Source organism: Papio anubis, chromosome 12, assembly GCF_008728515.1.
Source record: "Papio anubis isolate 15944 chromosome 12, Panubis1.0, whole genome shotgun sequence".
NCBI lineage: Eukaryota > Metazoa > Chordata > Mammalia > Primates > Cercopithecidae > Papio > Papio anubis.
In genome coordinates, this window is record NC_044987.1 from 18,557,730 (window position 1) to 18,629,818 (window position 72,089).

The 72,089-nt window shown below is 44.7% G+C and overlaps 1 long non-coding RNA gene and 1 pseudogene across 4 annotated transcripts; one reads left to right on the forward strand and one right to left on the reverse strand.

Annotated features, from left to right (window-relative positions):
• Window positions 1–23,412: 23,412 nt before the first annotated feature.
• Window positions 23,413–48,416, reverse strand: LOC110741289. Of its 4 annotated transcripts, none has more exons than XR_002517231.2 (4): window positions 38,454–40,152; window positions 36,956–37,125; window positions 35,644–35,787; window positions 23,413–23,425 (listed from the first exon to the last, which is right to left on the reverse strand). It is a non-coding gene; the product is annotated as an uncharacterized LOC110741289 (long non-coding RNA). The 4 variants fall into 4 exon arrangements; XR_002517229.2 differs by having other exon boundaries at window positions 35,644–36,430; XR_002517230.2 differs by lacking the exon at window positions 38,454–40,152 and adding an exon at window positions 48,245–48,416 and having other exon boundaries at window positions 35,644–37,125.
• Window positions 26,398–28,835, forward strand: LOC116269680 (annotated as a pseudogene).
• Window positions 48,417–72,089: the final 23,673 nt, after the last annotated feature.

Here is a 72,089-nt window from a genome sequence, read left to right on the forward strand (position 1 = left end):
CCCCTACTGCTGGGGTACAGATAGGCAGAGGCAAAGAGGCAGGCAATAAAGAGGTGAGCTTGTCCTTGCATTCCCATTCTTGTTTGGAAGGATTGAAAGATCCTCTCCATGAGCCTAAAAGAAGAGTGTTGGGTAGAAGACTCCATCAGTACAAATATCACTAAGGCCTGGGTTAATATTAGAGGCTTACTCTCAACATACTGGTAACGATGTGCTGGTTCTATTGCATAAAGTCAGAAATACCTTATGCTGACCCCAGGATTCCTCCAGCCCCTCTCAGATAGAAATCAGTAGGGGGCAGTCCTAGCAGGACTTCATGGAGTCATCCAATTTCCCTCTTGCCTCCAGAAAAATAAAATGCCCCCTTGATAGGCTGGGAAGCCCGGCAGCAACTAAAGAGGCCTTTCCCTGTCCCTTGTACCATCAATTGACTGAACTATAGATTTGCCCTGGCTTCTTACAGGGACTTAGGGAGAAAAAGCAGTAGTTCTCGGTTTGCCTCTATATGACTCCCATACAATTTCAGCTCTTGGGAAGTTTTTGTGGGATCCACTATTTTCTCCCCAGCCAGCTGAATTACAAACCCATCTCCTTTAGGACAAAGGGGTCCCAGCAAGAGGGTGTGGATGACCCAGCACATGCTCAAGTTCATCACTAAGAAAAGTAAGTCTAACACACAGCCGTGGGACGGAAGTCATATCTATCTGAGAAGGGTCAGCATGTTCCCTGGAGTCTGGCCTCAGGTCCTGCAAAGGGAAGGGTTTGAGAATGGACCTTGGAACAGCCAGATTTCCCCACTCAATGCAAACGAGAGAAAGAGGGGTGGAACATCTTGCTGTCTCTGGTTGCTTTCTGAATTGAAGCACACAGCCTGGAATGTTCTTCTAGAGTGGTGCTGAGGGCCTGAAGAAATGCATGGGTCCTACTGACTGTGCCCTAGCCCCTCTCCTTGGTTTTTCTGGACTGGGGGTCCACCCAGTCCCCTTGTTCTAGGTTCTGAGTACATCTCCTTCTAAGCTTCGTCACCCTGACATCTGCATTCTGGCCCACCCCTGCAGACTGACACAGTCAACAGAAATGAGGCACGCTCTTTGAAGAGCTATGATTCTTTCCTTGTGTAAGCTGCTTTGAGATCAAGCAGAGAATCACACATAGACCTGGTTTGTGAGTATCTCACATTCTGAAAGCCTCAGTCTCTGAATCCTGATCCCTTTCCTTTCCACCCTCTTGTTTCCTTGGAATCCCGGGGAGTAAACAGGTAGCTGTCTGTTATACTGCCCCTCCCGCCTGGCCTGCTCCCCCTGGGGAACCCCAGCTCTGCCATACCCCAAGTCTCAAGCTCTCTTCTGAGGGTTTCTTATGCATGGGTCTTTGTGCCAAACTCACCCTAGGCCTAACCTATCCTCTCGCGACAGCTACGGGACCAGGAGCAGGCCTCAGACCCCAGGGTAGCCAATTTCCAGCCTGCCAGTGGTCTGTGTGTCAGTCAGGTTTTAAACCTTCCCAGCGAGTGGTGGCCAGTCCCAGATGGTGACTAGCCACATCTGTCGTGCTCTCCTTCAGAAGTCTGAATGTAAGTGGTTCAGAGATTTGGCTGCTGAGTTCCTTGGTGATGGTAGAAGCCAGAGAAGCAAATGCCGAGAGTCGCCCAAGCTCTTCTGTGGAGGGATTCTAGGTCAGGGACAAGGCCTGCTGCTGGTGGCATGATCTGCTGACCTTGTCTCAAAAGCTGGTTGGCCCCTGAGTGGCTCCCAGGCCTGTTTTTTCATCAGGCTGCATTCCTGTGTTCTTGCAACAATCTCAGCAGCCTGAGTATATTTCTTTTTTCTTGAACCTAAAACTCACACAGCGAGCATCGTTGAGAAACCTGGATTTAGAAGGAAGAGCAAAAACAACTCATCAGAGCTTACATGGGCTCCTGCCAGTCTATTTCTTTTTGTGCCCCCTGTGACATAATCTGGAGCCTGTCTGAGCAACCCATCTGGGTCAGGTTGAGGGGTACGTCTGGCCCTGCCTTGAAAGCAATGATCTGTGGGAGGTTTGAAGGACAGCAGGGGAAGAGGCCTTGCCTCTGCTGTTGTGTAGCAGATCCAGAAGAGGTCAAAGAAGGCCAGCAGGGTGGGAAGGGCTCCAATCCAAGAAGATGCCCCTTTCCCCTTCTCCAGCCACTCCAAGCAGAGGAAGGGGAGAGGTGGGAGAGCAAAGTGAGGATGGTGAGAGTTGTGGTGGGGGCTGGGGGTGGATGTGGTAGATGGGAGAAGGGAATAGGATCCCAGCCTCCCCAGGTCTCTGACTCTTGGCTCGGGCCCAGTCAGACAGTGGGGAGATGCATTGAGTGGGTGCCCAATGTCTGGGCTGTTCTTCTTGCCTCTAAATTTGGCTTCTAGTCTGATGTCCTCACTTCACCCTCTCTGCAGCCAGAGCTGAGTCCCCCCCCACCGCCGCCCCGCCCCTGGGGAAGAAAGGAGCTTTGTCTGCCCAGAAGTCTAGCATGCACAGCAAATGGAGAGGCAGGGGCTTTGAAGCCCACCTCCTTCAGGAAGCTTTCTCTGCTTAATTGCAGCCGGATGCTCTTTATTCTAAGTTGTACCACCAGGGAATGTGAGTTGGACTGCCCGACCAGGAGGACAGGAGCCCTGTCAGATTTGCTTAGTGACTGTCCCGAATGCTTAACACAATGTTTAGTCCAGGGAAGGGACTCACTAAATACTCATGGAAGGAAGAAAGGAAGATACAATTTCTTTTTAAATCCAAAGTGTTTTTATTTTAATACACAACTTCCAGTATGTACAGGTAGATAGCAATGAACTGTGATGGAGGAATGGGAGAGGGTCCATGACTCTGCATCTGGGCTCCCTTTGTTTCTCTGCCACTGTCTCTAAGGAATCTCTGCATCCACATTCAGAGCCAAACCCACCCATTTTCCAGATAAAGAAACTGAGGTCCCAAAGGCCTGTCTAAGCCAGAACAGGCACCCAGGCTATTATATTTGTGCTCTGTGGAGACGATGAATTCACACAGGGTAGGTGCATAGAAGCATTGGATGAATGAAGCATTGGAGGGAGGGGGCAGGAGAGGGGGAATTGTTGATTCCCAGGCTGTGTGGGCCTGGCAAGAGTCATGAGCAACACCCGTGAGGAAGGATGCTGCACCAGAATCAAAGGCATTGTATTTAAATATTCCCCAAGTCATTTTGTGTATTTAAGTCTTAATTCATCTCCTCTAAATCTCTCCCGCTACATTAATGTGACGACTTTGACAGAAGATGAATAACATTATTAAAGAAGCTTGTGAGCAAATTTCACTCATAAAAATCTCTCATCCACTCACGTGCTCTGCAATGCTCACTCCATGTTTGTTTCTGTTGACTTCCCAGGTGTCTGCTGCGCTGGGCCTCGGGTTGCTGCAGGAAGTCTGTGGGAGGGTCAGAGGAGGGAGGAGGATGCATTTCACACCCACTCTTAAATCTTTCCCTTTCGTTAAGAAAATAAATACATCATTTGAACCAAGAGTCTCCAGGAGTGCCAAGATTCAGGCTGGAGAGAAAGAGAAGGCAACGCAGAGCCTGCTTCAAGAAAAGCCTCCAGCAGGTGCACGGAATGGGAAGCACACACAGCAAGTAACCAGGGAGGGTGTCCTCCTTGGTGACCCGCAACTCAGGAGAGAAGGGATCCTAGCTACAAAGTCATCTTCTGGGGATTCCTCCCAACTGACGCTTTTCAAAATGCTGGCACAGGCCCAGCTGGAGACAGCTTTGGAAGCTGCCATCACATCCTGTTCCTCCTCCCAGAGCCCTGCTTGGCCTCGCTGGCTGGGGATTTATGCCCCTCTTTGCCAAGCCGCCCTGATGAATCGCTTCCAGGATGGCAGCGAAGTCAATGGTATTCATCTCACCGATGTCTCAACCTTCTCCTTTAAATCATTGCTCATGTTGGCAGCCGTTTGTTCTCTCCTGACAGCCTGGCCCAGGCCTGGCTGCTCCATTAGTGAGACTCCCAGCCAGAGAAGAGCCTGCAGGGCTTGGCAGGGACTAGAGGAGCCTCTGCAACCTTTCCCTCAAATGCCATCCCTTCTTTACCTGGCCAAGCTTTCATTTGGTCACCTGAAGTCTGGGAAGCCAACCCTAGAGCCCTAAAGGATTTCCCTGTCAGGCACACCTCTCACCTATCACTTACCATATTATATAAAAAGTATCTGTTGATATTACCAGGCTATTAGTACTTCTAGGCCATGGACGTGCATGCTTCCTCTCAGTATTCCCAATGCCTAGTGGAGTGCCTGGCTCATAATAGGTACTCAGTGACTGTTTGATAAACAAACTGTTTAAATTGTGGAGTGGATGCAACCTCTTTGGAAAACTCTCTGGCAGTCTCTGCTGAAGCTAACCATACCTATGCTGTATGACTCACTGGAGCTTATATCCAACAAAAATGAGGGCTTGTGTCTACCAAAGACATGTACAAGAATGTTCATGGCAAACTTATTCCTATAGGCCTAAACTAAAAACTGCCCAAATGTCTATCAACAGTAAAATAGCCAAATAAATTACAGCTATGTTTATTCAATGATTCGATTGCATTTGTGTTAATGCAGCAATGAAAAAGGACAAAGTACTATTCATACAATATGGATGAATTTCACATTTAAAATGTCAAACAAAAGATGCCAGATACAGAAGGGTATATAGTGTATGATTACATTTATAAGAAATTCCAAGACATGCAAAAGTTATCTATGATAATTAGAGGTCAGAATAGTTATCTTGGAGGGGTGGATAGTGATAGTGGTGGTGGTTATTGACTGGGAGGAGATATGAGGAAGCCCTCTAGGGTATTGGAAATGTTCTAAATTTTGATCTGGGTGGTAGTTATACAGGTATACATATACAGTATACATATGTAAAATTTTTACATATACAGTATACATATGTAAAAATTCATTGGGCTATACACTTATTACCTGTATACTTTACTGTATGTAAGTTAAATCTTATTAAAGATGGTAAAGAAAATCTGAAATGGTTCTCAATCATTTTGTAATCTGTGCCTCAATGTAGTCTCACACTACTGCGTATCTAAAACTAAACAAAACTATTACATTGAGTTGTCTCTATGTTTAAGATTATGAAAACAATTGACAAATGCATGTACATTTTTTTAACTACTCAAGAGAATGCCCTCTGGAAATGTTAAACATATCACTCCCCGCTTCCCAACACCCTGAGTGCAAATAATCACATTCGAGAATATTTACTTCTTAGCACAAAAGAGATTCATTGCTTCCCAAGACCATGTCTCATTAGAGTGAGATTATAGGAACTAAGAATTAGTAGCTCATAAAGATACAGGAGTTAGGAGGGGTAGGAAGCTGTCATAGAGGAGAAGCAAAGGGGGCTTGTGTCCAAGAACCTCAGCATCCTTGAGAGGTCTGAATTCAAGGTCTGTCCCAAGAAGAGCAAAGGGCATAGAACATCCCTTATCTTATCTCAGCTTAGTTCCCTGAAAACTAAGCCATGTATGCCCTGTGAATCAGATGCTCTTGGATATACATGGGGCTGACTGCTTGAACCACTGCAATCAGTTTGGGTGAAGACAGGAGCTATGTGGGAACAAAGGGGACAAGGTGTCAAAGCCAGGTCCAAAGACAAGCGCTGGCACTCAGGAATGGTAATAAATGGAGCAACAAAGCTGCCAACAGCTCCTTGGCCTTAAAGCTTCAGCCTGGGAGCAAAATTCAAATATCTCAAGAAAGAGATCTGATTGGCCCAGATTGAGTCAGTTGCCTATCCCTAGACCTATGTAGGCTGAGACCGGAGAGCAAGACCCGGTATTTTAAATGGCTGCTCCTGCATTAAACATGGGGACAGTGGATGCTAGGTGCTAGTGAATGGGCAGTTTCCTTAAAGGCAGGACTGAGCAGAGGCAATACAATAAATAACCTTTATAAGAAACCTAGAAAGCAAGTGGTTCTTTCTTATCTACAGTTGTAGGCAGAATCAGATAAACATTATTTTCCCCTAACACTGTGCCCATAAGATACCTATACTTGGTTGATGTAATCTATATATTAACTTCTGTGATGGTGAGAGTTTGTTCATAGTTTGACCTTGTTTTGTTTCTTCAGTCTGTTTGCCATTTGGCACCCTGATACCTCAATCTTGTTGTTTTGAGAATTTCTTGCCTGGATCCAGCATTCATTTACTTCAATCAGCTCCTAGGTGTTGAGTCTGCATTCCAAACTCAAGGGTATGATGGTGGAAACTTGACTGCATATTGTTGAGTTGCTGATACCATCTTGGTAGGTGAGGAGTTTCTTCTTGGGTAAGCCATCTAACCTCTTTAAGTCTTATTTATCTTCAGGTACAAATCAAATAATATTAATGTAAAATTCTATCTGCCGTCTTCATTACATCCCTTCATGTGATCCTCACAACAATTCTATGAGATGGGCAGATATTTGTTATTACAACTCTTTTCTTATATTTGAAGAAAATGAGACCAAGAGAGGTTAAAAGAGTTGCTCAAAGTTATAGATACCAGAGGTAAGTGGTAGATTTGGGATTCAAATTCAGGTCTTCTGATTACATATCCTCTATTTGCCTAAAGATGGAATGTTGAGCCAAGCAAGTGACTTGTGAGATTCCTTCCAGATTTAAAATCTATGATTCTATGGAAGATAACAATATTAAGGCAATATTAGCTAACATTTATTCAGTGTTTTCTATGTTACAGACACAATTCTAAGCATTCTATACATGTAGCTCATTTTATTCACATAATAACCTCATGCTGTACATACTATAGTTATGACCATTTTATGGATGAGAAAACCAAGTCATAAAGAACCTTGCCCAAGGTTAAATAGTGAATAAGAGGTAGATCTAGAATTCTAATGCAGACTTTCTGGTTTCAGAGCCTGGGTTCTTAAACCCTACTGCCTCCTAGGGTGATAAGAGGTGGACAAGGGAAACTCCCTTTAGAACTCTCAAAACAATAGGGACTGTCTGCTCTGTGTCCCCGGGATTACATAGCAGAGCCTCATTGAAGGTTTGACAAATCCTACCAAGGGGATCCAGGGCTCCATGGGAGGGTGATATAGCACTAAACACCTCCAATAATTAGGATGAGAGGTGGTACAAGTTGAAAGGAGAGGAGAAAATGCACTTAAACAGCATACACTATGAGGAAGAAGGCAAGAAGTGCAGCATGGATTTGGTGGTTCCAACAGGATTTGAATACTCCCTGTGTGTTTGAGTGTGGGTAAGTGGCCTAACACTGCTGAATCTCAAGTTCCTCATCTGTAAAATGGGAATAACAATAATCCCAGCCTCCTGGGTCTAAGGTGAGGATGCACATGAAGTACTTAGCACAGTGTAGAATATCCTAAGTGCTCAATTAATGTGTGGTAGCTAGAAATGTTAGATTGGATGAAAGATTAAAGCAAATGAAAATCTCTTGGCCATGCAGCCTTGTCTTCAAGGAGCTTGCATTCCAAGAGGGGAAGTAAGCCAGAAAAAGAGCATTTGTTGGGCATTCCTTTGTGCTTCTCAGAGCAAAGAAGTGCAGCTTGGAATGAGAACTGTTTCAGTCCAGCCAGGAGAGGTAGCGATGGGACCTGGAGGAAAGTAAGACACCGGGTACTGTACTCTTAACACAAGGAAAGCGTTTCCCTCTCCATACCCCTGGATAAGACAAAGTCACATCTCTTAAGGAAGGAGCCTCAGTTAACATCCTGGTAACCAAGTTGGTTACCTTGAGCAGGTGAGTTACATTCTCTGATGCACAGCATGAGGATAGGAGAACAGGTACCTAGGGCTCTAGTCCAGAGCCTGGCACACAGGAGGCACGATGTCCCTTTTTAGGTGGCCGTTAGTATCATCAGCAGTGGAGACATTACAGTGATGCCATGAAACGTCTGGGCCATCCCTTTCCCTAAACCGGAAGGGGCACTATACCTGCTGCCCTTCCCCATCCACCACAAAGAGTAAACCTGCTGAATCTTCCTTCCCCAGTGCTTGGATCTGAAACCTTAAGAAATTCTTCTTTACCCTACAACCCAGTAGGACACACCAAATATAGCAGAAATCGTACTGTAATTAGAGCCGGTTGAACTAGGCTTTGGGTAATTCACTCAATATCTCTTGAGCTTCCGTTTCTTCATCTATAAAATGAGAAAGACAATTTTTGAAAGGGTAGTTGTGAGAACGAAAGTAGATATCATTTGCAGAGATTGATGGTCAAGGTTACTTGAATCTGCCATGAATCTGGAGGGGTGGGCTTTCTTTACCTCCTTATCTCAACCCCCTGTGTGTCTTTCCTTCATGCCCTAAAAGAACATAGCACTGGCTGCATGCAGCATATTCTTGTTCTACACAATGGGCACACTCAGGGCTTGGCCTCCGCATATACACATGCACATATGTACACACACACACGAATGCATGGCACATGGGCATCTCCAGTTCATGCCCCCCTGACACATATGTGCACTGTACACAGACATCTCCAGTTCATGCATGTGCACACACACGCACACACTCACACACGATATGGCTGTCGTGTGGCGAAATAGCAGCAGGAGGAAATTCCCCCGTCCTCTCTCCCTATGTCGCTTCGTTCTGCCTGCACAGGCAACAAATTAAAACAAGAACCCCCCACCGCCCAGAGCTGCCTGGGCTTCTGCCACATCGGCTCTAATAATAGCCGAGCAGAAAGGCCCCCTGTCCGTCAGGCCCAGGAGCCAGGAGGCAGCGCTTTTCATTTGCAGCCAGAGAAGCGGCCGGGAGCTTTCGCTGTGTTTATTTGGTGTGACTTTGGGGCGATTATATATTGTTTCTTGTCCTCTCTCTAAGTGCTTCATCAGAGGTGGGGGGAGAACAAGGGGTGAAGGGGCAGTAGTGGGAAGGAAAGCAAAAAAGAAATTCGGCTTCCTGAGAAAACACACACACGGGGCGCTCCGTCAATGCAAGCACCAGCATACAGCAAAATTGAACTTTCCCTGCCTCACAGTGGTCTTTGAAAGCATTCAATTATCTGTCTGCACCTATAGAAAATGTTAGGGATTGCTTCCAGAAGCCTTTAAAAGGGTCTATACATAACAGAGGCGCACGCACACTCTCAGCGGCAGGCTGAAAAACAACAACAATCTATTCATTTACCTTTGAAAAAGCCAAAAAGGTATAAATTCTGCCCAGAAATCAATCTTCCTCTCTCTTTCTTTCTTTGTCTTTTGCCACATCCCTTCCCCAACTCTCACCCTGTCACATGTTTATTTATTTATTTTTCAGCTAAGGCCACAGAAGGAGCCGAAGAAGGCAACGTTAATGCAGAGGAAAGAAGCTGAGTTTATTTTGCTGGAAACACTGGGTGCACTCAGGCAAAGCAAAGGCTCCTCAAACTGGTTCCCTGCAGGTCTCCCATTCAAATGGAATGCATTTTCATGGCACACCCACTGTGGCACAGTGCCAAGCACTGCAGTGGATGCCACCTTACTGGGTTCTCCAAATGAATCTTCGAAGTGCATGGTGTTCCTCCCGCTTTGCACATAAGGAAAGTGAGGCCCTGTTCAGATCTTCTGTCTCTCAATCCAGATTTCTTCCTAACTATACCATTTTTGTCTCCTTCCTGGGCTCTGAATCACTAGAAGAGACACTACGGTAGGCTCAACGGACCATGTCCAAAGTTACCAACAGCCACAAAAGGAAGCTGGTTTGGTGGACAATGTTTATTAAAGGCTGAGGAACACTGTGATGAAAATGAAGATGAAGATGATGATGATAAGGATGAAGTATAGGGAAAAATACTGACTTAGAAGGTGAATGCCTTAGCTACTAATCTCAGCACGACTACTTACAGCTGTGTGATACAGCAAAAGTCACTTCACCTCTGTGTGTCTTCAAGAGGTTGGACGAGATCAATGGTTTATCCTTAGCTAGGTCTCTAAGGATACCCCTGCTCCCTGCATGGGCTCTGGGGTAAGTGGATGGAACTTAGGAATCTGTTTCTACCAGAGAAGCCCCTTTTAAAATACCTAGTTCATGTCTTGCAGTTCTGCACGATGGTTTGTTAGAAGAAAGACTCCTACTATTAACACGATGAGACCCAAAGGCTCTTCCTGTCAGAAGATTTCATGATGTGATGGTGTCATGGCATTCAGAATCCAAGGAGCTCACACCTCTCTCAGGACCTCAACACCACAGAAAGCAATGGCAGAAATAACTTGTGCCTAGATAAACAGCTTGGTGGTGGGCAAGGAGAGGCTGTACCCCTCATATTGCCACTGAGGCAGGCTGGGGAGACACAGCTGGTGGGATGAATCCAAGACCGGGATCTTGAAGGAGAGCTGAGGGCCTGAGGCTGGTGTAGCCATCAAGAAACAAGGGATACGTCAGTGAAGGGGTGACTGGAGTCACAGAAACTGGATGGGAACTGGAGAACTGGGTCAAAGTGGGGCTGGCTGAGAAGGAGCGGGGAAGATGAGGGAGCAGCGCTGTGTGTATCATGAGCATTTATTTGTCCACCTTTATGGGCAGGCGGAGCTCAGAGGGTCTGGCTTAGGAAGGTAGGGTCATGATGATCAAAGGGCCAGTTGTAAAGACCTGGTAGTGCATGCACTTCTCACCCGTGTCCCACTATCCCCTGTGGACACAAATCCTGGACAAAGCAGAGCATTCTCTGTTCCCAAGTGTGTTTTGTGAGGTGTTTAATGAGCCAGTCAATTCCAAATTCCTCAGAGCAGATGCAGTTCATTACATTTGTATGATCAAGGGTCTAATACTGAACCACAAAATCACAGGTTTGCAGCAGTTTGGCACCAAGAAATCTTACAGGTCAGTTAGCCCAACTCCACTACCATCCAAAATCAGGGCTAGATTTTGGGGTCAGCTTGCATTTGGAACACACATCTCAGAGCAGATGGGATGGGCAAGATGGACTGTTTCCCAAAACTGGGCCAGTACCTGGGAATGATCACCTGAAAGCGACACTCATGGTTCTCAGCTTTGAATTATTTTTACTCACACTAGTTTGGTGAGATTGCTGGGAGGACTGATTAAAACCCAAGCTTGTTCAACCCACAGCCTGTGGGCCACATGTGGCTCAGGGCGGCTTTGAATGTGGCCCAATACGAACTCATAAACTTTCTTAAAACATGGAGATATATATTTTTTTTAGCTCATCAGCTTTAATACAGCTCATTAGTGTATGTTTTGTGTGTGGCCCAAGATAATTCTTCTTCTTCCAATGTGGCCTGGAGAAGCCAAAATACTGGACACCCCTATTAATATAACTTATTTTGTTCATACCCATACATATCTAAAGGACTAATAGAGAAGGGCTTTTTTTTTTCCTGGAATTGCGTTCAGAAGACATTATCACTTTTAAGTTTTCAGACTTTTTATATCTGTTGTGTGTAATGTACCAAAGGTGTCTATCAGTAAGTATTATTAGTCCCACCTTATAGATGAGTAAACTGAGACCCAGGACACCCAGTGACCTACTCAGTTATTCAATGAGTTCAGGGCCAAACTGGAGCTGGAGTTCAGTCTCTCTCTTACACCCAGCTTCCCTCACACAGCCCACCCCTCAGCAGCACCCCCATCTGCTGGGCTCCCTATTCTGACCTCCAGAAATCTTCCGACCCCAGGGCCCAGCTTTAAGCATTGGGGAACTAAGGGTAAACGAGAGAGTGACTTCCCCATGGCGTGTAACTTGTTGACCAATTTGAAGAGCATTTTCTTGGCCAGTGCTCTAATCCCAATGCTTGAGTAATGCCCTGAGACCACATCGATTGGGATCTGGGAAATTCCGACCTGACCGCAGCACATTGTAATGGCCTCTGCCCAGGTGACCTTCTCCCTGTCAGAAAATGCATCTTTTCTGCAAGCCCCCGGCCTACAAACATCACCCACAGCCAGCTTAGCCCAGACAAAGCACTTTGAAACGGTCCAGATAATGCATCGAGGGGAAAACTGTTTTCCAAGTGTGTAATTCGTCCACTATTAACCTGCAGCTGCGGGGATGGCCCTGCCTTTGATTCCTTTCTTCAACCAGGGCCACTCCTGTCGTGTCATGCGACGCATGCTGCATGGCGGTAGACAGGGAGCAGAGGCTTGTCATATTTCCTGAATGCTAATGACCCCCTGGCCAGCTGGCTGACACTCTGCTGGCTGCCTGGCTGCACTTCAGGCCTTACCCATTGTGGAACTTGTCTGCTACTTGGTTCTACCACGGAAGTTGTCCTGGTATTTGACTGAGTGGTGTGAGAGGGAGCTGGCAGCCTCTGCCATCTGGAGGAGTGTGTTCAGGATAGGACTTGACACAAGTACAAGGTCCTAACTCAGACACTCTGGGCTCCAGTTCTAGCTCCTGACACTGGGAGGCTGTGTGCCTTTGGGAAAATACTTTCCCTTTCTGAGCTTCACTTGTATTGGCTACAAAATAAAAGCAATGAACAAAGTCATTGGACTTTATATTTCCTAGATTCTGTTTTTATTTCCAGATGATTTTGTTTTGGATTAAGTGATGTGTAGAATTTAAAAAGGAAAAACAGGAGGAAGAGAAGGGGGAGATGAATGCAGAAGGCCTGTGATAAATGATCCTAAGCACCAAAACATGTGTGCATGGGGTGAAAAAAGAGAGCATTTTCACCATTATCCTTTTTTTCTTTTTCTTTTCATTATTATCCTGGTCTCAGAAAGTTTTCTGACCTCCCCCTGAGCTAAGCTTGGCCTTGGGTTTGAGGAATCAGGCCTGAATAAAGAGGGCTTACGGTACTGGTGAGTGTTCACCAGGTGAGAGTGGCTTGAGAGGCATGACAATGAGGCAAGGGACAGAGAACAGGTGCAGAGTTGTGGCAAAGGTGTGGTACCACTGAAAGAACAAGGCTGCTAGGGGAAGCTAGGAGGCAGCATCAGTGACATTTTCCAAAGTAGTGGGAGGTGAAGGGTGAAGTCCTTTATAGCAGGATCCCCAACCTCTGGGCCGTGGACTAGTACCAGTCCGTGGCCTGTTAGGGACCAGGCCGCACAGCAGGAGATGAGTGGTAAGCAAGTATTACTGCCTGAGCTCTGCCTCCTCTCAGATTCTCATAGGAGCACAAATTCCATTGTGAACTGTGCATGTGCGGGATCTAGGCTGCATGCTCCTCATGAGAACCTAACCAATGCCTGATGATCTGAGGTGGAACAGTTTCACCCCAAAACCACTCCCTGCCACCTGGATCCACGGAAAAATTGTCTTCCACTGGTTTGTCTTGGAGTGACAAACCAGCCCCCGATGCCAAAAACATCGGGGATCACTGCTTCAGAGAGTGTCTTCAGAAGGGAAGGAGCTATAGAAGGAGCTATGATGAATATTCAGCCAATTAAATAATGGTAGTTTCAAAGGAGTGATTCTCAACCACTGACAAATGTGCAACATTAGCCCACAAATGTCTAGTGTAGGACTGAGAGTCTGCTTAATATAATAATCCAAGAAATCATGAAACATGGGGGAAAATCTGCTTTATTAATTTTCCAGGCCCCAAATAAAACATGAAAATCAGGAAATCAAAATTACACTTACATCCCCAAAGGAATGTGCCTCCTCAAAACTTGGGTTTGTGAAACCCCAAAGCTTGGGTTTTCAGCTAGTAATGACATAATGCATCTGTAGAGCTTCTAAAAAATACAGTGTCTAAGGCTCATGACCTAATGAATCAGAGACAAGGCCTTCCTGGGCATGGACCATAGTTTGCCTTGCCTGTTGAGTAAGGGGAACAGGATGCCACCCACTCACTCCTAAAACAATAGCGAGGACAACTATGGGACATGAAAACAGCTGCTTAAGAACTGTGCTCAATCGGGCCAGCTGTTTGTTCTACTAAATGTTAAATATTTGTTGAATAAATATTGCAAGACTAGACTGTGAGTTCCACTAGATTCTGCAATCTTTTAGTGCAGGGACCATGTCTAAGTCATCCTTGTGTCCCTAGTGCCTGGCACACAGTAGATGCCCAATGCATGTTTGTTGAGCATGTAAATAAAGGAGTAAATGAATACATGAATGTAGAATGAGAACTCCTGTTGGAATAGAAAGAGCCCAAGCACTGGAAGCCTTCATTCCAATCCTGGTTTCGTAGCTTTTTCGCATAGGATCTTTGGGCAAGTTGCTTCACCCATTTGAGCCTCAGTTTCCACATCAGAAAAAAAATGGGGACAATACAACATGCTTCATGAGGTTAAATGAGTTAATTTATATGAACAGGCATATGTAAGAGTTCAAAGCACTGGATTCAATTAATGTGAATGGGACAAAGTTCCATCTGGGGCTCTGGTGCTAGACATCTGCTCTACTTCCCTGAAGCAGGAGGGCGCTACTTCCCCATCAGCTCCTAGTTTCTTCAGACCCCAGAGCCCAGAGAGATGCAGGAGAGATCAGGGACAGTAGCTGGGAAATAACCTCCCTCCAGTACATCAAAATCCTCACATAAGACCAGACTGAAACTGTTTTTAATTTTAAGTGACCTTGATAAAAATGGCTCATTTTCCTTTAAATTCATCATCAGACAAAATTGCCTTCTCCCAGAAGCTGTACACCACAAGTTTGGGTTGACATGACATATCAATGTAGCAAGACAACATAATTTAAAGGAGCCCTGTGGCTTTTACATTTGAGGCTGACTGTTTCCCAGCGTTTGAGCCAATGCTCAGAGAACAGCTGGGGGATTAGGTACTAACGAAAAGGAAATGATTTGAAATATCCATGCTATGCTCCCTGCAAATCAGAGTGCCTGTGACTTGGCAAGCTTCATCTTTCCTCCCCACCCCTGCCACCCCCATTGAAATGTGTCTCCATACGGGGCTGTCTGCAGAGCTGCTCTGAGATGTTTACAGCTCTCTCGCTCTTGGCTTCCTTGTACGTTTGTGTGATGAAGGTTTGGCTTTGTTGTATCAAGTGAAATCACAGAGCTGGATGTTTCCCTTGTCTGTCTGAGAAATACTGCAAATATTATATTAGGTTGTGCCTTTGCGCCCGATCGTTTATCTCGCCTATAGTTGTACCTTTTGGGGACTATCCTGGGTAGTGGAGACAGAGCGAGGGAAGCAGAGGAGGCTGCAGCGTGTCACCTGGACAAGCCCCCACCTCTGGGCAGAGTTGCCTCTGAATTGTTTTAAGTAGAGTCGTCTGGCCTCTGGGGACTTTCTCTAGTGACCAGCTAGATCTACTTGTCCAATCCAGACTAAATCCCCTGAATCAACCAAAAGGCTTCCTCTCAGCCAAATCAATTCTCCCCATTTTTGTTTTCTTAAGTCTCTAGACTTCTCTTCTTTGGTGTACTCAATCCCAATATCAGTTTTCTTCTTAGCTGGCCTTCCCGCTTGAGACAATTAGAATGAAAAAACAAACAAACAAACAAACAAAACTGTTGTTTTCTCCCAAATTTCTCCGGGTCATATCAGCTAAGAACAACCTATCTTAGAAGGAAGGTAACTTTCATTCTCTGAGGCTGGTACAAATGAGGTACAGATAAATCATAAAGATGACCATGCTGTTAACCTGCATAGCCCGCGGGAGGAGTAGCGTTAGGAACTGAGACAAAGACTGTCTGATTACGATTTGATTCTCGATGATGAGACTGAGCGAAAGCAGGAAGGAAAAATATTCATTCAACAAGCATTTTGAAGCTTCCAGACGCGGTGGATCAGTATTGCCTCTGCATCTTCCTCAATTCTTCATCTCTCCCCATTCTTCTAGTGTCCAGAACAACAGACATGACAACTAAGCAGATAGACTTAGATCTTTTCCAGGAGACTGGGAAGGGGAAGTTGTGAAGACTTACACTTTTTTGGTTGTTGTTCTTATTGCAACTGCTTCTCTAACTAGAGTACTTGTACACCTGGGGGCATGCAGTGGCAAACTAGGCAGTTTAAAGTTATAGAATAAACAAGTTGTATCTTCCTGAGGCATCTATTTTACTTGAAGATTTGGGGTTAAAACACTTTTATATTAAAACAAACATATGCATTATGGAATAGAATGCAGAATTCACGTGAATTCCTGAGATAAAATGTAAGACTTCAAAGAGATGTGCTGTGGTGGGGCTGCTTCAGGCGCTGCCCCCAGCCTCCCTGGGGGACACTCTCAGGCTCCTCCGCCAGAGGGAACTTTGCCGGGTGGAGACATTTGAAAGGCTCTGATATATCCCACCTCCAAGAATGGCCCAGCTTGCAGGCAGAGCAGTCAGGGTGTCTTCTGAGCTCTGAAACCCATCGTTGTGGGGAGCCCAGGAACCAGGAAACAAACTAGAAGAGGGTGTTCTTAATAGCAGAAGGGCCTGGCAGGCTGCCGCAGGACAGCTCGAAGAACTTGCTCCGTGTTCGAAGAGGACTAAAATAGCCGATTTCTCCCAGTCATGGGGATGCATCACCCGGGGGCCTGTCATTTCCTTGGAAGAAGTGGAATGGATTATGGTTATTAGGAAAGAAGCAACTAACTCACTTTTATTGCAGGGGAACTTAGTCTCCAGCTGCTCCCAGGGGACAAACGAATTCGTACGCACACCTACACACACACAGGCTCCACACACCTACCTGCTCTCCTCAGAACCAGCCGGAGAGGGGAGAGAGAGCAAATGTGATTAATGGGGCCACCCCAGGGGACTTGCTGGATGGCAAGCAAACCTGCAGGTACCACGGAGCCAATTTCAGTAACAGGTTTAAGGGAGCCCCGAGACAGAAGGAAATGCAGCTGACTCAGCTATTCCGGCCTCCTCTAAGTCCAGAGGGAGCCTCCGGAGGAAAGGAGTTGGAGATTGCTGCAGAGATTGGTGCCAGGGGAAGCTTAACACTCACACCTCCGTTATAGCGTCAGAGCTGATGGAGGAGATGCAGGCATTGCTAAGGGATGAGGGAACTTACTCCATGCATAGAGGTAACTCTGGTCTCTGTCTTCGCCAGTGTCAAAACGAAACATGATACTAAATATTCCTAGAGTGCTTTATAATTTTCAGAGTATTTTCATGAATATTATCTTCTTAATTTTTATAGTAATTTTGTGAAGGGGATAAAAGAGGCTTGGAAAGCTTTTTTTTTTTTTTCTTTTTCTGTTTTTTGTTTGCTTGTTTGTTTGTTTTGGCAGGTCATAGAATCAAGGCTGGATACATGGACTTGGCCTTGAGGCCAGTGTCCTGTCTCCACTCTTCCATGTCATTACCAGATGTGATGGATGTCTTGGCAGTCAATGTTGCCAAACATTAAAATCGGGGACCAAGGAGAAGGTACAGGAGAGAAGGTTCTCTGAAGCTATGAAGAGAATGGCCAGGACCTGCTTCTGTGCTTCCCTCCTTGCTACCTGTGTGGTCTTAGACAGGTTCCTTAACCTCTCTGAGCTTTTGCAAAATGAGGATGACATACACATATCACAAGGATTACTAAAATAGCCTATGTTACATGTTTGGCACAATGTCCAGCACACACGAAGTTATCAATAAAGATGAGTTGTTATTACCACCTTTTTTCTTTTTGAAAATAGAAAAGAAATTTTTCATTAGCTTAGGGAGGAACCAGAAAATCTCTCCAGCCGTTGGTATGTCAGAGATTTTCAAAAGTCACTATTAATCCAAAGAAGGCAGCAGGAAAATTCTAAACCCCAGAATGAGTTTTGAATAAAATCATATTTGAACTAGTATCTGTTTACCAAAAAAATTTATATTTACACACACACACACACAGAGTTGACCCTTGAACAATAAGTGCTTGCATGTGAGCTGTGTGGGTCTACTTATACATGGATTTTCTTCTGTCTCAGCTACCCTGAGAGAGCAAGACAAACGTCTCCTCTTCCTCCTCTGCCTACTCAACATGAAGACACTGAAGATGAAAACCTTTATGCTTAACGAATAGTAAATACATTTGCATTTTCTCTTCATTATGATTTTCTTTTTTTCTTTTTTTTTTTTTTTTTTTTTTTTTTTTTTGAAGTCTCCTCATCACCAGGCTGGAGTGCAGTTGCATGACAGCTCACTGTAAGCTCCTCCTCCCGAGGGTTCCACGACATTCTCCTGCCTCAGCCTCCAGAGTAGCTGGGACTACAGGCATCCCGCCACCACACCCGGCTAATTTTGTATTTTAGTAGAATGGGGTTTCACCGTGTTAGCCAGGATGGTCTCGATCTCCTGACCTCGTGATCCGCCCGCCTCGGCCTCCCAAACTGCTGGGATTACAGGCGTGAGCCACCGCGCCCGGCCCATTATGATTTTCTTAATAGCATTCTTTCTTTAGTTTACTTTACTGTTAGAATACAGTATATAATACACACACAAAACATGTGCTGACTATGTTATTGGGGAGGCATTCAATCAAGAATAGGCTCTTCATAGTTAAGTTCCGAGAGAGTTAAAAGTTATATGTGGATTTCTGATGGCATATGGGGTTGATGTCCCAACCTCGGTATTGTTCAATGGTCAACTCTATATATACAAAATACATACATACATATCAAAAATGTGTTGGAGCTATCTTCTCTGCAGTGCACATCATGGGCTCCCAGTCACTACAGCTGAATGACAGTGGGGAGGGGAGAGTTTCAGAGAATCTTCTTATGTCTCTTGCACAAAATAAGCAGACAGACTCCCGAGAACTGTGGGGGAGGGTAGCACCAGCTGGAGGAGTGGGTCGGGCCTCCAGCCCGCTGGTGTCTGGTTGTGGCCTCTTCCGGAGCTCACCTGGCAAAGGTCTATATTGTTTTAACTCCAGGACTGCAGCAGGAGTGAACAAGGTCCTGTTTGTGACCTTGTACCCCTACTCACAGGGAGGGCCCCCATCTCCAGATGCACTTTGAAACCTTTGAGAATCATAGTATGTAAGGGACTCACACCGGAACTGGGAACTGACTTCTTTTACAAAGAAAGAAGCAGAGGCTCAGAGAGGGAAGACAATTTGCCCTGGAGCCACACAGCAATTTCTCATCTTTACCCGACTGTCTGGCATCCATGCGGGCTTCCTCAGGCACTGTCCACAGCTACGGAAAATCACTGCAAGCTGCAGGCGCGGAGCAGGGGGTCGAGCCACATCTGCTGCGCGGTCTCTCCCCGGCTCCAGGCTGAACGCCAGCCTCGGGAAAAGCGTGTTTTCCGAGGCTCCCCGAGTCCTTGACCAGGACTCGGGCACAATGCAAACAGGAGAACAATAGGGAGTGTGTGAGGGAGCCCAGCCGGAGAGGGTATTGATCATGTTTAAAAAAAGAAACACACACCGAGGAGCACAGAAAAACCTTACCAACGCACCAGCTGGCTTAGCTAATTAGCGCGGGTGAGCCGTGTCAGCCGCCAGCTCGGAGCCAGGAAGAAAACAATTCGCTCAACAAACAGAACATCTAAGAAGGAACAAAAAGAAAACAGCCACTGTCCGCACACCTCTGGAGAATCCGTGCCGTCCAGGGAAGGGGGATGTGATGGGCTGGAGGTGGCACTGAGAGTGGGATGGAAGTGGGAAGTCAGAAAGAGGGTGGGGAAAATCTAAGCTCTGGGCCAGGGGAGGGGCCAAGGCAGCACCCAGCACTGAGCAAGGCATCATGGTGCCAAGCCTCAGCTGCCCGGCCCCGCCACCGAAAGAACTGCGTCGACCCTCGAAGCACCTGCTCCAAGCACGCCTCTGTTTTGGGGGTTCTTTGGTACCAGGCACTAGGATTGCTGTTCTGGGGAGTTTACTTACCATGAAGGAAGCAAGGGGGCAGTGCTTGGGCAGAGCCTGCAGGCCTGAGTCCGGGAAGGAGGCCTCATCCACAGCAGGCAAGGCCCGGGGAGGTTGTTTGGTCTGTTGCAGATGAGAGGATGTCCAGGAAGTCCCTCAAGTTGAATTCATGTGACCAGTGCTGAATGCCCATACATGGGCCTGGCCTACAGTCTTCTGCTTGTGAGAGCTGTGGCCCCATGGACTACACCACCCAGAGGACAAGACTGGTGCATGCTGCCCAGGGAGGAGAGGGACATCGGACAATTTCGGCTCCTCAAATGAGGTGATGCAGGTTATTTGGGTTCCAAGCTACCAAATAGTGCAAAGAGAACAGAGGAAAGGCATGATAGAAGGAAAAGAGGGAAGAAAGGAGGGAAGGAGGGAAGAAAGAAGGAGGGAAGGAGAGACAGAAGGAAGGAGGGAAAGAAGTAGGGAAAGAAGGAAGCAAGAAAGAGGGAAGGAAGGCAGTAGGGAGAGAGGAAGGAGGAAGGGAAGGGGGAAAGAAAGGAGGGAAAGAAGGACGGAAGCAAGGAGGGAATGAAAGAAGGAAAGAGGGAGGGAGGGAGAGGAAGGAAGGGAGGAAGTGCCTTCTTTGCATCATCTATTATACCTCAGTGATCTTCACAGTACCCAGTGGGATTAATATAATCATTCCATTTCCAAAGACAAAGAAATGGGGCACAAATAGGTCACACAGGGAGTAAATAAATGGGGCAGGTGGATTTGACGTAGCAGAACGCCCAAACTCAGGGACTCCTGACTATTCCGCTGGACTCTGCAGACAGGGTGGGTATAAATGAAGTGAGCGACATTTGTACCCCTACAAAGGGCTGTGCACCTACCTCTCTGTCAATGCCCCCTCTTCCCTGCTGCTCAGGCTCCATTGCTTTTTTTTTCCCACACAGACCAGGAGCCCTCTGATCAGAAAGAAGACTCACTCATGAGGTTAATTGTCTGTCTATTTCAGGATACTCCCAGGAGGCAATGGGATAGAGTGGAAAGAATGTTGAGACCAGATTTAAGAGACTGTGCTTGAGCCCAGCTGTCCTACTCCCTACTTGTGTGATGTTTAGTAAGTCACCCTATCCCTGTAGACTTCAGTTTCATCATCTGTACAATGGGTGTTCACTCACAAACTTGCTGTGGAGATTGTCTGTGACATTATATATACCAAAATATCAAGTCATGTTAAAACCATAAAGTACAAACGTTATTAGGAAGTATCGTATGATTAAGAGAGAATCCCAGAGAGTTCAACATGTTTTTCTCTTTGTATGTTTAAAATTACGCAGTGGATAGATCTCTAGTAATGCCATATCCAACATCAGAGCACAAGGATCGTGGGGACATACTAGGGGTCTAAGGCCTTCTCTGGCTTATCAAGTCACATTGCCTGATAATACCCTCCTTTTCTTTCTCCCATGAAGAAGAGGTCCTGAGCATGGGCTATGAATTAGGAGGTCACTTTGTGGAATCTTTTTCCTTAAGTATGGACTTGATCATGTTTGTAAATGTACATGTGAATGTGCCCACATTCATTTCCATCCATTTTTTGCTTTTATGTCTCAGTCAGTAGTTTTGGCAATGCCTTTGCAACACCATGAACTGCAGACAGGAAATAAGACCCATCCATTTGTGCTGGTACAAGCTAAAGATTTTCTATAAAGTGCCCACATTTCCAGGCTGGGGGAATGGATTTCACTGCAGGAAAAAAAATATTGTGAGGTGAGAGAAGTGCAGCAAAGGAAAATATTGGCCACTTTAATGATTTAGAGAAGCATAAAAAACCTCCTAGGCTGCTGAGATTTCATATTTCCCCTTCTGCCAGTAAGGGGGCTGGAGTGTGGGGTCTGATTTGAGCTGTTCTGTGAGAAAGCACGAGAAAGCCCTGGCTAGCCCCTTCCTGAAGACTCTGTCACCTCCAATGAGGCCCTGTCTGACCCAAAGAGAAAGAACTGGCAGTGGGGTTGGGGATCAGGGAAGGGGTTTCGAAGCAGGAATAAAGGTGGACACGCCTCTCAGGTGGGACTCCCCATTCTGGAGCCCTGGAAGGCTCTAAGAGAGGCTGCTTCCCCGTTTTACAGATGGGACAATTAAGAGAAGACCAGAGATTTGAAGCGACTTTCCAAAGATCATCTTTCTAGTATGTAGCCAAACTGGAACCAGAACGCAGGCCTTCCAGCTGCCAGCCTCCAATCCTTTCTACTATATCCACTATTAATGTTGTTAGCATTATTGTTGGTATGATTACCATAACAAAAGGACCCTTGAGCACTTTCTATGTGCCAGGAACTGTACTAACAACTTTACATACATCATCATGTTTAATTTTCATAACTGCTCTACAAGATATGTGTTATGATTCCCACAGTAGATGAGAAAACTGGGGCTCGGAGAGATTAAATGACTCACTAAGATCACGGATTTGAACCCAAATCTGTCTGACTCCAGAATCCATGCCAAAGCCACTTCCCAGTGGATATTTCTGAAGAGTAGAAAATGTAGGGACATAGAGTAAGAAATGCCACTTCTCAGAGAAGCTGCTCAAACTCACCAACAAAGAAACCCAGTCAAAAACAACTGGCTTGAGCAGTTCAGAGGATGGGGCTTTAGAGCAAAGCCCAGGATGGTTGGATGTAGACGGTAAACAAATGCAAAGCAGCCCTTTTCCTGTACAGTTGCGGTAATTTGAATGGCTTGCAGCGGTGAGTAGTGGGAATTGAGCTATTAATAAAAGGAGCCGGCAGAATGATTTACAATCAGACATTAATATGGAGATTTTCATAAACACAATAATTCACATCCAAGCAGAGTCATAAATGTAAAGTTGCATTAACTATTCTAGTTGGCATGGAATGTCACACGCAATGTGAAATTGAACATTCCATTGTACCGTAATAATGGACTAATGGAAAAACTTTTCTTAGGGAGAAGGAGGAGGGGAAGGGTGGGGAACTGGGGGACCAGATATTTTCTGTTTCCACCTTGCTTATTCCTAGAAGTAACTATCACAAAGCTCTGCCCTTACCTTATACTTTTTAAAAAATACACTTTTCATCTTGCAATAATTTTAGATTTCCATAAAAGTTATAAAGATAGTAAGTAGAGAGAGTATATCTTTCATCCAGTTTGCTCTTTGTTAACATCTTCCATACCCATGATATATTTGTCAAAACTAAAAGATTAACACTGGCACAATACTGTTAACTACACTCCAGATTTAATTTGAGTTGTGCCAGTTTTTCCATTATTGATCATTTTTTTCTGTTTTAGGATCCCATCTAGGGTGCCCCGTGGCACCTAGTCATCACGTCTCCTTAGTCGCTGGTCTGTGACAGGTTCTCCATCTTTCCTTGTTTTTCATGACCTTGGCAGTTTTGAAGGGTACTGGTCAGTTATGTTGTGGAATGTCCTTCAATTTGAGTCTGTCTGATGTTTTTCTCCTGTTAAAACTGGGGTTATGGGTTTGGAGAAAGCCTACCACCGAGCTGAATTGCCCTTCTCATCACATCATCTCGGGGGTGCATTATATCCATGTGACTTATGACTGCTGCTGTTGACCTTCATCACTTGGTTGAAGTAGATAGTGTTTGTCAAGTTTCTAATCTGTAAAGTCACTATTTTTTTGCCGTTTCCGTGTTCTTTCCTGTGGAAGCCAGTCACTAACTCCAACTCATATTGGGTGGGGAGTAGAAAGGAAGGCAGGATTCAGTTCTACTGCATGAGGGGAAGATAGACACATATATTATTTGCCCTCTACTTTTAAAACATTAGTTTTAGGTTGATCTCTCAATTTTACTATCAAATGTCCTGTCTTTCAAAGCAGATTATTTTGAACATAATTGGACTTGTTCTAGATCACCTCCTGCTGGAAGTAAACTCAAATCCCCCAAACTCTATGACCTTTTCTCAGTCCTGATCCTCTGTGATCTCTCTGCAGAATTTGACATTGTTGGCCAATCTTTCTCATGGAGAAAAACTCCCCCTGCTTCCCCTGCCATTCATTAGTCTCCTCTGCTTTCTTGTCTTCCTTCATAACTCACTGCCTTTCCATATCTGTCTCTATTTCCATCTCAATCTCTGTTCCTTTTTTTCTTCCCTCCACCTACCATATGTACTGTCAGCGTTCTCTGTGGTCCTCTTTCACCGTTTCCCTTAGCAATCCTTCTGTTTTCTCACCAGTGTTTCCCTTAGCAATCTCATTCATTAGATGGTTTCAATCATCATTATCATCCAGAGGACTCTTAGACGGACATCTCTACCTCAGCCTATCTTTATGGCTATAGTGCCTCTATCCAAACTCTCTCCTGGCCACCTTCACATTCTGCTATGCCATAAACGCATCATCTCTCTATTAGTTAGTGTACTGTTTCAGCTGCTTTAACATAAGCTGAAATAACATGGACTAAACAATACACAAGGTTTATTTCTCTCGTGTGTGAAAATGTGAGCTGGTAGAGGTCTTAGGGCTATGGGAGTGGGAATAGCTCTGCTGGGGTCCATGCTAGTCCAATACTACCGCCTTGGATGTTGCCTTTGCCCACGTGGTGGAATCTGAAACCTGAATGCCACTTTCCTGTACAGACCTTCAGGAACTGGAAAGAAGAATGAAAAACAAGTAGCCACCCCCACCCCTGCTTTTTTTTTTTAGTGGAAACAACCTAGAAGTGGTACACATCACTCTGTTCACATCTCATTGATGAAAACTTAATCACATAGCAATACCTAGTTACAAGGGAGCCTGAAAAATAAAGTCTCTAGCTGGGTGGCCAACTCTACAACATAGAAGGGAATGAATATTGGGACAATTGACAGTCTCTGAAATCACCATTTTGCTCTATTTCCTGACTCCTGTAACTCCTTTCTTGACCCACTTCTCCTCTAGTCTTCTAATATGTGCTACTATATTGTTAATATTTATGAATTCTCATTCTAGTAATCATAATTGCAAACTTAGCTATCTTTGATAGCTCCCCTTATTTCACTGTAACAACTTCCCACATGTTTAAGATTTCCTCTCCCTTCTTACTAACCCTACACCAATTCAGACCTTCATTGCCTCTCATCTGAGGTCTTATGATAATTTTTTCTTTATTTTTTTCATCAGCCAATGGGCAAAGGAATAAGTCTTATGATAATTTTATAAATAGTCTTCATGCTTTTAGTCCCTCATTACTCTAAAGCACCTTTAATATGGCTGCTGATTAATCTTAGTCAACACAACCCAACTCCTCAATCCCATGCATAAATCCTCAGTGACTCCCTATCACCAACTCAATAAAGTTCAAGTTTCTTACCCCAGCCCTAAGCCCTAAGAGACTCTCTGGTCCACCTTCACTCTCTCTATTTGGTTCTGAATTATATGCATTCTCCCTTCCATGACAAATCCTGACCTAATCTCCCCTCCCTGTTACTATCATCATGATAGAATAACAGCTAACACGTATTGATTGCTTACTTTGAGCCAAACACAGTTATATACATTACTTCATTAAATACTTGCAACAGGAATGACATCAGCAAGATGGTGGAATAGGACTTTCTGGTGCTCATCCTCTCACAGAAACATCCGTTTGAATAGCTGTACATGCATAATACCTTCACAGAGCTAAGGAAAGTAGGTAAGAGATTGCAGCACCTGGGTGCAGCACAGAGATTTTTAAAAGACACACTTGAGAGGGCAGGAAGGAAAATTTAACATTACCGGCATCAACTCCACCTCCAACTTCAGGCAGCACAGAGAGGTGCTCTCTGCTTGGAGGAGGAGAGTGAAGCAAGCACAGGATTTTGGCTCAGATCCCAACACTGGGCCCACCCCAGTCAAACCAATCATCTGACAGGTTCCCATGGCTCTAGATTACGGGCCAGCACCACAGACCAAGCCTCTTGGCCTACTTTTATGCCAGGCCAGCCCCAGCAGCCCCAGGCTGTGGACCAACTCCTATAGACTCAGCCTTCAGGTTTACCCCAGTGCTAGGCCAGCCTCCAAAGACTCAGGCTCCAGATCTGCCTCAAACTTCAGGGCTGCCCCACTGTCAGGCTGACCCTAGTGGCCCAAGGTTTACATCCCCAGCACCAGGTCAGCCCCCACAGACCAATACTCCAGGTCAGGGCCCACCGGCCTACTTTCTAGGACCTGCTCAGGTCCAGGCTGGCCCCCACTGACTGAAGCCCACTGTGTCCCAGGATCAGGCTGGCATTCACAGATTCAGGCTTCAGACTTATCCCCACAGACTCAGGGTTCAGGTCCATCCCAGCTCCTGGTCAACCCTGGCAGACTCAGGTTTAAAGCCTGCCCCAGCATCACATCAGCCCCTGTGGACCTAGGCTTCAAATTGGCTCCTGTGAATACAGATGTTAGGCCCACCTTCATGGACCCAGGTCCCAGGCCAATGGCCCAGGCTACAGGCCCACGCCCTAGCAGACCCAAACGCTAGGACTGCCCCAGTGGATCTAAGTTCCAGGCTCATTGCCATGGATTCAGGCTCCAGACCTGCCCATCTGCTCACTCAGGCATCAGACCAGCCTGCTTAAGCCCCTAGCAGTAAGCCCACCTACAAATCATGTCAGATGGCTTGCCTATAATCTCTGGATGAGCTGACTTGTAAAGGTCTTTCCCCGATGACACCAGTTTCTAAAGACTGGAATAAGTACCTACATTCTCAAATGTGCAAACACCAACGCATAGCCACAAATATCACGAACAATCAGGTAAACATGACACCACCAAAGAAAAATAAAGCACCAGTAACTGACTTTAAAGAATTAAGATTTACAGACTTCCTGACAAAGTATTCAAAATAACAGTCTTAAAGAAGTCCCATGAGCTACAAGAGAATACAGAAACAAAAATCAGGAAAACAATATACCAACTAAATGAGAGGTTCAACAAAGGGTACAAACCATGAAAAAGGACCAAAGACAAATTCTGGAGCTATAGAATCCAATGACCAATCTAAAAAATTTTATAGAGAGCTTCAACAGCAGATTTGATCAAACAGAAGAAAGAATCACTGAGCTCAAAGACAAGTCATTTGAAATTGCCCAGAGGAAAAATGGAAAAAAAAAAAGAAAGAAAAAGAGTAAAGAAAGCCTACAGAAATTTTAGGACACCATCATGTAAACCAATGTATGCATGATGAGTATTCGTGTGAGGCTTGTCTATCCCTCACAGTACCAAATGATTCCCTAGTTATGATTCTGAAAGCAAGGAATTTAATGCTGACATACATCAGAAGCATATCACTGGTTAGAATGTTGCAGATTACATGTGTTACCTAATGAAAGATGACAAAGCTGCTTACAAGAAACAGTTCTCTCAATACATAAAGAACAGCATAACCCCAGACCTGATGGAGGAGTTGTATAAGAAAGCTCATGCTGCTATATGAGAGAACGCAGTTTATGAGAAGAAGCCCAAGAAATAGGTTAAAAAGAAGAGGTGGAACCATCCCAAAATATCTCTTGCCCAGAAGAAAAATCAGGGACCTCAAAAGAAGGCAGGTTTCCTCAGAGCCTAGGAGTGGGCTGCTGAGAGCTAAGTCAAGTAATTTTCTATGAGGATTTTTCAGATAAATACAATAAACCTACTGACCAGGCAGCAAATAAATAAATATGTAAATAGATTTTCTCCAAGTCACATAACCAAACTCTCAAAAGTCAAAAACAAAGAGAATTTTGAAAGGAACAAGAGGAGAGCAAAAATTATATACAAGGGAACCCTCATAAGACTACCTGTCAATTTCTGAGGAGAAACCTTGCAGACCAGGAGAAAGTGGGATGATATATTCAAAGTACTAAAGGAGCCTTTCTGTCTGGTGTCATCAGGTGAACCAAGATGAGTGCATACAAATACATCCAGGAGCTAATGAAGAAGAAGCAGTCTGATATCTTGCACTTTCTTCTGAAGGTCTGCTGCTGGCAGTACTGGCAGCTCTCTGCTCTGCACAGGGATCCCGACCCCACCTGGCCTGATAAAGCATGCCAACTGGGCTACAAGGCCAAGCAAGGTTACATTATATTCAGGATTTGTGTGTGCCATGGTGGTCAAAACTGCCTAGTTCCTAAGGGTGCAACTTATGACAAGCCTGTCCATCATGATGTTAACCAGCTAGTCTCCTTGAAGCCTTCAGCCCACTGCGGAGGAGTAAGCTGGACACCACTGTGGAGCTTTAAGAGTCCTGAATTCTAACTGGGTTGGTGAAGATTCCACGTAAAAATTTTTTGAGGTTATCCTAATTGATCCATTCCATAAAGCTATCAAAAGAAATCCTGACACCCAGTGAATCACAAACCAGTTCACAAGCACAGGGAGATGTATGGGCTGACATCTACAGGCTGCAAGAGCCATGACTTTGGAAAGGGCCATAAATTCCATCACACTATTGGTGGTTCTTGCCCGGCAACTTGGAGAAGGCACACTACTTTCCAGCTCTGTTGTTACCAATAATGCAAGTAAAGTTTGTAAAATTCCTACATAATAAAACTTAAGACAGTCGTGTCTGTCTATAGGTGTTATTTGTGTGTTAAAACTAGTCTTCAGATTGTTTCGTGAATGCTTTGTCAAATTATGAAAGTTAAAGTGCAGTAATGTTTGACAATGACTATAAGTGATGGTGTATCTTGTTTCTAATAAGATAAACTTTTTTTGTCTTTGCTCTATCTTATTAGGAAGTTATATGTCACTGTTTAAAACATATTGTGTGGTATAATAGGTTTAAAATAAATTCTTTAAAAGAGGAAAAGAAAAAAAAGTACTAAAGGAAAACAACAACAACTGCCAACTATACCTGGCAAGGTAGTCATTTAGAAATGAAGGAGAGATAAGGACTTTTTCAGACAAACAAAAGCTGTGGGAGTTCATCACCATTAGACCTGCCTTACAAGAAATGCTAAATAGAATGCTCCAAGCTGAATAAAAAAGGATGCTAATTAGTGAAACAAAAACGCATGAAAGTATAAAACTCAGAGGTAAGTCAATTTCATTGTAATCAACAAATCAAGTTTAATAGGAAAAAATCCTCACAATAATCCCATAATATAAATGATAGTTATAACTGTTGTACAAATGAGGAGCAGAGGTTCTGAAGTGTAAATTAAATTATCCCCAATTTTGTGATTAGAATGTGACAGAGCCAAAGTTTGGTCCCAACTTTGTGTGACTCCAGAACCTGTGTTTTTAGCTTGAAATGACACCATATTGCATCCTGCGTCTCTTCTCAGGTTGCTCCTTTTATCAGAAATGCGCTTTCTTCTTATCGACTCATGGCAAAATCTTAACCATCTTTCAAGATCTGCCTTGCATGCCTCTTCTTCCATGAAGACTTCCCTAAAATGCTCAGTTGGAATTTATGCCTCTTTCCTCTAACTCCTATAGCCACATGTCTGTGCCTTTCTTTCAACACTTATCATCTCCTATCTCATATTATAGTGCCTTGTAGACATGTATTAATTTCTCTAGACTCAATCATGAACTCAAGAAAGTGAATAGTATTGGGCAATCTAGAGCATGTTTTTGTCCCCGAAGTGGAGCATTTATTACCTGGCCTCAGCCTTCACATCTAAATAAAGTATCAAAAATATTTTTCATATATAACCACTCTTCTTCATCCCTATTACTGCTTCCCTCATTCATGCCCTCAAAATGTCTCTTCTGAACCACTACAGTTGTTCCTTAACTTATGTGCCTAATCCATTTTTAAATTCCTCCTCCCTAAGGCTTGCAGTGTAATCAGTCCCTATCAGTGGCTTCCACTGGTCAATGTGATGTACTCTATGCATCTTAACCTGGTATAGAAGACTCTCAGTATTGAGGATCATACCTACCTCTTATGTATAGCCTGTACTTGTCTTTTTATGATCTAGAAATATTATCTACACTATGCAAGGTTTCATACTTTCATGCCTTTCTCAGGCTATTCCATCATTCTGAATTGTTTCCCCATCTTTCTTTGTTTATCTTCATCAAGACTCATCTTGGGCAAGATGACCTTCAAGAAGCATTACCTGAATTCCACTTCCACTTTGGGCTAGCTGCTCTTCTTCTTTTCTCTCATGACATATTCATATCTTATCATGCTCAGATGCATATTTTTCTTCATTGTATCATGTTAGTGGAAATTGTCTATTTATGTGTCTGTCTCATTCATCTGTGTGCTCATTTTTTAGGGTTAGCAAACATACCCTGGTCATCTTTGTCTTCCTTGCACCTAGGTTAGTACACATATTGAGTACGCAAATGTAGTAGTTTGTTGAATGAATCATAAAAATCAGTTATTGTATTATACCTTAATACAGTGATACCACCAGGGCCTGCTGAAGTTTACATATTGCCTATATTAAATGATTTCATCTTGCTGTTTCCCTGCAGTCTGTTTGCTGTCATTTCACACTGTGGTGAAAATACTTGCCTCTATCAGCTCCTGTTCCAATAGGATTTTATTGAATGTCCTTCTAATACAGGTCCACAGATACAGATCAGAAAATCAACATGGCTACAATAGTATTAGAACAAGACTACAATGATTCTGAGGGGATTTCACACAGGCTTCTGTGTCAGTAAATTTTGTGAATTTTATAAATATAGCAGCAACACCTGTTTTGATTGGTTAAATTATTTTGATCCTGTTTCTGGTTCTCAGTATGTTCTGGAGAGATGTGGCTCCAGGATTCAGATGACAGACCCAGAGCCAACTGGGATACACCATGCACCATTCTGCTCTTTCTTTGATTATGGTAATTTTAGTTTGACCAGGACTATTTTAGGCATATGCTTTTTGCATTCATGCATTTTATCGCATTTGATCCCCAGAAGATCCTTTTGCAGCTGATATATTATCTGAATTTTACAGGTAATAGAAGAGACACGCAAAAGGTTAATGGGCACATCTAAGGTCACACAGTCAGTAAGTAAATGAGTCATGCTGAAAATCAGATGTCTTCACTCAAAATCCAGTGTTCTTTCTTCTGTCCCACACTTCGCTCCATATAATTTTTGTGTGAGAAAACTGTATTTGTCTAAACCACTGTTTTTTCAAACTACAGGTTGAAACTCACTAGTTGGTCATAAAATCAATTGAGTGAGGGCCAAGCGGCATTTGAATAGAATGGAATGGAATGAAATAGAATAGAATAGAATAGAATAGAATAGAATAGAATAGAATAGAATAGATGAGTATGACATGTCAGAGTGTAAGTATTGTCTCTTGAAACTTGTTTCTCAGGTCACAATGTAAAATATTTTTCCTTCCTTTCTTTCTTTCTTTCTCTGTCTTCTTTCTTCTTCTTTCCTTTCTTCCTTCCTTTCTTTCCTTCCTTCCTTCCTTTCTCTTCCTTCCCTCTCTCCCCCCTTTCTTTCTTCTTTCCTTCCTTCCTTCCTTCCCTCTTTCGTTTTCTTTCTTTCTTTCTTTCTTTCTTTCTTTCTTTCTTTCTTTCTTTCTTTCTTTCTTTCTTTCTTTCTTTCTTTCTTTCTTTCTTTTCTTTTCTTTCTTCTCTTTTCTTTCTTTGATGGAGTCTCACTCTGTTGCCTAGGCTGGAGTGAAGTGGTGCGATCTCAGTTCACTGCAACCTCTGCCTCCCAGGTTCAAGTGATTCTCCTGCCTCAGCCTCCCAAGTAGCTGGGACTACAGGCACATGCCACCATGCCTGGCTAATTTTTTTGTATTATTAGTAGAAACAGGGTTTCACCATGTTGGCCAGGCTGTTCTCAAACTCCTGACCTCAGGTGATCCACCCACCTAGGCCTCCCAAAATGTTGGGATTACAGGTGTGAGTCATCGTGCCCGTACTAAAATATTTTTCTTATATTGGGTCATAGAAAAAAAAAAGCCTATTTTTTTAACCTCTTTTTATAAAACTGAAGTTGCCAAAGTGATCTTATCATTACCCAAACCACAGGAATATCTCAGTTCTCATCTTCTTTGATCCTTTGGTGGAATTTTATACTTTCCTGTACTTTCATCATCACAAAACGCTTGCCTTCCCTGGCCTCTGAGCTCTCCCTTTCTCCTGGTAGTTCCATCTCTCTAACAATCCTCATTCTAGCACCTAAACATTGATATTCCCTAGAGTTCTCCAGGACCCACTTTTCTTCTTGCTGTGTCCTCTTGACATAAAAAAAACAGCTTCAACCATTGTCTAAAAACCATTGATCCCTAGATCAACGCACCTAATCGTGAGTCCTCTCCCAAACTCCAGACTCATTTTTAGCTGTCTACTGAACACCTCCTTCTTGATATCCATGAATCTCTCAGAGTCAGCATGTCCACATGAATTTATTGTTATCTCTTCAAATATCCTCTCTTTCTATGCCAGTGGGGGACACCTTCTTTCACCCAGCCACCAAAGGTAATAGCCTGGGAGTCCTCCTAGAGTCCTCTCTGTCTCTCCTGCCTTGATATCCGATCGATTGCCAGATCCTGTCAATTCTGCCTCTGCTATACCTCTCGAAATTGTCCGCTCTGCCACTTTCTTAGTTCACAGCCTAATTATCTCTCATTGAACTACTGCCTCCATTATCTCCTCTTCCAGTCAGTATTTCACATTGCTGCCACAATTTCAAAAATGCAAATCTGACCAGGTTGGCTCTCTCTGTAAATCATCACAGAGTTTGTGCCAGTGTGGACTGACAAAGATGCATACTTCTCAGCATTACCTGCGAGCCCCTTCATTCTTCTCACTGTTGCTTCCTTGCCTCCTCCCCGCTCCTCTCTCTCCTGTCTGCTCAGGTTCTCTTCTGTGCTGCAGTGGACATGCCAGGCTCCTCTGACCCTCTTGGTGAATGCACACACTGTTGTCTTCGCTTGAATGCTCCTCTCCTTGCTCACCCTCATCCACCTGCCAACATTCTATTTCAGGTGTAACTCTACTGCTGCCTCCTGGAAGATTCCTCTTCCTCAGACTTATCTCCTGTGTTGATAATGTAGGATGCATCCATGGCTTTAGGACATTCCCTAAGTACTTTTTGCCTCTCAGATCATGCTCAATTATAATTGATTATTTGCATTTCAGATTCCACTGCTCTACTGTGAACATCTCAAAAACTAGAATTATGACTCATCCACTTTCCTATGCCCAAGGCACCAGCATATAGTAAGTGTTCAATAATATTTGTAAAATAAATGAAGTCTCAGTTCTGCCATTTACTAGCTATATCTTTGAGCAACTCCCCTAACCTCTTAAGCTTCATTTTCTTCCTCTATAAGTGGATAGAAGCTAATGATTATTGAGTACTTCTATGCATCATGCCCTATATTGTATGTCTTTACATATGTTATTTTTCACCACAAACCTCAGAAATAGAAACGATTCCTCATCCTATAGGTAAGAAAAGGGAGAGAAATGAAGCAAATTGACCATGGTTTGGTCGTCAGAGCCAGAATTTGAACTTAAGTCTGTCTGACTCCAGAGCTCTTTCCACTACACCAAGCTGCCAATAAAATGGAGAAGACTATCGACCTCACTGGGATTAAATGTGATAATGTATGTGAAAGCACTTTGTAAACTGTTAAACGCCATCAAAATGTGAGATGATATTATTGTCATTAAGATCTGCGATGGTCTGCATATCATGGTCAGAATTTTCAGTAACTGATATTGGAAATCATTCAGTTGTAGCTGCCTGCTAGGGCCTATGGGAATCAGACACCTCTCTGGGGCTATTTCCGCAGCATACTTGCTCCCCTGCTTGTAGATGCAAATAAATAGCAGCAATGCAACAGAAGGCCCAGTGGAGCACAAGGATGCTGCATGCCCCAGGAGAAACAATGATGGGTATGCTTGTCAGTTACAGGTTACAGCACCCTATGAATGTCCTGCTGACACCATTGTGTTTTAGAATCTTCAGGCTGCTTTGTTGTTGCACCATCCCATTTAGAATCTTGGCGTGTGCTGAGGGTCGCGAACTGCACTGCTTTTAGCTGCTGCCACCAGTTTGTGAATCATCCTGTTTACAATCTTTCAGACGCTATCTGGGTGGCGCGCCTGCAGAACAGCAGTGATATATGGCATTGCCTGCGTCAGGGAGGTGACAGGGAACCGCCATGAGAGGCAAGATTCACAGTCAAAACATATTGCATTTAGCTGGCCATTTAAGTCACCCAAGGCCATGAGGTAGGTCCTGACAGGACAGCTGACCAAGGGCATATGATGGTCATGGGCCACCAGAGTTACTTTCTCCTGTTGAAGGTATGGATGGTGGAAATAAAGCCTTGCATTTTTACTGACCATGCAAACTGCGTGGGCAGTGGAAGGTTAGCTCCTTAATTTTCTCTTTCATCGTTTGAATGCTACTTAATTCCATGTAACATCATTGGCTTGTTAATGTCTCTTGTTTTTTATTGCTGCAAAGAAACATGCTCTAACCAATCTGGACAAACCATGCACATGTCTGTAATTTAATATCTGCTGACGCTCGTTGGAGACATTTTTCTTCAAGCATATTTTCCCTGGGTCTAGAAAACCTTTCTTGTGACTTGTGTCCCTCCAACATCCTTTTCCAAACTCAGTTTTCCTCTCAAGTTAATAAACAAACAAAAGCAAGAGAAGACTTTACAATGATTAAATGAAAAGGCTGTGTAGAGAGATTCCCCTGGATATGGAATCAAATTTTGAAAAAGTTTACCTTATTTCTTAGAAGCTATGAAATGTGATTTCCTCTAATGAGTAACAACTAATTAAAGCTTGTGTGTTAAAGCAAATGCCTCCCAATTTTATCCCTTCAGAGGCAGCCTCCTCTGAACGCTCTCAGCCTTGTCCTAGAAATGGTGGCCCGTGTTCAATTTTGGAGTGCAATATGTGGGACTGAATCTGATTTAAACATTGCCAGCTCGCTCTAGAACATTCCTAATATACTGTGAAGTGCTAAGACATTTACAATAGTCTGGCTTTTCTACTGCAAGTAGATAATTAGTCACCCTTGTTCATCAACAATGTGTTTAGATATCAACTTATTTTAAATTTATTTGGGGGCAGACACATACACACACATTATATATAATGCATATATATACAAATATATGTACGTAGAGACATTATATATTATATAATGCATATATATAATATATATACACACACATATATATATATAATCCACCATCTTCTGGTGATAAAACAGGAAAGGGAGTTAATGTGTGTGTGTGTATATATAATGTATATACATTATATATAGATGTATATGTATATATCAGGTACATACATTATATACATAAAATGTATATATACATTTTATATATATTAACACTGATGTGTATATAAAATGTATATACATTAATGTTAATGTGCATATATAAAATTGTGTTTGTGTGTCTGTATACACACACACACACACACACACCTTTCCTCTCTTTTCACCAGAAGATGGTGGATTATGGATCATCTGCAGGCCATGTTATTACCCCCTGCAGAATAGTCAGAGAGAATCGGATCAAGTGATAGAATAGACTTAATCGTCATCATTTTCATCCTAAGTACTTAACGTCCTGGCTTGCAGAACCTCTGTATTTACTGCGGAGGGGTGTGTATATGTGTTGCCATTTTAAAGATGACAAGAGTGAGGCCTGAAACACAAAGTAATTTTCTTTTTTCTTTTTTTTTTTTTTTTTTTTTTTTTTTTTTTTTTGAGCCGAGGTCTCGCTGTCGCCCAGGCTGGAGTGCAGTGGCGGGATCTCAGCTCACTGCAAGCTCCGCCTCCGGGTTCATGCCATTCCGGCCTCAGCCTCCCAGTAGCTGGGACCTGATTTAACTGCCACCTCGCCCGGCTATTTTTCTTAGTAGAGGCGGGGGCTGCCCGTGTTAGCCAGGATGGTCTCGATCTCCTGACCTGGAGTGATCCAGCTGTCGGCCTCCCAAAGTGCTGGGTTGGAAGCGAACCACAGCGCCCGGCCACACAAAGTAATTTTCATAGGCTGAGCAGTTCGTAAGGGTGGGAATCGAACCTGATGCTCTTGATTCTCTGTTCCAGCACTCTACACTGGTCCAAGCTGTTTCCAAACACTTTAGAGACAGTAAACATTTAGGGTTATCTGGTCTTCTTGCCTCTGTCTTTGATCATTTCTGTTGTTTTGGGGAGCTGAGGGCATCTGGAAGGAACCAAATCTTATTACTCAGTGCCTAAGTTGTACCCCTGAGATGCTGTAACTTACAGGAAACAGCGCTGAATTGAAACTAATAGCCCAGCATGGCTCACTGCAGTGTTCTGAACTTACCTACAGATTTGCTGTGGTATTACTTATGGAGATGACAGATTTAGTGTAGCTCAGCTTAATAAAATAGCATTTATGGGAATATCTGCACAATTAGAGCACACTTCAGCCAATGTGGCATCATACACATTTGGGCACTGTTCTTTGGAGACTGACATGAGTTCCGGCAGTTGAAGAGCAGTTGGGATACAGGGAAGGTACCCTAAAAAGGATTAGGAGAAACTTCCCAGCTTTTAGGAGACAATTCTCCTTCATGCCCCATTCCACTTTTGAGGGAATATCTCCATCACAGGTGCCTATGTTGTATCAGGGTGTTCTAGTTCCTGAGCAGTCTCTGGAGACAAGTAGGTACAGTTGAACTTAGCCAAGCAAACTCATTTTTCACCTCTGTGATCCTGGACATGTATCCCCACCTCCCTGGGCCTCCCTTTCCTCATCTCTAAAATCTGGGAGTTGGGTTAATAATCTCCAAAAGGCTAGAATTAGAAGTCTGTTTCTTCGGGGTCGTTCACTCCACAATCTAGGATGAAAGTAAAGCGTTCAGTCAGCATGACTTGGGGGAATCATCTCTGCATTTCACAGCTCTGAACTCCACCTAACCCCTGTCTGCCTCCCACTCCCAGTAGCAGATATTACCTAGAACTGCCTGAAGTCACTGAGTTCCCAGACACAGAATGCAATAGGAGTGGGATTGTGCCCTCGAAGTCTTGTCTTTCTTGAAAATGTCTATGGTAGTTTTCTATAGGGTCTCCATAAAATGGTCATGAGCCTAAAATGACTATTGAGGCAAATAGTTGATGGCCTATTTGACTCCATTGAGTAACGTGCCAGATGGTTTTAGAGCTGTGTAGACATAGTCCTGGTCAAAACTGTTGAAAGCATTTGTGCAGGCAAGCCCAGCCTCAGTTAGTGTCACAATGACCAGCTGGGAAGTGAAAAATGTAACCAAACAATGGACTGCTTTCTTTTCATCAAGCCAAATAACCAGTTTTACTGATTTTCTTTTCCCACTGACTTAATTGTTTTTGCAACTGATGTGACTCACTTCACAGATTGTTTCCAATCATACGGGTGCAGCCCGAGTTGTGGAGCATTGTGGTTACTGTTCCTTCCACCCCAGTGAGGTGGGAGTCGAGAAGTCCGGTGACTCACCACAGGCTACCAGCCATGTGATGGCGCTTCGTCACATAGTCCTTCTGTGTACCCAGCACTTTGCTGCGGACATGGAAATAAACAGATGCTGTGAGATAGCAACACACACACACACACACACACACACACACACACACACACTATATCAAGAAAGTATGGTCAAGATGCCATAAAACTCAAAGGGCTAGGCATCTTGAAACTTTGTAAATAGCCATTAACCCAGGACAAATTGGGCCCATTAATAAAGAAAAATGCCAATTTCATTGATTTGCCTGTCTTACAGTTCACTTGCTTCTCTTCTTGGTGTGACAAGCTCCACCTCCAATCATCCTGCACTCTCTAACAGAGAGGCTAGAAACTAGCACTGGCCTGAATCAGCTCTGTGGAGCCCAAACTGGAATGCATCTCATCCAACTTTGTGGAATGGAGTAGGAGTGTAGTTGGGAGCTTAATTGAGCAGATAAACTGGTCAGTAAGTCACAGAAGCCACATCTAAAGGGGTCATCAGTGCAGGGAGCACCTGAAATGGTTATAGGGTGTGAGGGTCTGTAAGCGCCAAGACTTAGAAAAGGATGAATGTAAGGAACCAAGTGCTGAAATGGGTGAGCAAAAGTCCTACAGTGGGTCCTACAGAATGCCCGAGACAGGCAGCTGTTGATGGTGGCTAGTTTCCTACCAGCTCCTGGGCCTCTGGCTGAGGGCAAGCCAGTCCCGAGATATCAGAGTAGAGACATGGCACTATCATTTTGCAAAATGCTTTCTACCAATTTGTTTCTACTAAAGTTGAATATACCCATGCCCTATGATTCTGGCAATTTCACTCTTAGCTATGTAGAAATACATGTGTATAACCACTAAAAGACCTGTTAAAGTGATCAGAATAGCATTATTCATAGAACCCCAATCCAGAAACAACTCAAATGTTTCTCAACACTGGAACTGATCATTGTGATTTACGTAGAAATAGGATAATATGCAGCAATGAAGAAGAACCAACTATTGCTTACAAACATATTATTAAGCAAAAAAGAGGTAGGTACAACATAATGTACTGTGTATGCGTCCATTTATATAAAGTTCCAAAAGAGCCAAAATGAATCTATGGTGATTTAAGTCAAGTGATCACTTTTGGAGACAAAGGTAGAAGTTGGCAGGTAGAACGGGGCCCAGTGGAATGTGGGGAGTGCTGGGAATTTTCTATTTCTTGATCTAGGTGGGAGTTATGCTGGCGTATTTACTTTTTGTGTATATCGTAATCACATATGAATATTTATATTAATAAAAATTTTAGGCAGGTTATAAAAAGGGGGACAGGCAAAGTAGACACGGGGGTATAAAAGTCCTCTGTCACGAGGTGCATTTCTCATGGGAATAAGCATGACTGCACTGACCGATTATGCAGATTTCGTCTTGCCTGGTGTCTGAGGGTGTTCAGTCCGTGTCGTCATCTCAGAACTTGGCTGAAAAACTGAAGACTGAGGGGAGGACAATCTGATGTCCATGCCCTTCACCTAGAGAGGAATGCCCAGAAAGGGGTGGTTGTGGCAGGGTAGGTGAAAGTACAAGTGCCTGCTTGGCAGAGTAGGGAGAGTATAAAGGGGTACGGAAGCAGGGAAGGCAGGGACCACTGGCTTCTCACATCTGGACTGTGAAACCACCATCTGATGCAACACTTCTCAGAAGCACCCATGCTAATCTCCACCAGCTGACACCCCCAGCCACATCTGCACCACCCCAGCTAATCACTGCCCACAATTGCCTACACCTGTCTCCCCCTCCTGCCCGCCCCTGCCACCTGCCTGCCTGCCACTTTCAGTTCCCACGCTAAATCAATAACAAAGTCCTCTGAGGGCTACTGCCTAGCTTCTCTGTTGATGCCTCCTCCCTTTAAACCCACTTCCCCTCCTCCCCTCTCCAAGCCTGATCCATCTGCCCAAGCTCAGCTCTGCTTCGACAGGACTGGCAGGGTGGCTCTGGTTGCAGACAGCATGGCCCTCCCTGGCCTTAGCAGCTGCCGATGCTGCAGTTTAAGAATCACCATGTCTGGGGAAAGTCCATTAAAAGACAGTAGCAATGTATATTGTGCAGTGACCCTCTGGGCACCCAATTCCACCTTGTTAATGATCTCTTTGAAATAGCCAAGGCTGCGGAGGGAGATGTGGTTCAGAGGTCCCCAGGACTGTGTTGTTAGGACACAGCTGCACTTGCTCTGTTTGGACAACATTCAGGAATCGCTCTCCTGCTAATGGGGGCAGGTCCTCAGAGACCCACTCAGCCAATTAAAATGCTCTTCAGGAATGTGCTGAATGTCCAGCCACTGGGCAGATCTGTGAATGTTTATCCTGGCAAGGAGAAAGCTAAAGAGGTAGCCATCTATTCCATGTGGAGGAACACATGTTCCAATGGCAAGTCTCATAACTGTTTCTCTTCTTAGGACACTCAGGTGAAAGTGACATATTCCAAACACACTCGCTGCCTTAACAGAGGTGATACACAATCCCCTGTAATCCAGCTGTGACTCTACCACTGCCCTCCCACTCAAGAAAGCAAACTGAAATGCAAGTAAAGCAAGAGAGATGTTACGATAAGCACTCTTTCAAATTTTCTCTATTTTACAAAATCACCATGCCAGCAAGCCGGGCTTCTTACCTATTTAAAGTTTGAGAATAGGTTGAGATCATTTTGGCCCCAAGACCTCTAATCATTCGCTTTATCGGGTAAAACTGCGTGGGAGATTGGGTTTGCGAGAGTGCCAGCTATACTGAGGGAAACCTCGGAGGGAACCAGCTACTAGATGGTTCAATTAGTCTTTCACCCCTATACCCGGGTCGGACGAGTAAAATATTTTACAAAATGTTTTATTACTGGTAACAAATTACTTGCAGTGTACCTCAAAACAGATGAGGCAAACTACTGTGTTTTGACACCTAAGCTAAGAACTGTTGCTAGGGAATACGGAAACCATTAGCTAACCACACTATAAGAAACACATTGGCCGGGGGCCGTGGCTCAAGCCTGTAATCCCAGCACTTTGGGAGGCTGAGACGAGCGGATCACGAGGTCGGGAGATCGAGACCATCCTGGCTAACACGGTGAAAACCCGTCTCTACTAAAAATACAAAAAACTAGCCGGGCGAGGTGGCGGGCGCCTGTAGTCCCAGCTACTCGGGAAGCTGAGGCAAGAGAATGGCGTAAACCCAGGAGGTGGAGCTTGCAGTGAGCTGAGATCCGGCCACTGCACTCCAGCCTGGGCGACAGAGTGAGACTCCGTCTCAAAAAAAAAAAAAAAAAAAAAAAGAAACACATTGGTGGCAGGATATAAGGAAGAACTTCCAGGTAGTAAGACTTGAGCATTCGATAAAAGCTCAACAAACATTTAATGAGTGCCTGCTTAGTGCCAGGCTCTTTCCTAGACTTGGGGTATGATTGGTTATTGCAAAAGTAACTGGAATCTGTGAATATCTTTTTTTTTTTTTTTTTTTTTTAGGCAGAGTCTCACTCTGTTGCCCAGGCTGGAGTGCAGTGGTGCAATCTCGGCTCACTGCAAGCTCCGCCTCCCGGGTTCACGCCATTCTCCTGCCTCAGCCTCCAGAGTAGCTGGGACTATAGGCGCCCGCCACCACACCTGGCTAATTTTTTTGTATTTTTTAGTAGACACAGGGTTTCACCGTGTTAGCCAGGATGGTCTCTATCTCCTGCCTCGTGATCTGCCCGCCTCAGCCTCCCAAAGTGCTGGGATTACAGGTGTGAGCCATGTGAATATCTTTAAGAAAAATGTAGAAAATCACCTAAAGCAGAGATTTGACAGAAAATGGCCTGGGTTGATGACATTCCCAAGATATTTAATTCCCATTTCCTTCCATTCCTCTCCAAGCACTTAGGGATGATTTTGGGGCTATAGTCAGGTCTGGGCCATAGAGTCTGAGTCTAAGAAGCAGCTCTATCATGTGGTTCATAGTCTCACCTGCCTGGTCACGAGTTCTGTGAATTCATGGGCTTTATCCCAGAGAGGGGATGAGAAAATGGCTCTTAAACATGATCTTTCTGTGGAGGGAGGGTGCCAGTGCCCTCACTACCATGGCCCTGCTGATGGGAACAGTGTTGTCAAGGGTCCTAAACTGGAAATTAAGAGATGTAGATTCTAGCCCCACTAAAGCATAATAATTTTAGGCAAGACATTAGGGGTCCAAGGCCTCACATATCCACCCAACAATGAAGGCTTCAATCCAGGATGTTGAAGTACATTGCTGTTAAAACACAGACCCCTGGAAGCTGGAGAATACCATTACCCTAACTCTCCATGGGGAAATCTGACACTGTACCATTCTATTCCGTCCTCTCATGTTATGACAAAGTTCTGTCCATTATTTTTAAACCAGGAGCATGCCTCCAAGCCCACTACCCTTCTGTGATACAGTCTTTCTGTCCTTTCCAAACTCCCACTCCCTCACATTTAATCATCCAATTATTTTCCCTTTCCAGAATTCTCCTTAATCTCCTAGATTAAGAAGAGGAGCATGTCCTCTCTGGCCTCATTTGTCTCCCTGAGCCTGTGCCCCTGGCCAGTCATTTCACCTGCCCTCAGCCAATCTGGAAGTTCCCACTCTCCTGACCCGTGAGTCCCTTGGTGCCAGAACCCAAACACAGCCCAGGTTCAACCTGCTGCCCTAGCAAACACTGCAGGAGAAAAAAAGTCATAGGTCCACCCACAATCTATAAGGTGAGCTGGGCCACCATCTCTTCGGGAACCATTTCCTTAGCTTTCACTGACCTCCCCATCAGAACTCTTCCACACCATCCTCATTTTCCTCAGTCTCTCCAATCTGCTGCTATCCCACACCCTTACTGTGTGAGTTGGCTAGGTCTGCTGTAGCAAATACTACAGAGCGAAGCCTTAAACAACAGAAATTTACTTCCTCACAGTTCTAGAGGCTAGAAGTCCAAGATCAAGGTGTTGGCAGAGCTCGTTTCTTCCAAGGCCTCTCTCTTTGTCTAACAGATGGCTACCTTCTCCTAATGCATGTCTGTGTCCTAATGTCCTCTTCTTGTAGGGAGTCCTATTAGATTAAAGCTCATTCACTCATATGCCCTATTTTACCTCAATTTCCTTGTTAAAAGCTCTGTCTCCCAATACAGTCACATTCTGAAGTACTGGGGATTAGGACTTCAACATATAAATTTGGCAGGGGAGGGATGCAATGTAGCCCGTGCTACGAACCCTTAAATGACAACCTTGCTTTCTGTTTATTGGAAGACAAGAGCCATCTGATTTACCTTCCCCAGTTGCCCTGCTCTTTGCTCCAATGATTCCCAAATTTTCAGATGGCCTCTCTCCCTCTCTCAGTTCCAAGTTAGTTTGAGTAATAGCTTTTCTGGAAAGCTTTACCTAGCCCTTGGAGCAGAGTAAAACATTTCTTCCTCTGCAGTGTCATTGTATTTTGCTTCCAAAATAAAGAAAACTAAGCTCTCTGGAAGGCCTACTGTGTGCTCATCACTGTGCTGGGCACATTAGCACAATGTTCTTGTGTGATTGTTGTAGCAACCCAGGGGAGTGGCGGTTAAAGTTGAGAAAACTGAAGCCCTGGGAATTTACCTTCTCCTGAGTGTCTCAGTGGGTATGTGGTCAGAGTTACTATTCAAAATACCACAAATGTTTCTATCCTAGAATCTAACAATTTTCTACTGATTCTTTCTACCTCTTTCTCTCCTACAGGGAAGTGGCCATAACTTGCCCTTTCTTTATGCAAAGTGCCCTCCCACAGAGGAACCTAGCCCATGCCTCTTGAATGGGTGAATGAATGAATCTTCTTTATTAAAACTAAACTTAGGAAAGTCATGTTCTTGATCCCTTCTCCTCTGAGTCCTTCTCCAGACATTTTCCCCATCACCTTGCATCTTTAACATCTTCCTTTCCACTGACTAATTCTCTCCACCTTGGATACATCTTCTCTATTTCTCTTTTACTCTTAACATCTCTCTGTGCCTTGATACCTCAAGCTATCCAACTATCACTTTACCTCTCTTTCCCCTCAATCTAATTGAGACAGAAGCCCTTCTCTATGGAGATGCTACTTCAGAAAGTCCACTGTGAGATGTTGGCATTTTTTGATGCCACCCAAAGAGCCAGGTTTAGGGACCTCCAATCCATGCTCTGGGCCTCCACTTCCTTACCTCATTGACACTTGCAACTGGCTTTCACTGTCACCAACAAAATCACTCTTGCAAGGTTTTCAAAGACTTTCTAAATGCCACATCCTCCTTGGGCCTCTACAGCATTCATCTCAGATGGTCTCTCTCAGGATCCCTTCACTTTTGCCACAACCATCTCTCTGCTCTTCTTATTCTCCGTCTACTGCATTGGTTGCTTGTTGTCTTCCCATCTACCAGGTGGAAAATTCTCCAAGGTCTGATTTTCTTCCCTTCTCTCTTTTTTCTCCATATTCTCTCCCCTAGACAATTGTATTTAATTCCCTAATTTCAATTACCTTGTCCATGTAGATGATTGAGAAATAAATATCTCAAACCCCAGCATCTCTCTAGAGTTCTGGACTCAATTACCTTTGTTTTAGGAAGAGCTACACCTTTATGTCTGTCCTGGGTTCTCCCAAAAGCAAAACTTGAGGCAAGAAATGGGTGCAGGTAGTTCATATGGGAGGTGATCCCAGCATGTAACAGTGAGTGAGCAGGGAGAATTAGTCAGGAGCAGGAAGCACTGATGTGAGGAACATCATCAGGATCAGTGCTGTGGGCAATGGAGCCTCCATTCCACTGGGACCTCCTGAGAAGTTGACAGATGCTTTCAATTGTTCTTCTGAAGGACTGAAGGTGCAGCATTGATCCCATTGCCCGTTAGCTGGGAGTCTCCCAGGGCATTATGTCCCCTACACTCAAGCTAATCTGTGGGCAGTTCAAGCAATCTCCTAGGTTTTGAAGAAGGTCCTAGGGCACAATGTGGAAAGAAGCACAGAGGACCTCAAGGTGGGATTCAGGTCAAGTGCTGGGTGAGTCTGAGGCCATGTGGGACTCTCCATTACAGCTGTGCTGCAGTCAGAGGTGGATCAAAGGGAGATTGACACCATCAGCATCCTTTCTCCCAAGTCACTCAACCAAATGTCAAAGCACAAAGCTGCAGTGACTTCTGACTCTTCACCCCTCATCTTAGTGTGTAGTTATTAGAACCATGTCCTATTGATTCCAAACAGACTTGCTCTCCAGCATTGTCCCATCATGGCTTTCTCATGATTGCCTTAGCACGAGCTTTTTATTGCCATGTTCTGACTCGTATCTATTAACTTTTATCTCTACTGTCTATCTTGCCCCCTTCCAAACTACCTTACACATAGATGCAAGATTATTCTTATCAAAGATAAATTTAAGTATCATAAACTGCTAAGAAATCTTCCATGGTTCCCAATGGATGGCCAAAATGTGTCCAACATCCTTAACCTGGCATCTGATACCCTCTTTGTTCTGCCACTGTTTCGTCAGGGCAAAAGTGTTATTCTTATTACCCACCTACCCGTATTTTCTCTCCAGGACTTTTGACTTCTTTACACTACTCTAATTTATTTTTGCATTTACATCTTTATTCTCTCCTTTCCCCCACATAAAATTTTCTAGATGGCAACATGCACTGAAACCATTCTAATCCCACCTGTCCTTTTAGGCCCATGTGTGTACAATATTTATCTCCTCTATGAAGCCCAAATACACATCTACTTCCTTTCTCCTGAACTCCAAATGCTTAATCTCTTCTTATCTTTTCTTCATTTATTATTATTATTAGCAACATGGTTGCATTTGATTTACCTTTTCTCTAGGTAGAGTGTGGCCAGCTCCTTGAGGGTATGGGTGATAGCTGCATCATCTTTGACTCTTCTGTGGCATCAAGCACAGTGTCATGCACAGTAAATGAAGGGAAAAAAGAAGGCAGGAAAGGAGGAAGAGAAGGAAGAGTAAATCTGATATCACACTGAGAAACAAGCTGCACAGAAGAACAAACGCTAGGAGCCAAGTAAGGGCCAGCATATGCTAACCAGCTCACCTCTCCAACAGACTCCCACCTCCTTGAAAAGGACTTTATTGTTGCTCATTATCTCACCTGCCCTTGCTGCTGAGCGCCCACCTGGAGTCAAGCGCCTTCTGCCTGAGACAGCTGTTTCTGATGTCTGGGTAAAGGTTGTGTAGACTTCAGCTGGGGAGAACTGGCAGGAGGAAGGATACCCTTTCCCAGTTACAGATGGCAAAGGTGAAAAATACATAAAGAAAACATGCCAACTGTTTCCAAACCACCCTTAGGTGTGTCAGCACAATGTCCACAACAACTAGGTGAAATGAAAAAAGATGTAAGTCAAACATGGTTTTCACTACATAATGTCGAATACTTGGTTTCACTAAAGTTGTAGCTACCCCAGACTGTCAGATTGCCTGAATCAGTCAGTATGTTTTCACTGTCTGTCTGTCTGTCTGTCTGTCTGTCTGTCTATCTATCTATCTATCTATCTATCTATCTATCTATCATCTATCGATGAGTTTTAACCAAATCACCAGTGTCTTCCAGCACCATAGCAGGATCAATTGCTAACCATAAGTCTTCAGATATCCCAAATGACTGGTTGATTTGGTCAAACATGAGGCTGGACTCACCCATCAATGACATGACCAATTCACCTGTGACTTTGGCTTGGTGCCGAGTCAGCCTCTGTCACAGACTAGCCACACTTAATTAAATCAGCAGTCAGAAAGATTCCACTGCTTCTCAGTTCCCTGGCCCCATGAATGGCAGAAGGCCAGAAATAGGGCCTGTGGGATTATTCATGAGCGACAGCCAATCACAACCACCTAACTTTTCCTCCTTACCTCATGTTCCCATTAGAATAGAGATAGGCTTTGATTTTTATTCCTTCAATATGCTTTGCTTAAAAACCAACTGGCCCTAGGAAACACTAGAAAGAGATGGGTATTATCTTCAAGGACTTCCTATTTTCCCTCTTACATCACCTTTCCTCATTTTGGATCACCCATTCCAGTCTCCTGTCCCTGAAAGCAGTGTCACCTACTCTAATGTCAATTTTATAATCATACCTCTCACTCCTTTCCTGCTCCTCTTTTCCTTCCATCCAAACTACCTACTGTGTGTTATCATGCATCCATCCTTTCATTTATCCATTTAGAAGATAGATACCGAGCACCTATTATGTGCTCAGATAATGACCCATTGTGTTGGAGCTGGGATGCACGTGGTAATATGCTTCTTTTGAACATAATACCTTAATATAAAAGAGTGATCCAAGGGGTTGGATTACAGGCACTATGGCAGACCCAGAGATTGAGAGTCACTATATGAGGACAGACAGGATTTTAATGACTTTCTGAAATTAAAAAAGCAGTTGATCTGTCCTCTGCTCCTTCTTTCTTTGGTCAGAAGCCTGGCCTTTCCCTTGCCATTCAAACAGGACTTTGTGCAACATGAAAAGGATGAAGGTTCGCATTCTCAAGGACATTATGATTGATGGGATTCCTTGACTTACTCATCGTTATAAACTTGAATGAAGGACAGGACCATACAGAAAGTGGATTGGTCTCTTCTTCCCCTCCAGGAAAAGCAAAAAGTACAGCACTGCCCAGGCCAGCAGTCCCAGCCATAGCATCTGTTCGTGGTGTCCTATCTGTCTTGGAACCCAACGAGTCCACCATGTGATTGATGGTGTTCCACTTGATAGGGAACGGAACGAGCAATGATTTGTCATTCACCATAAAGTACTGCTATTTCATCTGCTCCCATTCCCTGGGACACAGCTCTGGCTGTTTGCTCTATGCATCAATTTATAGTTTATCCTAAGACTAATGATGTTGTGTTTACGAGGCAAGGTGGGGCTTTGTTTTTGTGTTCTACCAGCAGAGGATTACATTACTGATTGATCGCACGCGGTTGTCTGAGGCAAAAACATTTTGAATTGATACCTGGATTTGAACTACAATCAACTTCCTCGACAATTGCCTCTTGGTGCTGAATAGATCAAGGAGCTGCAGCTTTCTAATAGGGCCTCAAGGAGATTTTGACAATCCCTGTTTGAAGTGAACAGTTTGTTGAGGTGTATGGGAGGCAAATAGATCATCCAAAGGGCTGGTCTGTGGCTTTCAGGAGCCCGAGGACATGCTCTAAGACCCCACTATTCCAAACAGCTGAAATAGGCAGGAACAGCCGTTTGCTGGTATATGTTGAACAATCAGTTCTCCTAAGCAGGGTGGGGGTGGGAATAGACCTAATTTGTAGCATTACCAATTTCTCTGGTGTAAATATTCCTACCATGGCCAATTTCAGGCTACCAATGTGATGTCACTGAACACAAATTTGGGAAGGGAGGCATACCAGTAGCTCCAACACACTACTCGACAAGAACTAGTATTTATTTATTATATACTGTCCTGTTCTAGGAAATTTTTTTTCTGATGAGAAAAGTAGGGTCCAGAGAAGGTATGTAAGTTACCCAAGGTCACACAGCGATAAAGTTAAGTCTTCTCATGCTGTGGCTACACTCTTTTTGTTATCTCCTATAGTCCAGAGTGTGGAACTAGCAGGTAGTAGGGCCAGCTGGTTAACCCAGGCTCTGATTTCAAGGCCTATGCTCCTTCCGTACACTATGCTGCTACTACAAAGAATGGTAGGATTCAGGCTGTCCATGTTTGTCTACACTTCTGCCATTTAAGCCTGGTCAGTTCTGCTCTTGCCCAGCTTGCATTGGTGGGGAAATTCAAGTCTGCCTCTGTACTCATCTGACAATTTCTCTCAGCCCCAGGAACTCTAAGGAAAAGGATATAAGTTTTCATGGTGACTCCTGCCTGGAATCTGGAAAGAGACAAGATGACCCCTAGGAGATCCCAGTCATAACAGTCCAAGAAGCCAATTCAACAACCAATTTGCCTGGAAATCTAAATGACTTCCCCTTTGGATTTGTTTTCACCCCTTTTAATTTTCTACCCACTGTCTTTGCTAGTTCATTTCCTTCCTGAAATTCTGAAGCAAATGAGGCAGTGCTGGTGGGGGGGCATGAGCACAGGGCTGGGGCAGTGACCTGCCCTGTGCTCTGTCTGGCAGACTCTGGTGCAGTGCAAAACAGCAGGGCATTAATGGCTATTAATATCCACAGAGGAAGTGCCGAAAGGCCAACCGCATAATTACCATTTATTCATCATATCAACTGGTCTTCAGCTTCTTCCGGCGGCATGTCATATTGTCCTGGAGTGGGGAGTTTGGGGGGAAAGGGGAAACAAAGAGGAGGATCAGCAGCCCTTTCCCCACCACCCTCCCTCCCCTGCTGTGATGGGACTGGGGGTCAAAACGCAGGGCACTGTGGCTCTCTGAGCACAGAGGTAAACAGGAAGCTCTGGGCACGATCTGGGTGGTAGAGAGCAGTGGTCAAGGAGGGCAGCTGCCAACCAAGGGCAGCAATGCCAGGCTGTTCTACTGCTATCTCCTTTCTTAAGAATTGAGCTCCACAGCTGTAGAAGAAGGCTGTGTGGAGCAAGCAGAGAGGGGATGAGACCAGAGACTCTGTCTGCAATTCTCAGCTCCTGAGAAGTGAGTGGATTTTGGACTGCTCATGAGTCCAAGTAATTTCCTGAGGATGCGTAAAAAGGAGGTTATCCAGCCACCCTTTCTGGCACTCACATTTCAGGTTCCTGGGGCACCCTGCTCCTTAATCCCATCCCCTGAGAATGGAGTACTTTGGTTTCTGGGGACTCCAAATCTGGACAGGGATGGTGGGGAAGAGATTAGTGTTGTGTTTTTTCTTTCCCCCTGGTACCAGCTTGACTGGCAGCCTGGGCAAAGAAGAGCCCATTCTAAATGCTCCCCGGGGTCCAGAATGGAACTCATTACATCAAACCTGCTGGTAGCCAGCAGCTCTGCTTTGTGAGCTGTGAAACAAATGTTTATCCACCACTCAGTGCGGTTCAAAGCTATTTAAGGAGCTCAGGGTGTTGAGCTGCAGGCAAGAGCTATGTGTGCAAGGCCAGCCCTGGCACCAAGTGCAGTGGGCAGATCTGGGGACTGCAGCCTCCAGGCTCCCCGGCTGCAGGATTCAACTGAGGGCAGAGCAGTCACAATGAAATGGCCACTTTCTCCTCGTTGCATTTTGTCTTTCATCTTAAGCCCTGTCCTGTCTTTCTCTCATTTCCCTTTCATTTGCCTTCCACGTTTTTATCTTTTCTCTCTCTCTCTCCTCCGATTGTTTCTTCCTCTCTATGCCTTTCTTTCTTTTCTTTAGCCTTTCTTTATTCTGTTCTCCATTTCCTTTTATTCTTTCATTTTCCACTTCTCTTCCCTCAGATAGGCCTGTGGCTCCCTCATTATACTCTAATATGCATTATTCTCTGTCTCAGTGATGAAATCCACAAAATGCACGGAAGAATAAAATAAAGCTAAAGCCTTTACCTGCACAAAACCACAATCTAAGGAAAAGTTGGCACAGTGTGAACCTAATGCGTACTTAGGGAAGGAAGAGAGGTCAGCAACAGAGCGTGCCCAGTGTAAGTTCCAGGAGCTTTTCTGGAATGACATCAGGTGCCGATAATTCCCTGTCTATACGTGCCAGTGCCTCCATGTGGTAGCATCATGTGCAGTGTTTTTGTTTTTTAAAGAGCTGTGAAGATCACCAGTCACAGGTGAGAAAGCTGCAATCCGCGACACTGGTTTCCAGAGTCTGGTGGAGGTGGCTATGGAACTTGTGTATGAGTCGCTTCTGTTTTAAGACAAGAGGTATTGGTGAGGATACCCAGAGAGTGCAGAGGAATGAGGGAAAGCGAGGTGGCAGTCCCCACCAGGGGCTCAACATCTACATTTTCAGTGATTCCTCATTCCTTACTTTACAACTATTGTAAAGTAAATGTTGTGTTCTGACTATCTACTACCGTATAGCACACCACCCCAACAGTAGCTTAAAGATAGAACCATCTTTTATTTTGCCCTGAAATCTTGGAGCTGCCTGAGCTTGACTAGGCAGTTCTTACTTGGGAGGGTCTGTCTTATAGTTGTAGCCAGGGAGTAGCTGGGACTGAATTCATCCTTAAAGCTTCTTCAGTACATGTCTGGAGCTTGGGCTGCAAAGACACAGACAGCCAGGGCTCTCGGGCGTCTCACCTGTTGTCTGACGTCTCTCCAGGGTAGCCAGGGATCTCACGCAGCAGCAGAAGGCTCCCAAAGCAGGTATCCCGAGAGAGACCAGCAGAAGCCAAAGGTCTTTCCTAAGCCACCCTTGGAAGTTTCATAGCATCCCGTTCACTGCATCCTAATTCTTGAAGTCTGTCTCACAGTTTATCTCGGACTTTCAAAGGGAGGAGACCTAGATTTTGCCTTTTGATGGAGGAGTATCAAAGAGTTTGCAGACAGGTTTTAAAACCACCACATGTTGTTAAGCTGTTTTTTTACCACCCAAGGTTCAGGTAGTTATCCAGTCCTGCTGTGAAGTATTGCAGTGGTTAAACACAGATGTTGCAGCCAGACTGCTGGGCTCAAGTCCCATATTCGTTGTGTACGAACACTGTGATGTTGCACAAATCACTTAATATTTTGAGAATCAGTTTTCTCATCTGTTCAATGGCGATAATATTCCTGACTCACAATATTGTTGTAAAGATTAAATTAATATATATTAAATACTGAAAATAGAGTCTTACATCTTGTTGGCATTCTACAAGTATTTGTTATTTTTATTTTTATTAGATTCCCATTTTATAGATGAGAAAGCTGAGATGCAGAGAGAGAGAGAACTGATTGGCCTCTGTCACATAACTGGAATTCGAACACAGTCCCAATAGATTCCAAAAATCCTCTCTGAGTTCCTGATAGCAGCACCTCTTCCCTCCTATACAGAGCTGCTCCCAACTTTGAAATCCCTGTAAGTCTAGAATTTGGAATTTATAGGCCCCCAGGCCTTGGAAGAAGGTCTCCCAGGAGCTAAACTCTGGACTTGTGACCCACCTTCACCCTCACCATTTAAGTCCAGTCACAAAGAACATGGATGGGGAAAGCAAGGTCCCTACTCTGGCCTTCTATGCACATTTCTGACCCTTAGGGGTTAAAAGGGTAGAGATGTAGGAGGAGATGGCCCCAAAATACAGAAACAGTACCTAATAACATTTGCAGGCAAAGGAAACAATACTGGATCTGACTTCAAAAGGCAGTTTTCTGAGACTCTCAGTTTTGGTTCCTGTCTCTGTAAAGAGAACTGTACTGTGCACCACACGGTTTTTACCAGGATCATGTGAGAGCCTAAGGGAGAAAGTCCCTGGTAAACCACTGGGTCCTGGCCACCTGTCAGTCATGAATTGAGCCCAGCAGAGAGCAAGGTGATAGCCTTGGACAACTGCCCTGCTTAAGCTGGGACATGGTCAGAGCAGCCCTGATGTGGGGAGAGGGCTGTCCTTTGGGCTGTCGCAGCCTGGGCTGGTGTCCAGTCATGGTTTCAGATTGCCCATGGGCCTCTTTGACAGGCATGCACTGTCTGGAGCTTGGCCTGCACATTTGAAAACACACAGTTATGAATGCACGCAGTCTGCACACTGAAATGTGTCTCCCACACGCATCTACACACACATAAACAAACACACTATCTTTGTCTGATGTCCACCCCATGCAGAGGTGCTTCAGATAAACACCTGTTGCCTCCTAGGCCAAGATGAGGGCATGGATGCCCCCACCCTACCCTCTGAGAGCCCAGCATTGCCTGAGGTCCCTGAGGCCCCTGCGGGAGGACAGACCATCTTCTTTCGGCTTCTCGAATGCACAGCTTCTTCTCAGCATCCACTGCCATGCAGCCTCCAGCCCCCATAGCCACAGGAGCCCAGCTCCTGGGTACGCTGCCTTGTACTTAAAACAGCCTCTCCTTGATCCCTTGTAATCTCCTGGCTTTTCCTCCTCTTTTCCTTTTTCTGCTTCTTTAGCTCCTCCTTTTCATCCTCTGCCACTGTCTCTCCATGGAAGCCTCCAAAGGGCATGTGAGCCCCTCCCCAAGGCCTGAGGCAGGAGCCCCTCTTGGTCCCCATGGAAGGGGGCAAGGGAGGAAAGGAGGTGGGGAGAGGGTCTCTGGAGTCTGGGGCACAAGCAAATATCTGAGCTGAAGGAGTGTCCTGCTTCCCAATTCCAAATCCTGAGAAGATAAACTGAAACACCAGAAAGCACAAAGCACAGTAGCTTAAAGGCAGCAACTTGGAGGGGGTGGCCTGACCTGGCTCCCTATCCTCACACAGGAGGATGGCCAGAGTGGGTGGGGCTCCCAGACATACATCCAGAGTGCTGCCTGTTCTCTGCCAGGAGGAATATTCTCCCTGAGTGAATATTCTACTCCCTCTAGCAGGCACAAAGCTCAGGCTTTGCCATGGGGTGAGAGTGTGGGGAGCGGGCTGGATAGAGAGCTGATGATGTCCCTGTCCACAGAGGCATATGCATGGCCCAGAGCTGCAGGATCCTGCCTGGGGGAGTCTGAAGCCCACCACCGAGTAACATTTCAGGGTTTTCAAATCAAGTCAATCCTATGGGTTAGCTAGGGCAAGGACCACCATGCCATTTGTTAGATAAGGAAATTGAGACATAGGACTCAGAAGATTCACTACAAAGTATTGCACCATGAGGTGGGGGATGAATGACCATTGACTCATCACCAAACTACTCTCTACACTAACTTCATGGCAATTCCTTGAGCTCTTCTCCTTTACATCCTGGGAAGTCTGCTCGTCAAGGGGCTCCTAGGGATAGAAGAGGGGATCACATTTGGTGGCTCTTGGCTCTTCCTGAGGCCATGCCTGTAAGCCACTTTCAAGGCTCTGTTGACTTTAGCATTAATGAAATGAGCTCTCCCATGCAGGGCATATGTGTTAGTCTGTTCTCACACTGCTATAAAGACATACCAAGACTGGGTAGTTTATAAAGGAAAGAGGTTTAATTGACTCACAGTTTGGTATGACTGAGGAGGCCTCAGGAAACTTACAATCATGGCAGAAGGGGAAGGGGAAGGGGAAATAAGCACTTTCTTCACCAGGTGACAGGACAGAGAAGAGCAAAGGAGGAACTTCTAAACACTTATAAAACCATCAGATCTCGTGAGAACTCACTGACTCTCATGAGAACAGCATGGGGGGAAACTGTCCCCATGATCCAATCACCTCCCTCCCTCGACAATTCGGGATGAGATTTGGGTGGGGACACAGAGCCAACCCGTATCAGCATGTGTTTTCTTTCCACCAAGTGCTTTTGCATTCATTATCCACTTGGTCCTACCACATTTTTGTGGAATTGGTTCTATTATTATTGCTTTACTTACTACTACTATTAGTTCTATAGTGCTTCAATAAAAGAAGGCTCATTGAGTTTTGGGAAACTTCTCAGAGTCCTAAGAGAAGTATGTGACTGAGTTGGGCATTGAATGATGGCCCAAAGAGGAGGAACCCCTGCACGTCCAACACACACACACACACACACACACACACACACACACACACACACACGATGTACTTTGGTCACTCCTTGGCTTACAAGCCAATAGATCTCTCTTTAGATTTCCAGAGTTTTAGAAGCTGAATTTTGTCCACAGTTGAGTCACGGCCAGCTCCCATGAAGCCACATCATTCAGGTCATGGGGCTTGAAAGGCCAGGAAAAGCCACCAGTAGCCACTATCCTGCCCCTACAGCACACTTCTGCACATGCACACACAGACACAACCCCCCCCCGCTCTACACACACACATACACGTCCAACACATACTTGCTCTGGACAGGTAGAAAGGCTCTTAGCTCTCTGCTGTTTTTTTCTGTTCTTGGGAATTTGGGCCTAATGAAATGGATGCATGAATGAGGAAGACCAGAGTGTGGGGTAAGAGTAGAAACCTCTGGGAAAAGGATAATACCATTTCAACTTGGGCTTTCCTAGGAATAGCTGGTAGGGGCTTTGGATGTGAATGTGAATCATGTTTCTACTGCTCAGAACCCACTGTGGTCCCTGCAGGAGTCTCCAGAAGTTGCCTTTAAGTTCCCTGAGCTCCCCTCTCATGTGCTTAAACTGTAGAAACTCTTTTAACCTCAGACAATAGAGGGAATTCTCCTTATAAGGTCCCTGGTCAATCATTATCCAGTCCCCGTTTAAACCCTTCTAGTAACGGGGCTTTCCCTGCCTCATCTCTGACCTATGTATGAGTAGGCATGTATGATGAATGACTACCAGCTGTTTCTCTGAACTTCTCATCCTGAGACACAAGGGGAATCCCCTCCAAAGTTCCCTCTGTCCAAAATTCTCTCCCAGGAGCCTCCTTCAGTTATGAGACATCCCACCAAGACATAGTTATAGCTCCACGGGGCTACCTCAATGTGCAAGGGAAGGACTGCAGAGTAAGGAGAAAGAAGAGAGGAGAGGGGAAGGAAGAGGAAGCAGACCTGCCTCCCTGTCCCTCGATGTCTTTTGCAGCTGGAACTTGTTGGGGGTGTGGAGGGTGGGAGGTTCTGCCACAGAAGGAGATTTTGCAGCCTCACATGATAATGAGCAAAGATGGATCATCTCCAAGTAGATCACCCCTGCTCACAGGTTCTTCTGGGAAGTGGTACAGTGCAGTGGCTGAGGGGGGGCTTGGGAATCACATGACCCTGGCTTGGAAATCCAGCCTTGCTGCTTACTTAGTTCTACAAATTCTCTGAACCTCAGTTGACTTCTTTGAAACATAGAAATAATACTACTACATTATGCAGTCGTTGAGGATTAAATAAGATAATTAATGTAAAGTGCCAGGCACATGTTTTGAATGTAGAAGGTGCTCCATATGTAGTAATTATTATTATTAAGCCCAGAAAGCTCTGTCATTCAGGAATAAAAGACTAATAATAATGATAATAGCTACGTGCACTGGCTCACACCTGTAATCCCAGCACTTTGGGAGGCTGAGGCAGGAGGATCACTTGAGGCTAGGAGGTCAGGATCAGCTTGGGAAACATGGTGAGAGCCTGTTTCTATAAAAAATAAAAAAAATAGCTGGGGGTGGTGGCATATGCCTGTGGTCCCAGCTATTCGGGAGGTTGGTGTGGGAAGATCACTTGAGCGGGGGAGGTCAAGGCTGCAGTTAGGTATGATTGTGCCACTGCACTCCAGCTTTGGCAACAGAGCAAGACTGTGTCTCAAGTAATAATAATTAATACTACTAATAATAGCAGTGAACAATTACAAGATGTTTATGATGTACCAGGTCTTCTTCTAAGAATTCTATCTATTAACTACTTCTAATAACAACAGCCTTGTGAGGCCACTACTATTATTTCTCTCATCTTACAGATGGAAAAGCTGAGGTGTAGAGAGCTTTTAAAAACCTGCCCAATCCTCCCTAACTCATTTTATGAGGCCAACATCATCCTGATACCAAAGCCTGGCAGAGACACAACAAAAAAAGAGAATTTTAGACCAATATCCCTGATGAACATCGATGCAAAAATCCTCAATAAAATACTGGCAAACCGGATTCAGCAGCACATCAAAAAGCTTATCCACCATGATCAAGTGGGCTTCATCCCTGGGATGCAAGGCTGGTTCAACATTCGCAAATCAATAAACATAATCCAGCATATAAACAGAACCAAAGACAAGAACCACATGATTATCTCAATAGATGCAGAAAAGGCTTTTGACAAAATTCAACAGCCCTTCATGCTAAAAACGCTCAATAAATTCGGTATTGATGGAACGTACCTCAAAATAATAAGAGCTATTTATGACAAACCCACAGCCAATATCATACTGAATGGGCAAAAACTGGAAAAATTCCCTTTGAAAACTGGCACAAGACAGGGATGCCCTCTCTCACCACTCCTATTCAACATAGTGTTGGAAGTTCTGGCTAGGGCAATCAGGCAAGAGAAAGAAATCGAGGGTATTCAGTTAGGAAAAGAAGAAGTCAAATTGTCCCTCTTTGCAGATGACATGATTGTATATTTAGAAAACCCCATTGTCTCAGCCCAAAATCTCCTTAAGCTGATAAGCAACTTCAGCAAAGTCTCAGGATACAAAATTAATGTGCAAAAATCACAAGCATTCTTATACACCAGTAACAGACAAACAGAGAGCCAAATCATGAATGAACTTCCATTCACAATTGCTTCAAAGAGAATAAAATACCTAGGAATCCAACTTACAAGGGATGTAAAGGACCTCTTCAAGGAGAACTACAAACCACTGCTCAGTGAAATTAAAGAGGACACAAACAAGTGGAAGAACATACCATGCTCATGGATAGGAAGAATCAATATCGTGAAAATGGCCATACTGCCCAAGGTTATTTATAGATTCAATGCCATCCCCATCAAGCTACCAATGAGTTTCTTCACAGAATTGGAAAGAACCGCTTTAAAGTTCATATGGAACCAAAAAAGACCCCGCATTGCCAAGACAATCCTAAGTCAAAAGAACAAAGCTGGAGGCATCACACTACCTGACTTCAAACTATACTACAAGGCTACAGTAACCAAAACAGCATGGTACTGGTACCAAAACAGAGATATAGACCAATGGAACAGAACAGAGTCCTCAGAAATAATACCACACATCTACAGCCATCTGATCTTTGACAAACCTGAGAGAAACAAGAAACGGGGAAAGGACTCCCTATTTAATAAATGGTGCTGGGAAAATTGGCTAGCCATAAGTAGAAAGCTGAAACTGGATCCTTTCCTTACTCCTTATACGAAAATTAATTCAAGATGGATTAGAGACTTAAATGTTAGACCTAATAGCATAAAAACCCTAGAGGAAAACCTAGGTAGTACCATTCAGGACATAGGCATGGGCAAAGACTTCATGTCTAAAACACCAAAAGCAACGGCAGCAAAAGCCAAAATTGACAAATGGGATCTCATTAAACTAAAAAGCTTCTGCACAGCAAAAGAAACTACCATCAGAGTGAACAGGCAACCTACAGAATGGGAGAAAATTTTTGCAATCTACTCATCTGACAAAGGGCTAATATCCAGAACCTACAAAGAACTCAAACAAATTTACAAGAAAAAACCAAACAACCCCATCAAAAAGTGGGCAAAGGATATGAACAGACATTTCTCAAAAGAAGACATTCATACAGCCAACAGACACATGAAAAAATGCTCATCATCACTGGCCATCAGAGAAATGCAAATCAAAACCACAATGAGATACCATCTCACACGAGTTAGAATGGCGATCATTAAAAAGTCAGGAAACAACAGGTGCTGGAGAGGATGTGGAGAAATAGGAACACTTTTACACTGTTGGTGGGATTGTAAACTAGTTCAACCATTATGGAAAACAGTATGGCGATTCCTCAAGGATCTAGAACTAGATGTACCATATGACCCAGCCATCCCATTACTGGGTATATACCCAAAGGATTATAAATTATGCTGCTATAAAGACACATGCACACGTATGTTCATTGCGGCACTATTCACAATAGCAAAGACTTGGAATCAACCCAAATGTCCATCAGTGACAGACTGGATTAAGAAAATGTGGCACATATACACCATGGAATACTATGCAGCCATAAAAAAGGATGAGTTTGTGTCCTTTGTAGGGACATGGATGCAGCTGGAATCCATCATTCTTAGCAAACTATCACAAGAACAGAAAACCAAACACCGCATGTTCTCACTCATAGGTGGGAACTGAACAATGAGATCACTTGGACTCGGGAAGGGGGACATCACACACCGGGGCCTATTATGGGGAGGGGGGAGGGGGGAGGGATTGCATTGGGAGTTATACCTGATGTAAATGACGAGTAGTTGGGTGCTGACGAGTTGATGGGTGCAGCACAGCAACATGGCACAAGTATACATATGTAACAAACCTGCAGGTTATGCACATGTACCCTAGAACTTAAAGTATAATAATAATAAAAAATTAAAAAAAATAAAAAAATTAAAAAAAAATTTAAAAAAAAACCTGCCCAACTCTATACAATGGGTGGAAGGGTATGGTGGACCCTATGTACAGCTGGGCAATGTTGGAAAATCCCTTCCTCTCTCTGGGTCTTAGTGACTACTTCTGTAAAGTGCGGGAATTGATCTATTAATATTTTCTGGGTTATCATGAGTATTAACTAAAATGGTGGGTAAAAATGGTCAGGCATGATGTCTGGTACCTAGTACCATTCAGTCTTAAAGAGGAAGACCATTCCAACACGTGCTACCGCATGGATAACACCTGAGGACATTATGCTCAGCAAAATGGACCAGTCGCAAATGAACAAATCCTGTGTGACCCCACTTGCATGAGGCAGCTACAGCAGTCAAATCTGTAGAGACAGAAAGCAGAATGGTGGGTGCCAGGGGCAAAACCGGGAGTCGTTTGACGGTCACAGGATTTCAGTTTTGCAAGATGAAAGAGTTCTGAACACCTGTTTCACAACAAGATGGATATACTTAACACTACTGAACTGCACACTTAAAAATGGTTAAATGGTACATTTTATGTTATGTTATGTGTATTTACCATAATTTAAAAAATATATATGTATCATCTCACTTTTAAAAAATGTGATTGTATTTAGATATATGGCTACGGACATTTATACATGCATGAAAAGAACCCAAACGTAAAGTATTTACTCCAAAGTGTGGACAGAGCTTTTTGTGTGAATGGGAATACAGGTGATTTTCATGTTACATTTTTCATATTTCAATTTTCTATGTTTTCTTTAAGAGCATGTTATTTTGTCATAAAAGTAAAGTCATAGAGAATAAGAGATTTTTAAAAATAAATTTAAAAATATATATATATATATTTTTTTTCCCACACAAGTAATGTTAGGAGTTTGTTACGGTCTGAACACCTGTGTACCCCCAAATTCCCAAATTCATGCATTGAAATCCCAACCTCTAAACTGATGATACTGGGGCAGAGCCTTGGGAGGTGATTGTGAGCCTCAGATCATGCAGGCAGAGCCTTCCTGAATGGGATAAGGGCCCTTATGAAAGGGATTCCAGGGAACTTGCTCTCTCCACTGTTGTGAGACTGCAGTGAGAATGTGGCCATCCATCCGCCAGGAAGCAGGCCCTCACCAGACATTGGATCTGCTGGCGCCTTGATCTTGGATTCCCCATCTCCAAAACTGTGAGGAATATAGTTCCTGGGAGCAGGGGAAGGTGATTCTAGAATACAGGATAATTTACAAAAAGAAGTCAGGACTTAGGGCAGCAAACAATCAGAAACCAGATCTGGACAGGAGGAAGACAGGAGCAGCCCTCTTTCAGGCCTCTGGCGCTGCCAGGTTGGTTTAGAACTGGGGGCTGGGCCGGGCGCGGTGGCTCACACTTGTGATCCCAGCACTTTGGGAGGCCGAGGCGGGTGGATCACGAGGTCAGGAGTTCAAGACTAGCCTCGCCAAGATGGTGAAACCCCGTCCCTACTTAAAAAAAAAAAAAAAAAAATTAGCCAGGCGTGGTGGCATGCACCTGTAATCCCAGCTACCCCGGAGTCTGAGGCAGAGAATTTCTTAAAACCTGGAGGGGCGGAGGTTGCAGTGAGCCGGGATCGCACCACTGCATTCCATTCTGGGTGACAGAGCAAGACTCCATCTCAAAAAAAAAAAAAAAAAAAAAAGAAAAAGAAAAAAGAAAAAAACAACCCAGGGGCTGCGGCATGGCAGCGTGCCTCCTCCAAGGGAAACTGGAGCTGCAGGAGGAGCTGGTGAGCCAGAATGAGGTTTTCTTTCTGGGCAAGGAAAATAGGACAGCCTTGGGGTTTTGAGGAGAAGGGTTCAAGTGAGGAAGGGACATCTTTAGTCTGCACCACAGAAGCACCAGGCACTTGTGTCCTTGAATCTAGAGAATCCAGAAGGTGGCTTCTGAACCTCCTCAGTACAGTGGGGAGAAAGGTTGTAGGTTAACTGGCATTATAGGAGAGGGGCTGGGGCCCTTTGGGGCAACCAGGCACTTACTAGGAGCTGCTGGCATGGAGCCTCACCAGGGCCTTGGTCAGATAGACACAGGCTCCAACTCACGCCCTTCCTCTCTGAGAGGTCGGGCTGTGGTGGGAATCAGGAAAAGAGAAGGGCCTTCTATCTGGGAACTGGCTAGGTCAGGATGCCTGGAGCACAGGAGGCTGTAGGGGAGCCCAGGCACCAAGCGGAGGAAGGGGCCAGACAGAGGCTAAGGTCTGAGGAGGGCCTGTGCTTGGCTCCCGAACCTGGTTCCCCCAGTAGCTTGGGGTGTCCCTGGAATGAATATGGACCGTGAATGAGATGGTGGTGGAAGGGCACGGTGGGTACTACATACAGCTGGGCAATGTTGGAAAATCCCTTACTCTCTCTGGGTCTTAGTGTGTTAACTGAAATTGTGGGCAAAAATGGTCAGGTATAATGTCTGGTACCTGGTAGGTGCTCAAATAAATGTGGATGTCCCCCTCAGGGGGTCTTCTCTTCTTTTTCACCTTCTGGGCACTCTTTCTCCATTTCCTGCTGGAACAGAATGCTGTAAGCAGAGAGACACTGCCTTGCAAGGACTTGGAGAGCCAGTGGGAGAATCCTCACGCAATCATGAACATAATGAGGGGCAGTGCGCGAGCCCGGCATGCTTCATTCCTAATTGAGAGAAAGGGAAGGCTTTCATAGTTCAGAAGGCTAAGGAGGCAGGGGGATGGACTAAATGACCCCACAAAGCCCATTCCCTCCTTGCTCTGTTCAAAGTGGCACTTTTTCTTCTCCCCAGCCCTGCCCTAATCCCCACTGTGCGGGCAGCGGTTTTATCCATGCTGGACCAGCCCTCACTGCATTCTCACCTTTACTAGAAATAAGGAATAAATAAATACAAGGTTCCTGAAACTGTCTGTCTGAAGTTTAAAACAATACAGTGCAGGCCCCCTTCACCCGCCCAGAAACCCGAGTTCTTGTCTCTCCTTGCCCCCTCCTACTCCTGCTGCTGTCTTCAGCACACATTAAGATTCCTCTCCAAGGGCTGCTGTAAAGGCAGGATGGCAGGGGCGGTGATATAATAACGGACAGCAGGACCCCTGGGCAGGAGATTCTGATAGCCCTTTCACTAAGAAAAGCTCACTGAGAGAGCAGGGGAAGCCAATGCTTTTCCACCAGCCAGAGCCCGGCTAATTGCCACCGGGGAGAAGGGCAGAGTTCGCGCAGGTAACAGGTGTGCCTTGTCTTAATGAAGACTGACTTGTTTGCCCAGAGCTGCCTGCAGAGGTAAGAGGAGCAGGAGAAGGGACATGGGCTGCGTGGCTCCACGCTGGACTCCACCAAATTAGAGGAGCTGGTTTTGTCCCCTTTATGACCCACCCTGGGGGTGGACATATGGGAAGAAGGGGAGATAAATAGTATCCCCAAAATAGTGCTCGCCTAAGAGAATGGTGGCAACTCGATTATTTGTGGGTGGTGTATTCACTTTGCAAGATATCTCTGGCCTTGTTACTGTCCAGAAAAATTCAATTAGGAGATAGCAAGGACAGTGATGGGACAAGGGAGGGGAGAAATGAGGAGAGGGCAGGGCGAGAGGGAGAGACCATGAGTGTGCTGTGGGAAGGGAGAGGTGAAACAAGAGAGCTGGGGCATACACAGCTCCGAATGCAATTCAGCAAGTGTTTATTAATTGTCTATTATTTGCCTGGCACTTTACTGGGCACTGGGGACATGGGGGAGAATAAGCACAGTCCCTGCCTTAAATTTGGCAGGGGATGCTGCCATGTAAACAGACACTGCAGCACAATGCGAGGTGCTGTAGTAGAGGCTGTCGCTGCATGTCCAGGGAGAAGAGGGAGAAAGATGGAGAGGAAGTCAGGAGGAGTTTAAAAAAAAAAAAAAAGCCATATAGAGATCAGAGGACACTTTAGAGGAAACCATGAGGATGAATTTGAGTTCACCTGGTGGGGCAGTATCGGGGCAAAAGAGTTTGAAGGGAGGACATTCCAAGAATAAAAGATGATCAAAGGAGCGAATGGGCACAGTACATTCAAGGCAGAGTGGGTGGTCCATCGGGAGAGAGGGGAGCAGAGAGATGCCTCTGCAGAAGTCTCCTGGGACCAGAACATGAAGAACATGAACAATACCCCAAGAAGTAGAGCCTTTGTCCAGGAGAAACCCAGGGTTATCAAGCAGCAGTTTTGGGTGCTCCTCTCTTACAGAATTATGCTCTCTCTCCTCTAGCGCCACAGATAATCAAGGGTGGGCAGCAGCAAGTGGGGCTTACAAGGGGCTATTCATCTTTCTTCAGCAGACTTTTGAGCACCTCTCCTTCTTCTTTCCATCTCAGCCTCACATCCTTCCACTAAGAGGCAAAATGATTTCAGATCAGGGCACAACGGAGGGAGGCACGAAAGCACAGAAAGATCAGGGGCTTGCCCGGGGGTGCTCAGTGTCTGCTCTGGGTCCAGCTTCCCTGTCCTACTTCTGACTCAATTCCTCCATCATTCAGATTTAACTGATGAAAATCATTAATCACTGAACTGGTCGAGGTCAAAAGGATGAAATTCTGGAATGATCAACCAACAACCGAAACCATGCCCATCCTGGATACCTTGCCTAAAGCTCAGCACAACAATGCAAAGTGAGTATCAGTTTCCCATGAGGAAACTAAACTCACAGAGATTATGTAACTTACTCATCATTACAGAGCTAGTGAGAGACTGAGTTGGGATTGGAAGCCAGGTATAGTTGACACGATGGCCTGTATTCTGTTTACCATCACTTCTCAGAACATTGAGAGTTAGGGGAAACACTGGGGATGGAGACTGGGTGGAGATGGCATCTCAGAATTGATCCAGTGCCAAGGACTAGAATCTCGTTAATTCCACTCTATGATGTGTTAGAAACAAGGGGATGGGAGAGGACAACATAGTTGTGTTAGTTTTGTGTTGTAATTTTTTTTTAAATCTCTGAGATGTCCCAAAATGTTGACTTTGTAAATTTGTTCAGTGAGGAGGTGGGTAAACACAAGCATTCGGAATGTGAACAGCATCATCCAGGCAGAACGCCCAGCAGGTTTGCAGAGGTAGATGTAAAACACTGCAAACAGCATGTGGGAGCAACCAGCTCTCCCTGAGAGGGAAGTACAGCCTCAGCATGGAACTGGAAGCCCCCTGGAAGGCCATGGCATGCTGAGAGGGAGGAGATACTCTGGCAGGCCTTCCAGTTGTCCCTTGGAGCCCTCCCTTCAGGAGGGCAAGGCCGTACAGTTCACAGCACACCCATTTCAAGCCTCAATGAGTTCAGTGAAATGCCATCTCCCCAGGTCAGCCTTTTACATTGCACCAGCCCAGTATCCCTGCTCGACTGCAAAGCATTAGCTAGGGCCCTGCCTCAATCAAACATGCTGCCATGGTGTGACAGGATGCATTCTGGGTAATGACGGACCAAATGTCAAAGACCTGGGAAGAGAGTCTTGCATTCTGTCCAACAGTGCAACGGGAAGCTCAGGAGCTACTGAAGCATCCAAGAAGACATTGGATAGGCATCTGAATGGCATAGTGTACTGGAGTCACATTGGTCTGAGCTGGAATTCTGGCTCTACCATTTATTGGCTCAATTTCCTCCAGCCTCAGTTTACCCACTGGAAATGGGGGGAAATAAGGGTATCTATCTCACAGGGTTGTTGTGAGGAGAAGATCATGCATAAAAATGGCTTGCACAGTGCTCCATAAATGAGAGAGATAATGATGAGGGTGAAGGTGGTGGCGATGGCAGTGGTGAGTATATAAAGAGGAAGAGGAGAGTAAAAACATTATTGACTCTGAAGGGAGTTTAATAAGGGGCAGTTGCAATGGGCCAATCTATAGAACTTGCCATTTTGACAGCCCTGCTTCCATATGCAGAGCTAAATAGAGGAGTCTGTGGGAAAGTTATCCCACAATAAAACCCACCCAGCCCTTCCTACCTTCGTTGTGAGTCAGACACATTCTGCCATCTCTAACTCTGCCTATGTTCTCTCCCAGAACTCTGGACAGTGAGATACAATTCAGCCAATTAGAGCACTGCTTAATTGCTAGCATTTTGCAAACCACTGCCTTATTGGCTAGAAGGGCAATAATATCAAAAAGACCTCCTGGTGACTTCACAGTTGGGAAAAATAGATGCTCCTAAGTCATCTCTTCTACCCTCTAAGTATCAAACCCCTTTCTCCCCTGGGGAAATTTCTTCTTTCATTTGCTGTAAAGTGACTTCTGCTGAAGTGTGTGTTTTTGAAGTGGAAAATTGAAAGCACACGATTCATTCCAAAAGAAAACTGTTAGTTCACAGCTGAGAAATCACTTTGCCATTGGTCCAAAGGGTTGCTTCTCAGGTTTGAGGGGGGCAAATTTGTAACTCCACTTTCTCGCTCTCTGACTACAGAACCACTCCATTGACAGACCAAGAGCCAGAGAAATGAAGATCGAAATAGCACCTTTATTCCTGATAATGTTAAATTAGAGGGTGTGCTGTCTGTCTGACCAGAATGACTTGCCACTCTACCCCTGAACTGATCTGATCCCCCAAAACTTCAGGCTTCCCTAGTGGGGGGCAGAGCCAGCCCCACAAATCTTACCATATGGCTGACAGCAGAGCTTGTGTGTTCTCCCAGGGCAGGCATATACCAAAAGAGAGGGAGAGGGAGGGGAAGAGAGTGGGTCATACGTAAACCCAAGTGACAAATCACTCCTAGCTGGGTCAAAAAGGGAGCAGAGAGGGGCCAGGTGTGTGGTGTCAGGAAAGTCCTTCTATAGGAAAACTAGAGAAGGAAGGAGATAAAAATTCCCCAGCTTTTTGTTCTCTTAACCAGCTGGGTTTAATGTTTAACCCCTGGACAACCAGGTATGTGGTCATCTGGCTCTAGGAGGGGATGAGCTAACTATCTGAGCAGGAGATTGCTCCCCCAGCATCAACCTCTGTTCCTTCCTGTGCCTTCCTGGGACCATCCTAAGACACTGTTGATTTCACTTCCATAAGGCTCTGAGATGAGCCAGAACCGGTGTGTTAATAAAATCCAGTCCAAGGCTATGTTGTGTCTAAGACTGCAAGTTCAGAGCCTGTTCTATTTCTAATCCAAATTGATGTCCAGCCACATGGCCCACTAACCTCATCAGAGGTTCTGTAATGAGGTTTAATAGCAGAGTGAAGATACTTCAATAATAAAATGCATAAAGAGCTAATAAAAAATGCATAAAGATTTCTTCAATAATAAATGGGAAAATAAGATGCCCCAAATTTGGATATAAACCCTTCCCATTATCAAATTCCTAGGGAAAAATTTAGAGATTAAAATCCCAAAGAGATTAAAGTCCAAAATCAAAGTATTTAGCCCTTGTGAATTAAAGCCCAAAGAAAGTCCAAATTGCCCAAGTTACATTTAAGTTCAAAGCAGTGGAGATCCTCCCCAGTTCCCCACTCTGCTCAGTCTCAGGCAGCAGCGCTCTTGGTGTCTGAGCAGAGGGAGGAACTCCGTGAGTGGCTGGATCCTGAGTCGGTTGCCACTGGGGTGTATGTGTGTACCTCCTCAGCACCTCAGAAATGAGATCGTTCAACTCCAGGCCTCTCATGCACTCCCTTTTTTTAACAGCCCAAATAATTAATAGCACATTAAAGCTTAACAAAGCTCTATCCTGACACCAATAAAATTTAGGAAACCAGGCATTCTGAAGCGCCTACAGCAGCTGTCCCAGGCAAAATTATGTTCCCAGCCCCGGTGCTCAGTTTTGCCAGAGACCATAGCAGAGCATCCTGGTACCTGAGGGAAGCAGGAAGCCAGAGATGATCCCGGTCCAGACCTAACAGTTTCCCATCAGTGCATGCCAGTATCCCAGAGTCCATGACCTTTACCCATCAATCACAGGGTTATTCCTGGCACTGTTTTATTAACGCCCTGCTTCTCGCGCCATGGAGAACACCACCATATCCCCACATGCCTGGAATCTCCTCTGCTGGAATTGGCCTCTCCCTGCTGTCACCTGCCAGGCCAGGGCTCAGCACCTGAAATGGCAGAATATTGGCTGCTCCAGCAAGGAGCCAGACTGGGATGGAAATTTCAAAGGAAATATCCAGAAACTGGTTTCACAGCTCAAAACCCTTACTCTTGTCAAGGATATTTAAAAAATAAGTGTGTGGGAGATTGACAGGAAGGTATTTGCGAAGAGGGATTCTTAGAGACAGCTGAGTTGTGAGTTCCACCTCCCTAAGGGGAGAGGCAGGTGTGACTATACCTTATCTCGAGTCTACTAGGGGCTCTTCTCTGGGACCACTCAGACAGCAGAGTGTGTGTCGCCTGTAGTGTGGGAGAATGAGTGCCTGACATGTGACCTTCACCTGTAAAATCTGGGTGACAGCAAGGAAAGCAGAGGAGGTGGCACATGGATGAGTTGCTCTCCCCGTATCTGTTCAGGCAAAGATGCCTAAGTGTTTCCTAGTGTTTGCATATGGGCTTTGCAAGCAAGAGAGCTGGGACGGTACAAAGTTAGGCCCTGCCCACTGGGCCGCACGCAGGGACAATAGGACCTCTGCAGATAGAAGCTGACCATTCAACCCCTGCCCTGCTGCAGGCACTGGCTGGGGAGAGAGAAACCAGCTATAACTTTGTATGAAGTTGGAAGCTTTGACCATTACATGGGATCGGGCATTCTAAATATGAGTTGAATCTAGATATGATTTCAGGTATCATTGAACATTTTATTTCCCCCCAAATGTTCCTAAAGGTCATGGATCTTTCCAAGTACATATTTGGGGTTAGAAGAACTTTCCTCCTTAAGTAAATGTAAGTGGATAGTAGGAAATCAAAGAAAGTTGCTTTGTGATTTCATTTCACACACCAAGCTTGTTCAAAGAACAAGTCACAGTGGCATAGCACTCTTACAGATTCTTCTTTACTTAACTTGCAGCATGGTTATCTGTGAACACATCTCATCTCTGGCCAGTAGACTGCAAGCTTCTTGTAGACAGGTGTCTTCTTTATCAATTACAACTCCTTTCTGAATGTTTGGAACATGGCAGGTATTCAGTAAATATCTAAGGATAAAAGGAAAACAGAAAGGAAGGGAGGATGGGAGAGAGAGAGAGAGAGAGAGAGAGAGAGAGAGAGAAATGAGAGAGTCAGAGCATCCATGAGACTCTTGTGCAGCAAAGATCAGTTCATCAATGGAATCAGAGTACTATGGGGCTAGAAATTGATGGGCATCTTCACCACACACTGTCATGTATTTTTTGTCTTTGAAGTCTCTGCCACAGATTACCCTTTGGTCCAGACCTGCATATAGCCACTCACTGCTGGCCATTAGTCACAGGTCAGATGAGCAGAAATGCTTCTGGGCTAGTCTCGAGATTGCTGGCTAGGAGGGCAGAGTTCCTGGTACTAGGTCTGGGCATTCATGCCCGGAACTCTTCATTGCCTCATCTAGTAAGTGGGGATGGCACTGTCTCCTCTGCTGAGCTCTCAGGGTTATTATGTAGAGTATTTGGAAAGGGCAGGTTTCAAAAGTGATTGCCAGGTGCTGGCACCTGCCCCAGATTTCAGCTTCCCTTTGAAAGGCTGTCATAACCCACATAGGCTGGGCCCTGGGGGCTTCCCTCCCAGGCTGGGATCAGAACACTACAATGTAGACAGCCCAGGAGATCCTGGGCCAGACCCTTCCTTTCTTCATAACTGCAGCCCTCCCAATTTCGCCTGCTCTCCTGAGGACTAAAGGGTTAATGAGTAGGAAAATAAAAGAGATTTTAATGCCTTCCCTCTCTTTGCAATGCTGCCTTTTCCCTCTTTGACGCTTTGCCTTCACAGTCCATTCTATAACATGGGCTCCGAATGTGCACTGATGTTGTCCCGCTGCAGTTAGTGATGAAGCCACATCAGAGCCTCTCTTGATGTTGCTTCTCTAACCTGCAGTGTGCATATGAGACAGAGACAAAGAAAGAAAAAGAAAAGGGAGGAGGGGGAGGAGGAAGAGAGAGAGGGTAATGGAGAGGGAGAAAAATAGGGAGAGGGAGGGAGAGGACAAAGAGGGAGACTTGCCATCTCTCTATATTTTTAATTACATAAATAATACATGTTCATTGTAAGAAGTCACATAATAAAAGGATGTGTTTTTAAGTGAACGGTCTCACCTTACCCCTCTCCTTCCATCTTGAAGTAAGTCTGGAGACCTCCCTGAATTCTTATGACTTCCAATGTATTTATTTGACCCTGCAAATCCTCTGCTTCTCACCTAACCTCACCCCTCCTGTGTTCTCCTACACACACACACACACTCACACACACACACACACACACACACACACACACACCCCACATCCTCGTCTCTCTGTTGCCTCACAAATCTCTCCCAGGCACATTTGTTCCATACCCTTCTATAGGCAAAGAGCCTAGTACATCAAAATTGCCAGCCTGGTCTAGAATCCATTGAACTATTCGATGTGTCCTTCACTTTGGAGAATCCTGAAATAGCCATCGTAAAATTCCCTTGGCAGCCCCTTCCTAAAGAGGAGGGCCTTCCTGCAGACACCATTAGGAAGGCTGTAGAACTGAGCGGGGAAGGTACCACTGTGAGACTAACATCAATGAAATCCGTCTGAACATTTCCAGAGCTGAGCAAACCATATGTCTTCATAATCTGATTGTGTCCTGGTCCCAGAGGCACCTCCAGCTTTATTGAACACCGATGGAGTTATTTAGGATCATAAATAATATTATCAGAGAGGGTCCACTGGGTAAACAGAGTCAGTGTGTAAATTGTTGGAGTGTGATATTGATTGTTCTTCACTGACTAATGAATTATTCTGTTTAAGAGCCCATAGAAATAGTGCATAGCATTTCAAGGCAATAGGGCCTTTGAAGGATTTTCTTGAAGAGCAGCTTCTATCTGGTAGTGTTGGCTGCCACAGCGGAGGGCCAGCACTTCATCAGCCACTGTGCCACCACAGGAAAATAACAGGCAACTCCATGGTACAGGGGCCCCAGAAGGAGTGATGAGGTCGAATGAGGGTAAGGAATGGAGACAGCTGCCAGATCCAGCCACATCCAGCCCCCTGCTGCTGCAGGTTTCAGATCAGATCTCCATGAAGTTCACAGGCTACAGATCTATTGTAGAAGTGCCCAAGATGTGGGTTCCAGAGTAGGGGCTTATTGACATACGACTTTGTGTATTGTCTATGAGCTATTCCTTCTATGCTCTGACCTTCCTCAGTGACCTGCCAGTGGCTGACTGAGCCCATGCTTTTAATGCAAGGCTATTGGTGAGAGTTTCAAAAGGTGGAGGTTGCTGCTAATTTCTGTACCTGCCCCTGCTTTTAAGAGTATAGTGACTCTCCCGCCTACAAGTCTACATCTTGGCCCCTTTCCTTACTATGACCCTTTAACCTTCCCAGTTTCTACCCAGCTCTTGGCCCCTTGTCAGTCTTTATTCCCTTTACTATAGAATGTCTTTTTATATCTCCCCCACTCCACTTAACTGTTGGACTGCTTGTCTTTTTCTTAATGGCTTTTCTGAATTCTTTATATTTTACTGAATCTACTTGTACTAATCCTTTACTGAATCTATTTGTTGCAAATATATTTCTTCCCATCTGTGCTTTGTCTCTTCGCTTTCTTCATGTCATTGTTTTGGTGAACATACATTCTTAATTTTAATGTATTTACATTTATCAGCTTTGAATTCATTATTAATGCTTTTTGTGTTTTGTTGAAGAAATCTTCCACCCCTCATAGTTACAAGGAGAGCCTCCTTTATTTACTTCTAAACGTTTAACAGCTTGGCCTTTTACATTTAAGTCTAGTTTTTGAAGAAATTATTTTTAGGATTTCTGCATTAGGATCCAATTTCAGTTATTCTTTATAAGTACAGGCAATTGTCCCAGCCCCAGTGTTAAGTTGTCCCTTATCTCCCCAGTGACCTGCAAGGCCACCAGTAAAACAAGTTTCTGTGGATATGTGGCTAGCTCTGTATTCTGATTCATTGGTCAATTAGTCTATCCCTATGCTAATGCCACTATATATATATATATATTTAATAGACAGGGTCTTGCTATGTTAGCCAGGCTAGACTCCAACTCCTGGTCTCAAGCTTTTCTCCCACCTCAGCCTCCCAAAGTGCTGAGATTACAGCTGTGAGCCACTGCATTCAGCTATAATACCACAGTATCTTAAACATCTACAGCAGTAGTCCCCAACCTTTTTGGCATTGGGGACTGGATTAGTGGAAGACAATTTTTCCATGGACGTGCAGGGCAGGTGATGATTTTGGGATGAAACTGTTCCACCTTAGATCACCAGGCACTAGTTAGATTCTCCTAAGGAGTGCGCAACCTGGATCCCTTATATGTGCAGTTCACAATAGGGTTTGCACTCCTATGAGAATCCAATGCCACTGCTGATCTGACAGGAGGTGGAGCTCAGGCAGTGATGCTTGCTGGCCACTCACCTCCTGCTGTGCAGCCCAGTTCCTAATAGGCCACAGACTGGTACTGGTCCACAGCCCAAGGGTTGGGGACCCCTGGTCTTCAGGAAAATCTCCTCTGTTTACTGACTTCTCCCCAGTGACTCTCTAGTCCAATCCAGTCCTCAAGACCTAACTCCTCCGGGAATTCTTCCATAATCCTCTATCAGCCAGTCCTCTCTCTCTTCCCCTTCTTTATCTTTACCTCTACCACTTATTTACAATTTATTACATAGTGTCATGTGCATATATCTCTGTCTCACACACTAACTCCTGTGAACAGGGATTATTTCTTTTACTTCTTTTTTCTCTGTTCGGCTCCAAACCCATCCCTAAAACCTCACACAGTACCAGACTTCCTATAGATTCAATGAATACCTGTTAAAAAGATCCAAAGGTCAATCTCAGCTTAGATCTTTAAATCTCAGTGGACTTGCCCATCCTGGCAAAAAAAAAAAAGAAAAAGAAAAACAACAATTTGGACCCTTCTGGAAACATTACACCTTAACCATAACTTATTTTTTTTCTGGCCTATTGGAGCAAACTCAGTGGAGTTAATGAGGCTGAATAAACATGGTGGAGGAGTGGAAACCACTTTCTTGTCGTTTCCACAGAAAACTAAGGCAATCAAGTGCATTGGGCCTTATGCTGCAGGAGCAAACATCCACAGGGTTGGAGGTGGTACCAGGTCCAGTCTGAAGTCCAGGGCAACCTCTCCACATCGTCAGCCTAGCAGACTGAAATCCTCTGCCAAACAGCAGAGGGGATGCTTGGAGCCTCTTGCACTTGCTGCCCCCACACCAGTTTACAAAACTGCCTTACTCTTCCTAGTCAGGCCTGCATCATGAGCCAGCAAAGGAGGCTACCAGAAAAAGGACATCCTGCAGCTAGGAATAGAACTGACACAGTGAAGTCTTGCAAAGCTCCCGAAGAGAGGAAAGCTTCCTGGCACTAGCTGATGCTGGTGGTGCTGCAATATAGATTCCAGCCAGGTGAGGGAAGTGGAGGTTTATACTGGTGTAAAATGTACAAGAAAAGGAAGGGGGAAGCAGAAGGAATAGAGAATGTACTTGGTGGTTGAGAAAGGACTTACCATACCTCTTCTTTCACTCAACAAATATTTTTAAAGATCTACTATATATTGGGGACTCTGCTAAGTGCTGAAGACTCAGGAGTGAAGCAGACCCTAGTTCCTGTTTCTTTTAGAAGCTCACATCTTGGGTACAGCCTAGCCTTCTCATTTCCCTTCATGTCCAGAAAGCTGGAGCACAGCTAGATCCTCTGCTGTCAATGAGGAGAAGTGAAAACTGCCGCCAACATTTCTACGTAGTGCCCCCACCAGAGCGGCAGCCGGGTACAACAGCTATGGAGGAAGTTGCTTAGCCCCAAGTCGTTTGCCTTTGTTTTCTGAGCTCAGCCTTCAAGTTAATTCAGAGCAAAAGACAGTTACTTAAATCCAGATATTTTATCTTAATGTGGGTAATTCCCATAATATCATACATTAAGATGTCTGATTTCAGCTGCCACCCAACAGGTGGCAGGGATGTCGTTTCAGATCTGTTTTATCGCTGCATGTGCATATGTTTCTATTTCGTTTATGGCACATGAGAGGCTGTCACCAAATTGGTC